The sequence below is a fragment of the Caretta caretta genome, chromosome 28 (genome assembly GCF_965140235.1).
Source record: "Caretta caretta isolate rCarCar2 chromosome 28, rCarCar1.hap1, whole genome shotgun sequence".
Classification (NCBI taxonomy): Eukaryota; Metazoa; Chordata; order Testudines; family Cheloniidae; genus Caretta; species Caretta caretta.
Genome location: NC_134233.1, coordinates 6034790 through 6105804, shown reverse-complemented (window position 1 = coordinate 6105804; position 71015 = coordinate 6034790). Strand labels below are relative to the sequence as shown.

At 52.8% G+C, this 71015-nt stretch overlaps 1 protein-coding gene across 1 annotated transcript; it reads left to right on the top strand.

The window, feature by feature from the left end:
• Positions 1-37235: 37235 nt before the first annotated feature.
• Positions 37236-63235, top strand: LOC125629800 (syntaxin-binding protein 2-like). Its single transcript, XM_075123776.1, is given in 19 exon segments — positions 37236-37298; positions 41025-41106; positions 41707-41783; positions 42747-42825; positions 43560-43663; positions 44803-44951; positions 45505-45589; positions 51302-51432; positions 51576-51616; positions 52494-52669; positions 53178-53243; positions 53777-53857; positions 54194-54332; positions 55723-55829; positions 56336-56396; positions 56399-56424; positions 61889-61974; positions 62372-62529; positions 63066-63235. Coding segments are annotated over 18 exon segments (1719 nt in total). The 5' UTR covers positions 37236-37298; positions 41025-41033; the 3' UTR covers positions 63146-63235.
• The last annotated feature ends 7780 nt before the right edge of the window (positions 63236-71015 follow it).

Below are 71015 nucleotides of genomic sequence, written 5' to 3'. Positions count from 1 at the left end.
CACACATGGCCTCCCTGGCAAGGTTATGGTTAACTTTCCCCAGCCCCCAGTTGTCCCCCCCCACACACACACAAATTATCTGTGCTGAGCCTCACTCCTTCTCTTCTGGTTTCAGTCACTGTACGTAGAGTCCTTGGAAGCCCTTGGCAAGCTAATGAAGACTTTGCTGGAGGAAGAACCAACCGCACACTGGTTCCAGGAAATGTTTCAAGTGAGTAGACCATTGAACCATGGTGAAGATTGTTTGTTTGTTTGTTTGTTGTGTTACTGCAGGGAAGAGTAAGAGATTTAGGGGGTCAAGCTTCAGTTGTGGAGGAATTTTCCACAATGGAGTGAATTGTCGGGGGAAAAAGCACCAAATTCTTCCTGGGATAAGCAGGCATGTGCCTTGCTGAAATCCACAGAAGCTATGCCATTTTATGCCAGGGCTGGATTGGGACCAACTTCTTACAATGTAGTTGACACTACTTGGACGGGCAAGAAAATCACCACTGCAGTAGCCAAATCCAAGAGAACCAGTTGAAACTGATCACTTCTTCAAAGAGGAATTCATTCATATTGAGTTAAGCCCTGTGTATGGAAACTCATCCAGAGGAGACTTCCTGTTCCTCAGACATGAACAGAATATCTTGAAGAGCTGAGGGGTGGGGAGTTTGATGCACCTTCAGTATAAAAATGAAGTTCTAAAAGGAGCTGGGCTGGGGGGGGACTTCTCTGCTCTTTTTCAAATTAATAAAAAGAAACGCTCCTCTCTGTCATTTGGCCACTCAATGTGGGAGAAGTTGCCCAGGAAACAGAACACAGCAGCAGACATCAAACAGCATGCAATGTGGTAGACAGCTCCCATCAGACAGTCTACAGAAGACATCACGTACACAGGCCCAGGTTCATCTCTCATGTAACTCCTTTGTCTTCAATCACTCAGAGGTGAATCTGGTCCCTGGCACTTCCATTAGACATGTAATTCCTTCGCTCCATGGAGGTCGGGTGCTTTGGAGAGGGATTTTAGTGACAATTAAACCTGTTTAAGAGGAACTTTTGGGAGGGATTTTCTGGTACTAACTCTGTCCATTCCCCTGCTCTGCCAACAGCTACTAGAGACATGGCTCCATTCAGAGAAGGAGTGGGAGAGAGAAAGGGCCTTGCAGGCCACCATCCAGCTGCTGACTGCCTATCAAGAGACAGTTCATAGCACAGTGAGTATAGCCTTCCTCTTCCTTGAGCTGACTTCCCTGCTTATATCCGATCTGACACTCAACGCAAATGCATGAAAAAAGCTTCCAGGGCAGCAGCTGGGATCTCAAAGTGACTAAGATCCCTCTGCTTCTATAAGAGAGAGGTTTACACAACAATGCTGTGACCACACTCCAGGCAGATTGCAAGAAGTAGAGGGCAGACGATCCCCCAAACTGATGGCTTATTCTAGAATTACATGCACCAAGTCAACAGCAAAAGAGCTTCCACCCTAGTTAACAAAATGCCAAACACGGTCCCCTTTTGGCATTCCAGACCTAGGCTCCCATCTAAACAGCCCAGTCTAATATAGTGAGGGGTTACTGAAAACCTGATTCACCATATGTGAGGTTCACCCATCATAAAGGACCAGATGCTTATCCCCAGGTCAAGGTGAATCTCAGGTCTTTCCCAAATAGCATGCTGCCAGCCAGTCCTTAATAACGAAATTGAAGATTTCTTCTTAAAAGAAAGAAGAGAGTTACAAATGGTTAAAAGATCAATATCCATACAAGTGACTGTCAATGTTCATAGTTCAGGATCACAACAGTGATGGAATAAACTGCTGGCTTGTACAAGTCTCTCTGGAATCATCCCAACAGATCAGAATCCAAAGGCAGCTTAGATGTAAAGACTGTTAGTTTTTCCATGCATTTTCCAGGTTCTTTCAAATGATGATTTGGAAGCTCTCTGTCCTATGGCTTACACTTTCCCTGTTCAAAGTTTCAGCAGACTAGAGATGACAGGATGAGGCCCGAGCCTTCTCTTTTCTAGCTATTCTAGCAGGCTGACAAGCCTACCTCACAAAAATGGTTCCAGCAGGACCTTCCCCCGAGAAAGACTAGGCAATGCAGATCGCCTCCTGTACTTTGCTTTGAAGCTAATCTTCTATTTCCTGTGCATACACAGTAAACTAGTTACTCATTCGCATAAGGTGATTAGCCGTTCTTCCATTATAACACAGAGAGTTAAGCTGAAGACAATGTAGAAATTATTAGTTTCCTGCAGTATCTTACATCTTTGATTTTAAGGTTAACTGAACACCTTGCATACATAATGAAGACCTGAAAGGGAATGAGCATCGACAAGCTAATTTGGTTACATTGTGAAACTTCTAACCGCGTATAGATCAACACAGACAAATAGACTTAGCATCTATTGTTCATTTTTGAATGAGTTGAGGATTGCTAGTCTAATCCATCTCTTTGAAATTCACATGCAAGTGAACTGTCTTGATACAGTGGAAGTGCCTCTTGTTAAGTTATTATGGGTCATACACAGGTTGCCTGGTCTGCCAGTGTCACAAATGCATTCTTGGTTCTTATGCTCCCAGGGTGGTAAAGGAAAATTTCTATTTAACCAGCTAAGAACATAAAACATAAGAATGGCTAACCTGCCTCCCACAAAAGAATGGTTCATCTGGCCCAGTATCCTGTCTTCTGACTGCATTGTGTGAAGATATGTTTCCTTTGGTTTGTTTTAAACCTGCTGCCTATTAATTTCATTGGGGGACCCCTTGGTCTTGTGTTAGGTGAAGGGCTAAATAACACTTCCTTATTGACTTTCTCTACACCAGTCATGATTTTGTAGACCTCTAGCATATTTCCTCTGAGTCGTCTCTTTTCCAAGCTGAAACGTCGCTCTTTTTTTAATCTCCCTTGGGTGAGAAGTTATCCCATAGGCCTAATTTTTGTTGCTCTTCTCCGTATTTCTTCCCATTCTAACACATCTTTTTTGAGATGAGATGACCAAAACTGCACGCAGTATTCAAGGTGTGGGGGTCCTGTAGATTCCTATCGTGGCATAATGATATTTGCTGTCTTCTTATCGATCCCTTTCCTAAGGGTTCCTAACATGTTGTTAGCTTTTTTGACTGCATGTTGAGCGGATGCTTTCAGAGAACTGTACACAATGACTCTGAGGTCTCTTTCTTGAGTGATAACAGCTAATTTAGACCCCATCCATTTCTATGTACAATTGGGATTATGTTTTCCAATGTGCATTACCCAGTACAGTACAGGAATCAGGGGCACAATGTTACCAGATGTGCCTGTTACTTTGGGGTAGGCTCATTGATTAGGGTTACTCTTCTTGGGTGGGGGGGTCTGTAATTCTATTAATGTGCTGCTTATGTCACTTGTGTGTTCATATGGAGCTCTACTCCTTCCTTCTGCAAGTGCCCTCCCAATGGAGCGACCCTGCAGGACCTCGGTTCCCCAGGGCTGGGTTCCTCCAGCCCTAGAACTAGATGAACACGCACGCACGTACGCTCACACGAGCAGAGCAAGTCTGAGCGGACCAGGTCAATCAGCACTCTCCAGCTGATCCTCTCATATGTCCCTGTACTCAATGGGCTGGGTTAAGCAGCACTTTCAGCTGCTCCCCTCTTATGTGCCCCAAGTTTAACACATCCCTATCCCACTTCCACATTACAATTGTACTGGTAGTAACCCACTTCATGAGCAAACCCCACAGTATTTTTGGGCGCTACCGGGACTTTAGCTTAGGTAAAAGAAGGGTTGCTGCAGAGTAAATGGGGGAAGCGGAAAATACAGAGTGAAATTTGGAGAGCGAGAGAGAGGGAGAGAGAAGCAACCAGCTGAACCATAAAAGTTATTTATTGAATAATAGTGATAACTACACAAGGAGGGCTAAACAAACATAATGGTTACATTTGAAAGGTTAATACCTGAGGGAGAAAAGAAAACAGAGGGGCGAGGGGGGGGGAATCTCATCCACTCCATGAGGCTTGAACTGGGTGGGGTTCCCAGGTAATGGTGGTAGCTCCGGGTCCTGAGTGCTGGAGACAGGCAGAGCCCCCAGCACAATCAGTCAGGAGATGGAATCTCTGATTGGACTAATAGCACCATACAGCTGTGATTCGCTGGCCACGTCCCGTCAGTGGGTGGTTGACTGTATCAGCTGCCTTCTCTGTATACAAGGTGAGGAGACCATTAGCAGGTATAAGGAATTCTTCACCTTCTTTCACTGTTGTAATGTCCATTTGTCTGCCTATCTAGTTCTTTCTGTCCTGTCTGTTGTTGCTTAGATAACAGAATGGTGGGTATCTTGTAAATACCTCATTAGAAGAGAAGATTCTGATGTGTAAAGAGCCTAGCACACTTTTGGGAACTGTACAACTAATAAATGGTCTGCATACAGGTAGATAAGGGCTAAATTCCTTAGGGCTTGTCTACACAGGGACAGTAAGGAAAGTTAATCCAAATGAACTAAAGGTGTACATTTCAAGTGCATGAGGTAAATGGCATTAAACACATGTGTGGATGCTCTGATTCTGAATTAAAATGGGCCTTATTAATTGTAGTGAATTCCATGAATGAAACTAACCTTAATGAAGGCCACTTTAATTCTAAATCAGTGTGTCCCCACAGGTGTTGAATGAAGTTTAACGAATGCATTTTGAAAATGAATGGGGATTAGCTTTCTTGAATATCTCCATGGAGACAAGCCCTTGGTACTAAACATTTTCATTCTCTTTACCCTGCCACTGGCTGGACTGGAGGGGTTTCCTGGAATAATTCTGTAAACAAACAGTTCTTCCAGCAGCCCTCTGCCATGAGCATTCCGAGCGACTGGAGTAAGTAGAGGCCATTTTTCCCCTTTGTGAAAGAGTAGGATATTCTTTTCACCTAATTCTTTTCACCAGATGTTAAGGGATAGAGCTTGGTTATCATTTAAGGCCATTTCCAATGAGGGTGACCAGACAGCAAATGTGAAACCTCGGGACAGGGGGTGGGGGTAAGAGGAGTCTATCTAAGAAAAAGACCCCAAAATGGGGACTGTCCCTATAAAATCGGGAGCCTTGGTCATCCTATTTCCAATGATTCTTAATGAGTCCTAAAAACAGTGTTGGTGATTCAGAAACAGAATAAGGGACTCCAACCTTTGAATGTACAACATAGTAATCCCAGCATTGTTTAGAAGTGACTGATGATGAGCCTGGGTTTCTTGCCAAAGTTTTTTGTCTAACCCCGTCTCTTTTACAAGGAGAGTTTGGTGGAGGGATTCACCTCTAAACTGGAACCTCTGATCTACCTGCATGAGTTGTACTTGAATAGGAGCTTAGATGTAAATAGTGAGAGCAGAGAGACTACTGAAACCAGACACACACACAAAGCTGCTCCAAGCTGAATACAGTGCTTGTTCAATCCTGGATCATTCACAATAACATATCACTACTGTTAACGTTGAGACATTTTAGGGTGTAATCCCGACTCCATTCCAGTCAACAGGAGTTTTGCCATTGACTTCAGTGGGGCCAAGATTTTACACTATGCTGATGACAACATAGCACATGGATCCTCCCGTATGAAGATCCATGCACTAGGGGTTCAGTTTCCTTAATCGTTACAGTACTTTTTCTCCTTTTCTCCACTCCAGGCCAGTCCATAAACCTGGGCTCAGCAGAGGAGGAGCTGAGATGTCTCCGTGAAGCACTAACAGCTCCAGACCCCGAGGCTCTGTTTCAGGCATCTTCCAAAATGGCCAGGGTAACTGACTCAAAAAGCTTGTGCGGATGTGCGAGTGACCAGGCACCGTTCATTTGACATTTGCTCTTTCATGATGCCTTTCCGTACTCGGAGCGAGCTGTGGGAGCGGGGCGTTGGCTGCTAGTAACCAGCAAGATGCTTTTTATAGATGTGTGCTCTGAATGCCACGTAAAAACCAGATTCCACAGAACGTTGCACGCCCATGAAAATGCGCACGTGGATGCACACGCATGTACCTATCCAGCAGGGCCGGCTCTTGCTTTCTCACTGATCCAGAGCAGTGAAGCACAAAAAATAATGAAATAAAAGAGCCCCCATGCCGCCCTAAGATTGGCCGGAACACCGCCCCTTGCAATCTGCCGCCCCAAGCACGAGCTTCCTCGGCGGGTGCCTGGAGCCGGCCCTGCCATCCAGCCATCCAGGAGAAAAACTGTCTTAGTGGAACATCAAGCTGAGAAACCACCCAGGATTCATTCCGTCACCTTGTGGGTTTGCCTTCGCCGATATTTGTGTGCATGCCTCTCTTGACTGACTTCTATATGCTGTAAAAAGATGCAGTGTATGTAAGAGACTACAAAGGGAAACTTACCTCCTGCCTATCCAGTACAATGTTGTGCTAACTATGCAACAGAGTCTTTGCCTCTAACCTGATATCATTAGTGTAGAATACAAAAATGTAGTCTATAGACTAGAGAGAGAATTGTAATCCCAAATGGCGAGCTAGACAGGAGGCTAATTCACCATTTGCTGATGCAGGTATATCTTTTTTTCCATTTTTAAAAGTGCTGGAGCCAAACATCATTGCGGTCTCTCCTGTTTTTGATTTGTTCCCAGGTTGTTAGTGAGTACTTTCCCTCCGAACAGGCCACAGACTTTATTGCGGCCACATTGGGTGGTCTGCTGTCTGCTAGCCCCACCTGTGCCACGGCAGCTGGACTATGGATGAAGATCATCCTGAAGGAATGTGGAGATGCCATGCTGGACAAGGTAAAACTGGGAACTGGAGAGCTTTTCTGCCTAAACTCTAGGCTTTTTGATCTTTGCCCTCATGTGTAAGGAAGAAAAATCTTGCTGTTTCTCCCCCTCGGACATAGAGTCAATTCCATCTCTGTTCCTACCCTAAGATAGGCAATGGCAGAATCAATAGCAGTAGACCGAGATAATCCAAGGGAAAAGGAAGAAGGTTGGTTCTTTATTGGTCTAGCTTGTTGCCACAGTATTCAGCCAAGAAAGGCTTGAGAAAACAGACTCTAGGGAAAATACAAGAAGACAGAATGACTGGCACTTGGAGGCCTCCAGGTCTTAGGAGGCCTATGGCTAAGGGCTACATGGATTAAAAAGAGCACTGGGCTATTGCCACCCTCTTGCCAGGTTTCTGAGCCTGGCCTCCAGCCCGAGCAGGGACAGCTCCACTTTTAGCCCCATCGTGCAAGCCCCACAGGCCCAGGTTGACCTGAGCTCTGAAACTCACTGCTGTGGGATTTTTTTGCTGTGTAGACCTACCCTTTAAGAAGAGAAGGAAGGAGGGAGAAAACTCTAGTGTCTTTGGGATCCACTATTTATATTCCTTATTCTGGAGCCCAGTACATCAGGGCTAGATGAAAGGAGCACTCCTCAAATCTTCTAACAAGGCTGGTGAAAGGCCTCAGGACAGGGAACCCTCGCAGCAGAACTGCCATGTTTGCACAGTGTTTTGAAGATGTGAAGGGCTAGGAATGAATATGAGAGGTAGTCACCTGTTCAGAGTCCCAGGCATTTACACACTGTCTTTAAAGCACTTGCATATTTTGTGCTTGTGGTTGTTGATGAGCTCTGCATTCTTCGAGGCAAATGGTAAGATTTGGCTGCTTAAATCACAGCTGCAAAATCTGGGCAAGCCAAGCTGCCTTTTGTGCATGTGAACTGTTTTGTGTAATGCACACGCTTAGCTGTGATTTGACAGTCTGTATACTAACATGTTGTCCTGTGTCATTTCAGCTCTCCAGGTCCTCAAGAAAGACCCAAGTCCCTCTGTCCAGCTGGTGGCAACGGAGGTCATAAGTGACATCTGTCCTGTCCAAGTGCTTGGGGACTGAAGCGGAATGGAGACAAACAGAAGAAGGCGCTCCAGTAGTATAAGGGCCCTACCGTCAATCAAACGTTAACCCCACCCTTGGCCCTCGTAAGCCTTGCCCACCGGACACTGGAAGTCCCAAGCCATGAGGTATTACTTCCAGGGTCAAGGCGGACAAATGACCGGAAGCATGGTGTGTCATGTGACCCCTCTAAGAACTCCTCCCATTGTCCTCTACAAATTGGGATGGGTTTCGCCCTGATAGGAATGCCCCAAGAGAAGATTTGACCAATCAGGGGGAGTTCCGGGGCAGGATGACCTGTCTGGAAGTGGTTCGTGTGACCCCTCTAAGAATTCCTCCCACCACCCTCTACCAATCAGGAGGGGTTTCAGCCACTGGAAACCACCCCGAGAGGAGGTTTGACCAATCATGGGGAGTTCCGGGGTGGGGTGATCTGTCTGGAAGTGGTTTGTGTGACCCCTCTAAGAATTCCTCCCACCACCCTCTACCAATCAGGAGGAGTTTCAGCCACTGGAAACCACCCCGAGAGGAGGTTTGACCAATCATGGGGAGTTCCGGGGTGGGGTGATCTGTCTGGAAGTGGTTTGTGTGACCCCTCTAAGAATTCCTCCCACCGCCCTCTACCAATCAGGAGGGGTTTCAGCCACTGGGGACCACCCCGAGAGGAGATTTGACCAACTGGGGGGAGTTCCGGGGTGGGGTGACCCGTCTGGAAGTGCTTCGTGTGACCCCTCTAAGAACTCCTCCCACCACCTTCTACCAATCGCGATGGGTTTGGGCTGCAGAGGACCGCCCCGAGAAGAGATTTGACCAAAATGGGGCAGGTTCTCGGATTGGGGGAACCGTCCAGAAGAGGGTCATGTGACCCTCTAAGAACTCCTCCCAACGCCCTCTGCCAATCAGAGTGAAGCACCATCACCCCATAAGTCCCAGTGCTGGGCAGAGGAAGCCATCTCTTACCAAGAAGACATGTTTTAGAAATTGTGGAAAGGCTGAGAGGAAACATGGCCTCCTTCACCACCCCCGTGAGACCTTCAGATTTTGTTTTAGCTCCGAGGACCTTTGGAGTTGTGTGGAGAAAGCGCTACAGCAGTGACAGTTCCGAGGAGGGCCCTTTGACTCAACCGTTGATGGCTACGTCGGAACCTGACCCCAAAATCCAAACCTTTGTGAGGCACCCCAGTGAGTGTGACAGCCTCTCATTGTCCATGCCCTAAAGTTGGAAGGCGATTGTGGCTTGGGGGAGTCACAAGGTGAACGGGAAAGATGGCGCTCAGGTAAATGAATGATTAAGAAGTGACTGTCAATCATGGGGGTGTAATGGGGTTCGGAATTGACCTGGCATTGCATAAATCTAAAAACAGGCAGTGGGGTGCTTACACTGTTTTTTGTCTGAAAATCTCTCAACAGCTCGACGATGCCTTTCTAGAGGCCTTTGAGAAGTTGCACATCGGTAGCCCTGTGGGAGTAAATCCATCGCGCCTCAGCTGTTTTTGCTCCTGTCTGAGACCCAGATCTCAAGAGGAAAATCCAGAAAAGGACAAAAATGGAAGAATGAACCAGCTCAGACTCCCTCATGGTAGGGGTCACGGCGTCCTTTGTTTCAGGCGGCTGTAAAAGATTGTGTTAAACCAGGCGATTAATAAAACTTATTTAAATGTGTCAGAATGAACGTGTCCCCCTCCATACTTGTGTTCGTAAAAGACGGTCCCAGGAAGAGTCATTTCTCCACAGACGGCTCTGTTAAAGAAAATCTGTTAAACCCCCAGGAAAGTTGGGGGCTTTGACGGGGTCAATCTTCTTTTTCAAGTGGCCAAAAAGCATCATAAAACTTTAAATAGAAGACAGGTAGGAGCTTGGCTTTCACACCAAGATGCTTACACTTTACACAAACCAGCTCGAATACATTTTAAAAGAACCAAGACCATTCTTTCAGATCTGGACGCGCAATGGCAGGCAGATTTGGTCCGTATGCACTGGTTCTCCAAACACAACAGCGGTTTTAAGTACATCTTAACAGTGATAGACGTTCTATCCAAATATGCCTGGGCCTTAGGCCTAAAAGACAAGATGAGTGGTGAGGTATCCAAGGCCTTTAAAGCTATTTGTAGCCAAGGTCGCGTGCCTCAAAAATGACAAACTAATCGGTGGAAAGAATTTTGAAACAGACCTTTCAGCAGATTGTTGAAACGGCACAGCGTTAACGCTTTTTGTTACTGATAATGAAGTCAAAGCAGGGGTTGTGGAGCGATTTAACAGAACTTGAAAAAGATGCGGAGGATGTGGCGATATTTTACAGCCCATAACGCCTTTCGCCACCTTGACCTGTTACCTGACTTTATGAAGAGTTACAACCAGAGCTTTTACAGAACTCTACGTACCAGACCCGCTGATGTTAACCCTTCCAATTCTCTGAAGATATGGAAACTGGTTGATAGAGATGGTTTTAAAATAAAACCGGTTGTTGCCCCTTTTAGAAAAGGCGACCACGTGAGACTCTCTCTAAAACCAAAGGAGGTTTTGAAAAAGGTTGTGAACAGACGTTTACCAATGAGATATTTATAGTGGATGAAGCCTTAACCAGGAGCCAGAGACCTGTATACCGATTAAAAGATTACGAGGGTGAGACAGTTACTGGATCTTTTTACCCTGAAGATTTACAAAAAGTAAACCCCAAAGGAGACAGGATTTGCCGGATCGAAAAAGTTCTAGCGGAGAAAGGAAAAGGGAGAAAAAAGCAGCTACTGGTGAAATGGTTTGCCGGGGGGACAGGGACGATAAGTTTACCAGCTGGGTGGAAGCTTCTCAATTCTGATGTTTAGACACAAACAAACAAAAAGATTCCTCCTGCAAAGACTGAGGGAGAGAAAAATGAGCGACGGCAGGTGTTACATGACTTTGCCCAGCAATGCCAGCTCTGCAGTTTTTCCTCAAAACACCAGCTCGAACTTTACAATACAGCTAATTAAGGCCTTGGGTCTCCCGGGTGCCTGGAAGGTGGGGTTAGTGGAAATACAACACCCACACAGCTGGAACACTATCCGCGAGAACACCCCTTTTGAAATCACCTTTGAAGATATGGCATAGAGTTTTATCCTACGACGAGGTTATTACTCGTCCATACCCGAATGATTGGATCATATGAACAGTACCGTGGCTCGTCCTCCCCCACCGCCTGAGGTGGTCATGAACTATGACCCTGTGGGTAGAAAAGTTAGCCTTAAATCCGCTGATTTTACTTTTATGTTTTCTACCAGCAGGGAGCTAGCTAACATTCTAGGTTTGGGCCCCAAGCGCAGCGTCCAAAAATTCCCCTTCTGGGCAGACATCACAGGGGGGGTTAAGTCCTTGTATCTGCACACAGTTATTGTAGAACACCAGTTTGTGAGGGACTTTTCTGTTCCCCTGTTATGCTGTGTCCCTGTCTGAGGAAGGAACAATGAGTTTGTCACCATCACCTACGATAAACCTCATCACGTTCCTGTCAGAAAACACCACATCGATACCATTACCATTGAAATAAAGACAGATCAGAACAGATACGTCTCATTTGTTGAACGGAGTGGATGTGAAAATTAAACTGACGCGCAGTAAAGACGCTTTCTGTTTAATGGGCAGTGCAGCCGAAGGCTTTAAATTGCGCATTGTATCAGCATCGCTTTTTGTGAAGAAAGTACGGATGGCCCTGAGCGTTCGTCTGGGGCACGCGGAGTCCCTGCTTACCACAAATGCTAAATATCCCGTGGACCGTGTGGGAATGAAAGTGTTCAGCATCCCCGTGGGCAGCAGGGTCAATAACCAGGAAAACCTGTTTTTTGGGACAGTTACCCAAAATGCTTGTCCTAGGGTTTGTCCTATGCCTTGAGTGGAAGTTACACTAAAAATCCCTTTCATTTTAAACATTATGATATTAATTTTGTGGCCTTGTATGTGGATGGTGAACAGATACCAACCAAGCCTCTGCAACCAGACTTGGAGGCAGGATGCTGCGTGAGAGAATACATGAATCTGGTACAGACGCTGGTAAACACATGACAGATCGTTCTCTGTTAATCGACCGTGAGAAGTTTCCACAGGGTTACATCTTGTTTGCCTTTGACCTGTCTCCCGACCAGGAATGCGCCGATGGCTATTCCCTGATTAAAACCGGGAACCTGAGAGCAGAAATACGTTTTGGGAAGGCTTTAACCATCACCGTCAATCTGATCGTGCATGGGGTTTTTGACAACATCATAGAGAGAAATCAGAGGAGAGACGTTCTGCTTGACTATATGTGAACATGGACACCGTGCAGCTCTCATGTGTCTTATCAAGGTGCCTTACACAAAAAAGAATTTCTTAGATGTGTTCCCTTGTGATTTGGCTCCCTGGCGACAAGCTGTCTCAGAGACCCCTAGGTTTGTATTGCACATCCACACAACCAATCTGGTGAACACTGGCTTGCCTTGTGTCTGGCGGAGCGTAACGTGGAGAGCTTTTAGACTCATACGGGCACCCCCCAAAGAGCATGTTGTTTCCTAAAAGCATTATGAAATTTTTAAACAAAAATGCCACAGGCATTGTGTTTCACAATAGACAATTACAAGACCCCCGCTCTGTCGCCTGCGACTATCACCGAGTGTTTTTCTTACATCATCGGAGCAAGTGTTTATCTTTTGACCGGATTTTAAAATTGTATTCTAACGACTTAGTGCAAAACGACCGGATGGTGATGAATTTTGTAAAAAATACATTTAAATTCTTGGGCATGCCTAGCCTGGCTCAAAATGTGTTTCAACAAGCCCAGACATGTGTATCTTGCAATGCTTTTTATACCAGGTTATCCAATATTCTCAGGCATAACAGACAATGTTTTGTTTGGCATTATCCAACACATTTTTTATAAAGTTACTTTTCCCACAGTTGCTAGGCCCCGCGAGAATTGCAGAAAAGGGGTGTTTCCACCTCGTATCCATTTTAAAATCCGTAGGGCAGGGTTTTAAACCCTTCTCCTAGGACCCTCTTGTTGTAAATGACTTTCTGTGTTTTCTTAAGGGTTTTGGTCTCTATTTACCACTGATTTTTGTTCCTTACGATAGAGGGCTGCTGCACCTCTCTCTTTTTTGAGGTGTTTTCTCGCAGGCCCGTGTAATAGTCCAGGACTAGATCTCTCAAACTGTCAAAGTTGATCTTTTGACAGTTTGCCAAGTTCAGGGTAATACCTTTGACTTTCATACAGGCTTTTCCTCCCGACAGCTTATACCCGTATGTTTTCGGGCCTGCCGACACAAACTCGGTGATGTGTTGATCTGGCGGGATCTCACTCGTGAGGGAATTTAGAAAGAGTTTAGCGATTTGTCATTTAGCGGGGTTAAACCTGATCTCGTGTTGGCACAAACGCACGCCTTCTTCCTGGTAGAAATCGTTCATGTACTTATTTTGTTTTTCTTCGTCTGTGCACCAGCTGGGGTACCCTGAAGCCTCTTGTTTCTGGTGGAGGTGTCATTTGATGAAGTCTTTTCAGAGTACATCAGATTTTTCATTAAAAAGCCAGATTTCATATATTTTTGCCACCGCGTACCCCTTCGCTATGGCCGTGTTCAATTCCACCGTGCACCAAGTCCCCAGGATGGCCCTCCCCTCGTCAGTATGGATGCACATCTCCCGCTGCTCGCTTTCCGCACAGGTTCGGCATAGTAGGAACATAAGCTTGCCACCCACTCTGACAGGTAACAATGGGAAAAAGAAGCCTTGTGTGGGGTACACTTTAACTTTTGCAATTCCAAAATAATTTGCAAGGGGTCCAAATTTGTCATAAACTATATCGGAGTGTTCGAGAGGGTATTCTTTGGTTTTCTTTACAAAAGGGTAGAAGCTGGTAAAATCATAATAGTGGATTTCTTCCCTGGAGTTAAGTTTGTAATATAGGTGCATAGCGTTTGTCCTTCCCCCAAAAAAAGCATCCCTAGGCATGAGAGGCTAGGGCAACTGGGCTCAGTTTAAAAAACCTGCAAACTCCCTGTCTGTTTCTTTCATCACTTCCCACTCTTGCTCCCAAAGAGTCCTCACCACAAAACCAAGTTGTTTCAGATAGTCGGTCTTGAGCTGCGTCTTGTAATAAAGAAACCCAAAAGTTGTCCCCGTCATAGGGTTTTGTGCTTTTTCACAATGACAGGTGGCACAAGCGTGGAAAAGAACACCCGTTAAACTCTAAGGCTGTGTGTACCCTGTCAACACTGGCATAACCGTCTAAAGAGTAGGAGCCTACCTGTAGTTCCCCACCCTGTAAAGCATGCCGTATTTGTATAGTTTCTTTGTGAGAGGTATACAACAGCCACTGAACAGATGGGGTCGAATATCTTTTTCCTGCCTGTGATCATTGTCTGGAGGGAGAAGAGCTACCGTGTTAGGCTCCAAAAACATAAACCTGTACATAGCCATGCAGACAGATGCCAGTGTTATGTACCAGAATGGATCTATACACAGTTTTATCTCGGTGAATTTACCTGGTTCTCTCTCTACTAGATCTCCCTTCTCCATCTTTTTCATAATCTCTTTTCTGTAGAGGATACAAGGCTGTCTCAAAATTTTGACATCCTGCTGACAGTAATACACGAGCTCTTTCTGCAAGTCAAACGTCTCCTACCTGTGGGCCTGCTACCAGTCGAGAAACTCTGCTTTTTCCCTGGGCATCATGCTTTCTACACCATAGTGCTCCACATGGGGCATAGGCCCCACGTCATTTTGATTTTCTAAAGTGTTCAAAAAATGTGGAAAATACCCTTTGCACCCTTCAAACCCCATCACCTGCGGGAGCTTACCAAGCTTCATGGGCAAGAAGTTTAAAGAGTCTATAAAACGAATGCCCAGGACCTTACACACATTACTTTACTACCCTGAGTGATCAGTTCTAGGCACATCTTTTTCTTCAGTAACTGTCTAATGATGAAGTATGCATCGTAACCTTTGGAATTGTGCACCTGGAACGTGTAGACCCGGAACTCTTTGCCAATAAAGGTCTGAACAAACATAGAAAGACACTCATCACCCTTAAATTCCCAGGACTTTTCCGGCTTGAGGGACATAGCAAAAATGTAATTGGGAGTGTGCAACCCAGTCTCCTATGTGTATTCAGAATCATAACAAATACACTTTTCTGAGGATTCGGGCTTTCTAAGGCTGTCCATAAAACTGAGGTGACCGTCTACATCACCAGCGATCAAAGCCTGACCCCGCTTATAGCGCCTCCCTTTACACCTGTGCCGCTTGTCCACGTAATACTGACCCTTATCGCACAACGTTTTAGACAGGCATTCAACTTGTTCTGTCGACGCCCAGTCGATGTGTCTGTCTAAACGCTCTCTGGACTGACAATACAGTCTACAGCGAGGAGACCTCAGCTGCACGTCCATGCTGTCTGAGCATGTTATGCTCAAGCAGAGGCAGCAGCTGGACCTGCAAGAGTGGCCGTGACTGTGCACCGTGGGGCAAAACTCACCATAATTTTTTGCTCCAAACAACTTTTTCACAACCAGAACCCCCTAGTAATGCTCATCGTGCAACAGGATGAAATAAGTCTTGGGGTAAACTGCCCCCCCCCCGTTTTAAAAAAGCCCCTTTCGCCGCACACAGCACCACCTGTATGTTGACTCCTAAATGCTGTTCAGACATTGCTACGTCACCGAGCATAATCTTTTTTTCATCTGACCAGCCCAGTTTCTCATGCAACTTTCTCGCCCCCGCTAACGATTCCGCGTCCGTAGGTTTATGGTCGGACATGACAGCCAAGAGTCCACGCGCAAAACACAGATGGGTACCCGTGTAAGTCAGGTCTACTAAACATTGTCTCTTTTTTATGGATGATTTGACTACTGAGGATAGAATTTAAAACTCTATGAGCGGTCCCCACCCCTGTTTTGTTACAACTGTCACAACGAGGTGCAATGTCCCATTGACATACAACTCTATTGCTCTGTGGCAGCTTTGAGGTCTGATTGAAGAAATCCTCAGCAGACAGCTCATCCCTAGTTCTTCAGACCAAAAACAACGGCTTAGTTAAATTACAGCTCTCTAAATGTAACTGAACATAATCATCAGGGCCTACCCTACCATTAACGTCATCAAGAACTAACTGTATCCCCCTGTGTATGGCTTCAACAACCTGCTGAGCTGAATTTATTCGCTCAAGATTGACAAAATGAAATTCCTCACAATACACCGACCCCCCAAAACTAGGTAATTCATGTTGCCAACTTCTCACTCTCTCCATACACACCTCTGCATTTTCAGGGTTACTTGGGGGTTCCTCTATGGGACCATCAGCAGCATCTTCTACATCAGATGCTATTTGAGAGTCAGACTCCGAGGCGCCTCCGTGAGGGTCATCGGGAGAAGATGGGGACCCATCATTCTAGAAAGCCCTCTGGGGAATTTTCTAAACCAGACTCTGTGTGAGAGTCTGATTCCACCTCCCCATTTTCAGACATGCCAGTTTGAGAGCCTCCAGTCGAGGGCATCTCTTTTTGTCCCCCCTCCCCATACCTCTTTAGCTCTTTTTAAAATTTTTACAGTGATCCTGGCCTGGAACTTTTTGGCAGCCATTTGTTTGTCCACCAAGCGCTATCCCCCCTTTTGTTTACACCTGAGCTGATGTGTATCCTTGCGGGTGCCCCTTTCCAGGACTAGTCACGCCTGCGCAGAGCCAAAAATTGAAATATTTTTCAAAAAGTCACCCACCAAAGCTTTTGCTTTGTTGATGTGCTTTCCAGCCCTCCGTTCTTTTAGACCCCCTGAAGATACACCATTCACCGGTATTCTGAACGAAGCATCATATTTTCCCCAAACCTTTTTTAGAATACCGTTCTTTTAGAACCCCCGAGGATACAACATCCCTCAGTCTTCTGAACGAAGCATCGTAGGTGGGCGTTTTCACTCACGGTTTTCTCAGGGCTTGGTGTGGAGGTGGCCGCTGAGGAACCTGCGTTGTGTTTGCGTGGTTGGTTTTCACCAGAGTTTTTTGTTTTGTCCTTGGCTTTGACGTAATTGAGGTTTGGACTGCCCTGATGCTTCATCTGCACTCTTGTGCTGTTTTGAGTTGTTAAAGGTCTCAAAGCAGATTTCTGGTTCTTTGGCTGGTCTGGTGGAGGTGTCCCTGTCGCTTTGACTACAGCATTGTCAGGAGAACTGCACATACCCGATTAGGGGGGAAGGGACATATTACAAAACTTAACTTTACCATCTTTCTCCCCCACACCGATGTATTTACTTAAAATACAAAACCTCATAACCTCACAAACACAATATATTTACTGGGCTTCATCCATCCATCTGGGGAATTTTTCTTTTCAGCTGTCTCTTTTCTTTTTCTTTTAAGCTTGTTTATGCTCTGGTCTAAGGGTCTCTCATGTTTTCACCGTACGGTGGAGCAGACAATATGATGATGATGATTATTATTATTATAAATCACATGAAACTATCTTGTAAAGTTAAAAATAAAATATTCATTAGGGTGTTTTTCTATTTAAAAAGTCAGAGCTTTCAAACAAAATAATCCATTTCAGGCTGCACAACAAACAGGAGTTTTGAGTTTATTTCTACCACTTTAAAACAAAAAACAACAAACCCGCAAACATTTTTTTAAATACACCTTTTTTTGCAAAATAAAAACCAAACTGCTTTTAAAATCAACTTTTAAAATCCAGTTTAAAACACGTTTTGCACAGTAAAAAAACACCCTGTTAGTTTGAAACACACCATTACCATCAGTTTGCAGCCATATACTTTAAAAAAACCCCACCTATGTTTTTTTTACACACACACAGAGAGAGAGAGAGTTTAAAACACAAAAAGAAAAGGAGTACTTGTGGCACCTTAGCGACTAACCAATTTATTTGAGCATAAGCTTTCGTGAGCTACAGCTCACTTCATCGGATGCATACCGTGGAAAATACAGAAGATGTTTTTATACACACAAACTATGACAAAATGAGTGTTTATCACTACAAAGGGTTTTCTCTCCCCACACCCTACTCTCCTGCTGGTAATAGCTTATCTAAAGTGATCACTCTCCTTACAATGTGTATGATAATCAAGGTGGGCCATTTCCAGCACAAATCCAGGTTTTCTCCCTCCCCCCCCAAAGAAAAACAAACCCACTCTCCTGTTGGTAATAGCTTATCTAAAGTGATCACTTACATTGTAAGGAAACCTGGATTTGTGCTGGAAATGGCCCACCTTGATTATTAATGTGTGTGGTGGGGTTTTTTGGTTGGTTGTTTTGGGTTTTTTTGGTAAATATAGTATTTTAAACTTTTAATGGCTTTGAATTGCTAGAAAGAATGACCCATAGCATTCAAAACCACTCCTGGGTCATATTTAAACTGTCCAGTAGAGTTCTGCCAGTTCCTGGGTCCTTTAAACTGTCCAGTAGAGTTCTCCCAACTCCAGGGATTATTTTTAAACTGCCCAATAGCATCTGCGAATTCCTGAGGTTTTATTTCATTTCATATTAATCCGAACTCACCCACCCACCTCCCTTACTATGGGTGCACACCCATCAAATTTATCCCTATAGCAACAAGGGTAAGGAATCACAGTTACCTTCACTATTCAGTGGGGGTGTGGTTAAAACCATTCAGTTCAACAGGATGAGTCAACTCTGTTGTACTCAAACACATGTCTGAACCATCCCTGTTTTGTTTTCGTGTTGTAAGCAGAGGCAGGATGAGCTCTACCCTGACATCTGGTGGTGAGTTGTGGAAAAGGACTTCAGGAGCTGATCTCGTTTGCACAGGCACACCCACCCCGCCTAGCATGAGCCCACAGGAGCCCAAACGGTCACTTTGGCTGCTGTGGGATCCCCAGTGTCTCTGTTATTGGGGCAGGAAGAATAAAGTGTCGTTATCCTGATTATGTGAATCAAGGACAGTGGAACTGTACTTGGCCTTTTATGACGGAGGGACTCACCATCAACTAAGTAGCACTTGCTAGGCAAGGGACAAGGATTGCAAAAGCCAGTGAATTGAGAGAGTTTGAGGATGGAGGTTTGTGCCTAGTGGTGTGAGCCCCCTTCTGAGAGTCCCATATACCAATTGCACCTTCTCTCCATTATGTAATATCAGAGAGAATTTTAATTCTATTAGGAGTTTGGTTACAGACTGCAGATCTGAATTCACTTTGGGTTCATGGTGCCCCAGCTCTGAGGCCCACTACTACTTAACACAGTATTCAGTGATTTCAACTTGTCGTAGGGGAGCTTCAGTGCCCCACTGGTGGGGGCTTGACCTGGTTTTGCATTGTGTTACTGGAATGGAACTCCTAGATACTGAACCTAGACCCTGTTGTTGCCAACTCTGATGGGCAGAAGGGTTACACTGTAAACACATTTCTAGGATTTGTTCCCCTCCCACTTCACAGCTTGTTGCTGTAAATGGGTCTCTTTTACACAAAGACACAAGAGCTAGGTTCTCACAAACCATTTTTTTTCAATTTAAAAGTCATACAGCTTCTTGAAAACAAACCCAGATCTCCATTAAAACTTTTAGCTCACTTAAGGGCCAGAGACCTTCTAACAGAAACACAGATAATCACAAAGCCCTTTTCATTCGATTTTTTAAAATGTACAGCGACCAAGTTTGATATTGCATGTTTGTCCCCTCATCATTCTCTCAATTAATCCTTTTAGATTTCTTACAAATAGTCTTTTTCTTAAGCAGGCTTCTGTCAGTTTTTGTGTGGACCAGATGGTCAATGTAACGCTGTAAGCAGGCATCTTCCATTTTGGACATTTTCTTTAAAACACGGTCAAGGTCTCCGCTGAATTGCACAGCATTTCTCAAGGTCACCGCTTGCGCTAAATGTTCTTGGGTTAGGCACAGATGTTGCATAACATAACCTATGGCAATAATAGTGTTCAATAAGCTTTCCAAACACAGCTCAGCACACAGGCCCCAGAGCTTGCAGTTTCTATCCATTGAAGTCCAAGTCACACAGGCATGGTGCCATTGGGCTGGGGCATTTATGACACAGCCCTCACCATTTTCAAAAAGCTTTTCCCCAAGACAGTGATGAAGAACAGCATAAACAGCAACGTGTACAATAGTCCGCATAACATTTTTATGCTCGTGACATGGCATTGGCTCAGCGAGTTCCATGCCAAGCCTCTCCTAAACTCCTCATAGCCGTCCTCCTTGGAGTCATCTTCAACAATTTCTAGCAGCGTTGAGCAAAAACAAGGCGGGCCTGGTTCACCTTCGCTGTTTGATGCAACGCTGTCCAGGGCCTCCGGGTCCTCTAGAAAGGCATCGTCAAGCTGTCGAGAGATTTTCAGACAAGAAACAAGCGTAAGTTCCCACTGCTTGTTTTTAGATTTACACAACCCCTGGTTCCTAACCCCATTACACCCAATCATCGACCGTTGCTTCTTAATCATTCATTTACCTGAGCTACGTCTTTTCCATTCACCTTGTCTGCCAGTGCCTCCCCCACGCCATGATGGCCTTCCTCCTCCAGGGTGGCGGATGACGAGAGGCCACCATGCTCATGGGGGTGTCTCATGAGCAGTTGGGCTTCAGGGTCAGATTCTGGCATATCCATCAATGGCTGGGCCAAAGCAATCCCCTTGGCTTCTCTCTCATCCTCTTCAGAACTGTCGCTGCTGTAGCGCTTTCTCCACACAACTCCAAAGGTCCTCGGGGCTAAAACAAAGTCTGAAGGTCTCCCAGGAGTGGTAAAGGAGTCCACGTTTCCTCTCAGCCTTTCCACAATTTCTAAAACACGTCTTCTTGGTAAGAGATGGCCTCCTCTTCCCAGCGCTGGGACTTATGAGGTGATGGTGCTGCACTCTGATTGGCAGAGGACGTTGGAAGGGGTCCTTAGAGGGGTCACACGACCCTCTTCTGGGCGGTTGACCCCGTCCCAGAACCCACCCTATTTTGGTCGAATCTCCTTTCGGGGCTGTCCTCTGTGGCCAAAACCCATCGCGATTGGTAGAGGGTGGTGGGAGGAGTTCTTAGAGGGGTCACACGAGCCACTTCCTGACGGGTCACCCCGCCCCAGAATTCCCCCCAATTGGACAAATCTCCTCTCGGGGTGGTCCCCAGCGGCTGAAACCCTTCCTGATTGGTATAGGGCAGTGGGAGGAGTTCTTAGAGGGGTCACACAAACCCCGGAACTCCCCCTGATTGGTCAAATCTTCTCTCGAGTCATTCCTGTCAGGGCAAAATCCATCCTGATCAGCAGAGGACAGTGGGAGGAGTTCTTACAGGGGTCACATGACACACCTTGCTTCCGGACATGTGTCCGCCTTGACCCTGGAAGTAATACTCCCATGAGGTGGGACTTCCAGTGACCTGTGTGCAGGGCTTACAGGGTCAAGGGGTGGGGCTAACGTTTGATTGATGGTAGGGCCTTTATACTACTCGCTCCTGCGACCCAAAATTGGAACAAGAGAGACTATAATACTGGAGAGAAAGAAAGGAATGTTTTAAATGTTTTAAAGCCTTGTACTGTGCTGTAAATTCTTTTCCCCAAATTAATTCAAAACATTCATTTGTATTTTTTATTTTTCTATTTATTTTGTTGTTTTATAGCACGATACAGCATCTATAATACTGGCCAGTATTATACTTTTATAAATAGAATACAACAACCCTAATACTGGCCCGTATTAGCCATTCTCCTACTGCTCAGATGCTGTAAGGGAGAGAAGGATCAGGCCCTGTAAAGTAGGCTGGGTTGATTTTTTATGATTCGAAGTGTTTTTATTACACATCAGGACATCTAGTCATTCTGATTTAATTGGGGATTGGTCCTGCTTTTGAGCAGGGGGTTGGACTAGATGACCTCCTGAGGTCCCTTCCAACCCTCATATTCTATGATTCTATGCAGCCTCTGGACAAGCTCAGTGATAAGCATGTACATTACACTGCTTGCTCAGGGGTCATTACTATAGAAACAGCCAAGTACTGGCCCAGATCCTCAAATACACCTGAGCTTTAGACTCTGGGTTGTTCTAACTTACTCTGTCTTGTAAGAGCCATTGCTGTACGGGAGATTGCTGTAGCACTGGGGTCGGTAACGTTTGGCACGCAGCCCTCCAGGGTAAGCCCCCTGGTGGGCCGGGCCAGTTTCTTTACCGGCCGCTTCCGCAGGTTTGGCCGACCGCGGATCCCACTGACCGCGGTTCCCCACTGCAGGCCAACGGGGGCTGCAGGAAGCCGTGGCCAGCACATCCCTCGCCCCGCGCTGCTTCTCGCAGTAAAACAGAAGGTTTATTAGATGACAGGAACATGGTCGAATACAGAGCTTGTAGGTGCAGAGAACTGGACCCTTCAGCTGGGGGGTCCATTTTGGGGGGCAGTGAGCCAGACAACCACGTCTGCCCTTCACTCCATGTCCCAGCCAGCCCCAGACTGAAACTCCCTCCAGCCCCTCCTCCTCTGGGCTTTGTCCCTTTACCCAGCCAGGAGGGCACCTGATTCCTTTGTTCTCCAACCCCTTTAGCTCTCACCTTGCAGGGGGGAAGGGCCCAGGCCATCAGTTGCCAGGAAACAGGGTGTCGGCCATTCTCTGTGTCCAGACCCCTGCACACACCTGCCCTCTAGGGATCTGCAACGATCATACACCCTTACCCCACCGAGGAACCACGCACTATTCAGAGGAAACATTAAGAACAGTCCCCCTTCGTCACACTGGGTATGAGATTTTGCTGTTTGTGCAGGGAGCTGGGAGCCCCAGGGCGCCCTGTTTAACCCTGGGACTTGGTGCCTCTCCAAGAGGCCCTGCAATGAGTGTTGGACTGAAACCCAGCCAGCTTGGTTTACATCCGGCCCACAACAGCGTCAGATGGAGCGAACGGGCCAAAGTGAAAGCAGAGCCTCTCCCCAAGCCTCTGGGAAAGACCGACCTGCCTTGCGAGGCGGGTGTGCAATTCCTAGCTTCTCCCTCCCTCCCGGCTGCTGTTAACGGGAGGCAAACAGAGACTGCAATAAACCCCTCTGGTAGGAACGAGCTTGCGCCGCTGGGGAATGGAGCCACCCGGAGCAGATTAAAAGCCCTCGTCCCAGAGCCAGGGCAAGCGCTCTCCTCTGGACAGCGGTTGGGGACGTCATACAGGGCGGCTTTTGGGCCCAGGGTTCTCATCCTGGCGCTTCAGCTGCTAGTTACCTAGGGCCTCCTCTTCTGCAGCGCTGAGTCCCACAGCTGCACTGAAGTCACTGGGGCAGATCCACTGCTCGTGTCAGTGACCACGGCTCCAGGAACGGGGCTGGAGAATGTGCTGTGCCCCTGAACAGGGCTGGGACAAACTGCCCCAGCTGAGGTCTGCCCCGGGGGGAGCTGTGGGGACCCCAGTGTACTGGAAGCTGCTGCTGCCCCGGGGTTTGTTATGGAGAATGTGGGGTGACGGGAGGGGGGGCAATTCAGCACAAACAGCTCCTTTCGATTTCCTCCCAGCCACCCCAGCATGCCTGGGGACTCCCCTCCCCAATCAATCAAAGCCCAAGACGGGGATCTGAAGCTCGACATGAAGTTACTCCTCCGCCAGCTGATGTAACCCACGCACCTTCTGGGTGTGGTGTTGTGTCCCATCGAGTGGCACCAAGACCATTCGAGAGAGAGATAAGATGAGTCTGCTCTGCAGCCGTCGCTACCAGCCAGGGGGCTTTTAGCTCACGCGATAGAGGCTCATGCACTAAGCTCCAGAGGCCCCAGGTTTGATCCCCACCCGCCGACGACCAGGGTCTGTGGGAGTGACGCTGGCGTGGCTGGCAAGGGGCAGCAGGAAGGGTTTCCACTGAGCGTTAAGGGAAAGGAACTTGCTGGCTGTGGCACGGTGCAGCCGGCTGGTTGGCACACCGGGAAAGGAAGATGGAGGAGAGCTCCAGCCCTGGCTGGTTCCCAGCTCTTGTCTTGGCCTTGTAAAAGGCTAACAGACGTAGTGCGAGCTTTGAAAGCGAACACACCGTTTTCTGGGCCTGGAGCAGCGGCTGGGAAGCCTTCCCAATCAACAACCGCCCCGGGATCCCTGTAATCCGCACCAGAGTACAGGGGGAGGGGAGGGAGCTGGAGGGCCTTTGAAAACACAGACAGCTTGATGCCAGCCTTCCCTGGCTGCATGAAGCTATTCCTCCAGAACCATGCCACCAAGGGCCCAGTCCTGCAGCGGGACAGCCGGAGGGTTGGTGTCGCTATCCTCCTGTTCTACAGAGGGGGAAACTGAGGCACAGAGCTGGGCCACGTCAGGGCGCGGCTGGGGATGGAGCCCGTCAGATCCTCACGAGCTGCTGTGAGGCGCTAGCCCTTGTGTCTGTGCCAGGTATAAACCCAGGCCCCTTGTGCAGGCCCAGCCGTCCGTCCCCTGGCGGGCAGCAGGGCCCATGCGGGAGCCCCCACGCAGCCCCCCACCGCCCTCAGCTGCAAAGCAGCCCCAGCCCCACGGCTGGCCCAAAGGAAACACCTCCACGGTCTTTCCAGGTGCCACCCAGTCCCCCGGCGCCTGCAGGAAGGTTTGGGGTAATCACGCACACGCTGGGTCTCCCAGTCACCAACGCTTTGCCCGGAGCCTGGCTCGGAGGGAAGCGCAGACTCAGTCCAGCCAGCCTTGACGTCCCTTTCCGCGGAGCTGGGAACGCGCCTGGAGCTGCCAGCCCAGTTCTGTCTACTCAGCGAACGGCTTGCTGCTGCTCTTTCCCGGGTCTCCTCCTCCCTCCCCAGCCCTGGAGCCAGACGAACACCCACACACAGGCCTACTGTGCCCATGGCTGTACAGCGGCTGCACGGCTGCAGCCATCGCGTCCTGGACATATTCAAGGGGAGCCCGATGGGATTGGCCAGACAAGGAGGGCATAAGCCCTGCCCAGCTAGGATGGGGCACCGTCCCCAGGCTGCTGCATCAAAGCCAGCCCTGGCTAGGAGCAATTCTGCAACCCAGGAGAGATTCTGCAACCATCCGCCTGCTGGAGAAAGACATCAAGGTGAACTTGTCCCAGCTTGGAACTCCCTGTAGCCAATGGGATACATTTGGGTTAGGAAAAAGAAAAGGAGTCCTTGTGGCACCTTAGAGACTAACCAATTTATTTGAGCATAAGCTAAAGCTCCCTTCATCGGATGCTTATACTCAAATAAATTGGTTAGTCTCTAAGGTGCCACAAGTCCTCCTTTTCTTTTTGCGAATACAGACTAACACGGCTGCTACTCTGAAACCTGTCATTATTTGGGTTAGGGTGAATATATGTCAAGAAGACAAAACCACTCCTTGAGAGGGGCGTGGCAGTGAGCTAGGCCCAGCCTGAGGGCCTCAGAGACCCCCTTGTCCCACCCTCTCTGCCTAGCTTCGGAACAGTCTAGCGGGTTCTCTGTGTATGAAATTCCTCTCACTCTGCCCTCATTACCGGGGCTGGAGGGGTGCTGGAATATTTAGCTGCATGCAGCACATTGGCTTCTTGGGGTGAAGTCCCATCACAGAGAGGTGCACACAGGGCTAGGGAATGGGCAGCTCCATCAGACAGTCATAGTATTCCCTGAATCACACATGCAACATGAAGGGCCCATGAGAGTGCTGAGTCCTGAGAGCACCACAGCTCCAGCTGGACTGGATCTCCTAGCTCTCCCCCTTCCCCCAGAAGGTCGGGGTGAGCAGCTCTCAGATCACAATGGATGCTTTGCCAGCTTATACAAGGCTATTGGAATGCATTGTTTATTGGTGGGAGAAAAGGACCTAGAGAGGTGAGGTTTATGGGCCAACAGGCTTTGCAGTCTGCACTGGGTTCGCGTGCTGACGCACACCGTCAGTGAGACCAGGGACAGCACACGCACAGGGCTGTGGACAGCTCTGGCCCACGGGCTGGGCTGGGCTCAGAAGCATCCAGCGGAAGGAAGGCTTTGGTATTTCACCAGAAGGGGGGCTAGGTCAGAGGCGAATTGCCGATTGGAGCTGGCTCGCTCGTGTTGGCAGGCCCCACCCTTTACAGAAACGCGACTCCATCCTCGTGTCCATGCTCCCCGAGCCCTTTAAAACAAGGGTAGCCAAAGGCAATGTTTCCTTGGCTGCCCCAAGGAGCTCGGCTGCTGGAGGTTACAGGACACAGGCAGCGATGCTCTACCTTGAACCAAGCGGCTAGGCCAGGAGCACGACATGCCAGAGACCCAAGGTCTCCACCAGCCACACCACCTACTAAAGATGATGCAGCTGGATTCTTTGCAAACTGAGCAAGGCCCTCAGGTCCTCTCACCCATCCCCTCCTGCTCCCCAGGCCTCCCCACAGATGCTGCTGACTCTGCATTCCAGTGCTGGGGAATAGCAATGCTGGATGGAGACTCCCCTACTGGGGCTGTGCAGGAAGGTCTAGCAGTGTGGGGGCATTTATCGTGGGTCAGTGCTCCTGCTCTGTGGCTGATTATCAGCTTCAGTGACCAATTTCTTGCTCTAACAGCACCCAGAGAGCACAGGATTTGTTGTGCTAGCTCACTGCAGCACCCAAAAGCCAGGTATCCTGTCTCCATAATCACAGGCTTCAAGGAAGGTACCAGAGACCCTGCAGTGTGTAATTATGGAATAACCTTCTCTTTGGGGAATGTGCCCCCCTGTAGTCAGTGGCTGGCTCCTGCCCTGTGGAGATGGTTTTATAGTCCTGTGTCTCCTGCCCTCTCTAGCTGGTGATATTTGGATTATCCCTAGATATGTCTCATCCTTTTTTGAATCCCACTAGACATTTGGCCCCCTCAATATCCTGTGGCAGTAAGTTCCGCTGGTGAATTATGTGTTGTTAAGAAAGCCTTTCATTGGTAAGTCCTGAAAGCCCAAGGTGCCAAGGTGGCTGTGACTGGCTCATGGCTGCTGTGTTCCCTGTTGGAGGGTCAGTGGGGCATCATTCAGGCTGCCTGCCCGCACCCCTGGGTAGAAGTATGGCCGCAGGGGCTCCAAGAAGATGCCACTGAAGGTGTAGATGTGACAGCTGCCAGTCACGTTGTAGAAGGACACCTCTCCGGCCTCAAAGTCCAGGAGGATGCCAATCTGCCGAGGCTTCACTCTCAGCATAAGCTCGGACAGGGGGGAAGTGAGCGCTGCATACTCATCCCCATTGTGCAGCCACACCGTCCCGAAACTAGTCGCTGGTGAGGCCGTGAATATTCCCTGCCTGCTCACACACTCCTCACAGACCACCCGTGTCCAACATGGCTTGTCCCCCACTTCCACCTCCCAGTAGTGCATCCCGGCTGTGAACCGCTGCCGGCCCAGGATGCAGCTGCACGTGTCAAACCGCTTGGGGTTACTGGGGACGTCCCGCCTCTTGTTGCCCACACTCACGCTCCGCTGATCCCGGGACAGGAGCAGGTAGGCATTGGCTGTGTTGGGGTCCACAGTCACACGCGCTAGGGACAGAAAGAGAATCACATGGTGCATCCCATTAGTGTCTGTTGGTTACTTATGTCCTGCCCTTTCCTAGCACCTCCCTCAGAGGTGCTGTATAGACTGGAATGAATCCAGCCCCAACCCCCAGGAGCTGGGTCGGTGTCATTATCCCCGTATGACTGAGGCACGGGGGGGGTGGGGGGAATTGCCCTCAGTCACACAGGGAGTCAGCTGCAAAGCCAGGAGGAGTCCTGACTCTCCATCTCCTGATCTAAACAGTAGACAACCCTCCCTCACAGATCCAGGAATAGAACCCAGGAGTGCTGACTCCCACCCCCAACCCCCCCACTCATACCCACTAGACCTCGAAGTGTAACTTACGAATGCAGATTTTTTTTTGGTTACCTAACCTACTTCTTATTCTGCCAATCGCTCAGACAAACCAGTTTGTTTACACTGACGGGAGATACTGCTGCCTGCTTCTTAGTTACAATGTCACCTGAAAGTGAGAATGCATGGAACTTTTGTAGCCAGCGTTGCAAGGTATTTACATGCTAAATATGCTAAACATTCATATTCCCCTTCATGCTTCAGCCACCATTCCAGAGGACATGCTTCCATGCTGATGATGCTCATTAAAAAAATAATGCATCAATTACATTTGTGACTGGACTCCTTGGGGGGAGAATTGTATGTTTCCTACTCTGTTTTACCCACATTCTGCACATATTTCATGTTATAGCAGTCTCGGGTGATGATCCAGCACATGTTCGTTTTAAGAACATTTTCACTGCAGATTTGACAAAACGCAAAGAAGGTAGCGATGTGAGATTTCTAAAAATAGCTATAGCACTCGACCCAAGGTTTAAAAATCTGAAGTGCCTTCCAAAATCTGAGAGGGACAAGGTATGGAGCATGCTTTTAGAAGCCTTAAAAGAGCAACACTCTGATACGGAAACTACAGAACCTAAACCACCAAAAAAGAAAGTCAACCTCCTGGTGGCATCTGACTCAGATGATGAAAATGAACATGCGTCAGTCCACGCTGCTTTGGATTGTTATCAAAAGCAGAGCCCATCATCAGCATGGAAGCATGTCCTCTGGAATGGTGATTGCAGCATGAAGGGACATATGAATCTTTAGCATATCTGGCACGAAAATATCTTTCAACGCCAGCGACAACAGTGCCCTGCGATCGCCTGTTCTCACTTTCGGGTGTCATTGTAAACAAGAAGCAGGCAGCATTATTTTCTACAAATTGTAACCAACCTTGTTTGTCTGAGCGATTGGCTGACCAAGAAGTAGGACTGAGTGGACTTGTAAGCTCTAAAGTTTTACATTGTTTTATTTTTGAATGCAGTTTTATATATATATATATATATATATATATATATATATATATATATAATTCTACATTTGTAAGCTCAACTTTCATGGTAAAGAGACTGCACTACAGTACTTGTATGAGGTGAATTGAAAAATAATTTTTGTTTGTTTTTTACAGTGCAATTATTTGTAATCAAAAATAAATATACAGTGAGCACTGTACACTCTTTATTCTGTGTTGTAATTGAAATTAATAGATTTGAAAATGTAGTGAACATCGAAAAATATTTAAAAGAAATGGTATTCTATTGTTGTTTAACAGCACAATTAATCGCGTAATTCCTTTTTGAATCGCGCGGTTAATTTTTTGAATCGCGCAGTTAATCGCAATTAATTTTTTTAATTGCTTGACAGCCCTAATTTTAATATGGCTAATGTAAACGTATACATCCAGGAACAAAACCTGTAGGCCTTAGTTAGAGGATGGGGGACTCTATCCTGGGAAGCAGTGACTCTGAAAAAGATTTGGGGGTGGAAGTGAATAAGCAGCTGAACATGAGCTCCAAGTGTGATACAGTGATCAAAATAGCTCGAGTGATCCTGGGATGCATAAATAGGGGAATTTTGAGTAGGAGTAAAGAGGTTACTGTACCTCAATAATGGCACCGGTGTGATCCCTACTGTGTCCAGTTGCGGTATCCACAATTCAAAAAGGATGTTAATAAATTGGAGGGTTCAGAAAAGAGCCACAAGCGTGATTAAAGGACTGGAAAACATGACTTATAGTGATACAGGCAAGGAGCTCAATCTATTTATCTTAACAAAGAGAAGGTTAAGGGGTGATTTGATTACAGTCTCCAAGTACCTACATGGGGAACAAATATTTAATAATGGGCTCTTCAATCTACCGGCGATTGGTATAACATGGAAGTTGAAGCTAAACAAATTCAGACTGCAAAAAGGTGTAAATGATTGACAGTGAGGGTAATTAACCATTGGAATAATTTACCAAGGATTGTGATGGATTCTCCATCACTGACCATTTTAAAATCCAGATTGGGTGTTTTCCTACAAGATCTGCTCTAGGGATTATTTTTGGGAAGCTCTCTGGCCTGTGCTATACAGAAGACCAGACTAGATGATCCCTTCTGTCACTGGAATCTAGGAATCTATGATTTGCCTGATTTTGAGATAAAGATGGAGCCAGTAGCCCTGGGGATGATGGAGAAAGGAAAGGAGAATTGAGGCTGTGCAGCTCAAGCCAACAACCCTAATCCAATGACTGCTTCATCTTGAGCAGATACTTTTGAATAACAAATTCCCTTCCAAACTGAGGTGGCACCCCCTCTTCTCTCCCCCAGCTGTTACACTGGAAAGGGCCCAGGATGTCTGGCTGCGACAGGCCCGAGGATCGCAGCCCTTCAACAGCTGCGCCAGGACCGGGGCTCGCAGCCCTTCAGCCTCTAGGCTGGGCCCGGGACACGCAGCCCTTCACCCTCTAGGCTGGGCCCGGGGCTCGCAGCCCTTCAGCGTCTGCGCCAGGCCTGGGGCTCGCAGCCCTTCAGCATTTCCACCTGCCTGCAACTCACAGCCCTTCTGCTCTGCTCTTTGGGACTCAGCCCCAGCCACTGAAAAGTTGGAATTCTTTTTTAAGCAGAAAGTGGATTTGTGCCCATGACTCAAAAGTTGCAGGACAGATTCTGTCCCAGCCTGGCCCCGAGCACAGATTCCCCTGGGATTTGGCTGAGATGGGAGAGGAGGAACATCAAGGTCTGAGGGGATCTGGAGAGCAGCGCAGGACAGGGGTTGAGAGAGATGCTCTCTCTCAGCTTTGCTGCCAGGACTCTGAGTTGTCTGTAGCTCATATCTGGAGGCTGGGCATTGCCTGACTGCGGGACAGGCTGATGGCACTGCTCTACTCACCCGAGACAGGCTGTGTTCTTGGAGCAGGGCTCTTCCCTGCACAGGTTCAGACTCTGCCTCACAGTGTCCTTACCTTTCCTTAGTTGGCGTTTATATTCCCTAGCTCTGGGCATGCTTCACTGGCCCTCATTTTCCCTAATAAGGGAGGGGTTTGCTCCTTCCTCTCTTCCCGAAGCCCTGAGGATCCTCCAGCCCTGCTGAGCTCTCGATGGTTCCCTTGGCCTTGGCCTCACAGCCTATCACGTTTCCCACTTCTGGTTTGGAAGAAACGTGCCTGCGAACATACAGCCGGCCTGGGCTTGGCGAGATGCCGGGTGAGGCCAGTGCAGCGTCTCAGGAAGGGCCATTTTCCAGTTACATAATTTCACAGAATTTAATGGGACATTGGACCATCAAGTCTGACTTCCTGTATAACACAGGCTAGACAGTCCTTCCACCCTGACACCCCTTCCACCTGGACACCCCAACACCCCAATGGCAGGGAATCTACAAGTTTAAAAATATTGACAAAGTTTAAAAGCTTCAACTCTTCTCCAGTTGCTCCTTCCCATAGCAAGAGCCTCACAGAGAGCCTCAAAAGAGAGAGAGAGAGAGAAAGAGAGAGAGAGAGAGAGAGAGAGAGAGAGAGAGAGTCAGGAATGACAACAATACTGGCGGGGAAGGTACTACATTTATAAACAGCAGGTCCTGCTGTAATGTCACATGCTATGCTTGAGTTATGTCAAGGTTACAGAAGATGACGACCATGTTTTCAGAGTCAGAAGCCCAGGCATCCAATAGAAGGGTTGAGCCACTGGCTAGACCAGTACAGTGAAAGTGATGCACCCTAGTGTTGAGGCAGTTATGCTGGTGTAGGAGTGCTAGTCCTGGGATCGCTATTCCTATAGGAGAAGCGGAATAAGCTCCACGGGTATAAAGATGTAGAACTGCAACCACACTAGGCCCTGGTCCACACTAGGAGTTGAGGTCGAATTTAGCAGCGTTAAATCGATTTAACCCTGCACCCGTCCACATGATGAAGCCCTTTTTTTCGACTTAAAGGGCTCTTAAAATCGATTTCCGTACTCCACCCCCGACAAGGGCATTAGCGCTTAAATCGGCCTTGCTGGGTCGAATTTGGGGTACTATGGACGCAATTAGACGGTATTGGCCTCAGGGAGCTAAAGAGCTCCAGCATGGACCAAACGGGGGGTACGGGATCTGATCGCTGTATGGGGAGAGGAATCCGTGCTATCAGAACTCCATTCCAGTTTTCGAAATGCCAAACCATTTGTCAAAATCTCCCAGGGCATGAAGGACAGAGGCCATAACAGGGACCCGAAGCAATGCTGCGTGAAACTTAAGGAGCTGAGGCAAGCCTACCAGGAAACCAGAGAGGCAAACGGCCGCTCCGGTTCAGAGCCCCAAACATGCCACTTCTATGACAAGCTGCATGCCATTTTAGGGGGTTCAGCCACCACTACCCCAGCCATGTTGTTGACTCCTTCAATGGAGATGGAGGCAATACAGAAGCAGGTTTTGGGGACCAGGAAGATGATGATGATGAAGTTACAGATAGCTCACAGCAAGCAAGTGGAGAAACCGGTTTTCCCGACAGCCAGGAACTGTTTCTCACCCTGGACCTGGAGCCAGTACCCCCCGAACCCACCCAAGGCTGCCTCCCGGAACCACCAGGCGGAGAAGAGACCTCTGGTGAGTGTACCTTTTAAAATACCACATGGTTTAAAAGCAAGCGTGTGTAATGATTAATTTGCCCTGGCATTTGCGGCTCTCCTGGATGTACTCCCAAAGCCTTTGCAAAAGGTTTCTGGGGAGGGCAGCCTTATTCTCTCCACCATGGTAGGACACTTTACCACACCAGGCCAGTAGCACGTACTCAGGAATCATTGTAGAACAAAGCATTGCAGTGTATGTTTGCTAGCATTCAAACAACATCCGTTCTTTATCTCTCTGTGTTATCCTCAGGAGAGTGATATCATTCATGGTCACCTGGTTGAAATAGGGTGCTTTTCTTAAGGGGACATTCAGAGGTGCCCGTTCCTGCTGGGCTGTTTGCCTATGGCTGAACAGAAATGTTCCCCGCTGTTAGCCACGGGGAGGGGGAAGGGTCTAGCCACATGGTGGGGGGAGGCAAAATGCAACCTTGGAACGAAAGCACATGTGCTGTGTATGTAATGTTAACAGTAAGGTTTACCGTGAAAGAGTGTAGCCATTGTTGTAGAAAATGTGTCTTTTTAAATACCACTGTCTCTTTTTTTTTCTCCACCAGCTGCATGTGTTTCAAGGATCACAGGATCTTCTGCTTCCCAGAGGCTAGTGAAGATTAGAAGGCGAAAAAAATGCACTCGTGATGAAATGTTCTCTGAGCTCATGCTATCCTCCTACACTGACAAAGCACAGACGAATGCGTGGAGGCAGACAATGTCAGAGTGCAGGAAAGCACAATATGACCGGGAGGAGAGGTGGTGGGCTGAAGAGAGTAAGAGGCGGGCTGAAGAGAGGGCTGAAGCTGAAAGGTGGTGGCAGCGTCATGAGAGGAGGCAGGATTCAATGCTGAGGCTGCTGGAGGATCAAACCAATATGCTCCAGTGTATGGTTGAGCTGCAGCAAAGGCAGCTGGAGCACAGACTGCCACTACAGCCCCTGTGTAACCAACCGCCCTCCTCCCCAAGTTCCATAGCCTCCTCACCCAGACGCCCAAGAAGGCAGTGGGGGGGCCTCCGGCCACCCAGCCACTCCACCCCAGAGGATTGCCCAAGCAACAGAAGGCTGGCATTCAATAGGTTTTAAAGTTTTAAACTTTTAAAGTGCTGTGTAGCCTTGTCCTTCCCTCCTCCACCACCCCTCCTGGTGCTTCTCTCCTCCACCACCCCTCCTGGGCTACCTTGGTAGTTATCCCCCTATTTGTGTGATGAATGAATAAAGAATGCAAGAATGTGAAGCAAGGATGACTCTATTGCCTCTGCAAGTGGTGATCGAAGGGAGGAGGGGAGGGTGGTTAGCTTACAGGGAAATAGAGTGAACCAAGGGGCGGGGGGTTTCATCAGGGAGAAACAAACAGAACTTTCACACCATAGCCTGTCCAGTCATGAAACTGGTTTTCAAAGCTTCTCTGATGCGCACCGCGCCCTCCTGTGCTCTTCTAACCGCCCTGGTGTCTGGCTGTGCGTAACCAGCAGCCACGCGACTTGCCTCAATCTCCCACCCCGCCATAAACGTCTCCCCCTTACTCTCACAGAGATTGTGGAGCGCACAGCAAGCAGTAATAACAGTGGGAATACTGGTTTTGCTGAGGTCTAACCGAGTCAGTAAACCGTACCAGCGCGCTTTTCAATGTCCAAATGCACATTCGACCACCATTCTGCACTTGCTCACCCTGTAGTTGAACAGCTCCTGACTACTGTCCAGGCTGCCTGTGTACGGCTTCATGAGCCATGGCGTTAAGGGGTAGGCTGGGTCCCCAAGGATAACTATAGGCATTTCAACATCCCCAACGGTTATTTTCTGGTCTGGGAATAAAGTCCCTTCCTGCAGCTTTTGAAACAGACCAGAGTTCCTGAAGATGCGAGTGTCGTGTACCTTTCCCGGCCATCCCACGTTGATGTTGGTGAAACGTCCCTTGTGATCCACCAGTGCTTGCAGCACTATTGAAAAGTCCCCCTTGTGGTTTATGTACTCGCCGGCTTCGTGCTCTGGTGCCAAGATAGGGATACGGATTCCGTCTACGGCCCCACCGCAGTTAGGGAATCCCATTGCAGCAAAGCCATCCACTATGACCTGCACATTTCCCAGGGGCACTGCCCTTGATATCAGCAGATCTTTGATTGCGTTGGCTACTTGCATCACAGCAGCCCCCACAGTAGATTTGCCCACTCCAAATTGATTCCCGACTGACTGGTAGCTGTATGGCATTGCAAGCTTCCACAGGGCTATTGCCACTTGCTTCTCAACTGTGAGGGCTGCTCTCATCTTGGTATTCTTGTGCCTCAGGGCAGGGGAAAGCAAGTCACAAAGTTCCATGAAAGTGCCCTTACGCATGCGAAAGTTTCGCAACCCCTGGGAATCGTCCCAGACCTGCAACACTATGCGGTCCCACCAGTCTGTGCTTCTTTCCCAGGCCCAGAATCGGCATTCCATCGCATGAACCTGCCCCATTAGCACCATGATGCCCACATTGTCAGGGCCCGTACTTTGAGAGAAGTTTGTGTCCATGTCCTCATCACTCGCGTCACCGCGCTGACGTCGCCTACTCGCCCGGTATCGCTTTGCCAGGTTCTGGTGCTGCATATACTGCTGGATAAGGCGTGTGGTGTTTAATGTGCTCCTAATTGCCAAAGTGATCTGAGCAGGCTCTATGCTTGCCGTGGTATGGCGTCTGCACAGGTAACTCAAGAAAAAAGGCGCAAAACGATTGTCTGCCCTTGCTTTCCCGGAGGGAGGGAGGGAACGGGGGCCTGACGATATGTACCCAGAACCACCCGCGACAATATTTTAGCCCCATCAGGCACTGGGATTTCTACCCAGAATTCAAATGGGCGGCGGAGACTGCGGGAACTGTGGGATAGCCACCCACAGTGCAATGCTCCGGAAGTCGACAGTTGCCTTGGTACTGTGGACACATTCCACCGACTACATGCACTTAGAGCATTTGTGTGGGGACACACACAATCAACTGTATAAAAACGCTTTCTACAAAACCGACTTCTATAAATTCGACCTAATTTTGTAGTGTAGACGTACCCTTAGAGACTAACCAATTTATTTGAGCATAAGCTTTCGTGAGCTACAGCTCACTTCATCGGATGCATTCAGTGGAAAATACAGTCAGGAGATTTATATACACACAGAACATGAAAAAAATGGGTGTTATCACACACACTGTAAGGAGAGTGATCACTTAAGATGAGCTATTACCAGCAGGAGAGCGGGGGAAGAAAACCTTTTGTAGTGATAATCAAGGTGGGCCATTTCCAGCAGTTAACAGGAACGTCTGAGGAGCAGTGTGGGGTGGGGGAAGACAGTGGCAAGAAGATTTTGAATGGCCCCTAACTTTGGGTGCCCACGTTGAGACACCTGGGGCCTAGAGTTCAGAGGTGCTAAATACCCGCAGCTCCCAGGAGGGCTTGTGGGCACTTAGGGTGTGTCTACACTGCAGTTATGTGCCCACGGCTGGCCCGGGCCAGCTGACTCCAGCTAACAGGGCTCGAGCTGAGCAGCTGTTTATTTGTGGTGCAGACGTTCTGGCTTCGGCTGGAGCCCGAGCTCTGGGAACCTCCCACCTCGCATCGTCCTAGAGTCAAAGCGCCAGCCTGAGCCCCAAAGGCTACACCGCAGTTAAACAGCCCCTTAGCCCGAGTCCCGGCAGCTGGAGTCAGCTGGCCTGGGCCAGCTGCAGGTGTGTAATTGAAAATCAGCCCCCAGCCGTCTCTGGGTGGGCACCAAAACCTGAAGCATCCAGTGCTGGCCATTTACTCCCTACTGAATCCCTGGACCTGAACTCCATAGGCGAAGCCACCTTGCCTGGCCTGCGTTTGGCTCTAGGCTACATCTACTGGGAGCTTAGCAGGTCCTCTACATTTGATGTATCGTGAGGGCAGCACCTGGCTCTGGGAAGGCTCAGTAATTGGATGAGTCTGTTCAATTCCACGGATCTGCTTCTAGCCAGGTTGCCGCTTGCGTTTTGCTTGGGTCTGTAAAAGAAAACAAAATCAAAGTGGCTGGTGGAAGCAGCACAATGAACATTTAAAAAGAATCAGTGGCAGAGCTAATAGCGGGCCGGGGGGCAACTGCCCCCCTCAGCAGCCATTAGGTATACGTTTGGTGCCTTTTCAAGCCAATAGGTAGAACTGAAGGTGGAACCACCAATGACCTGGATATGATATAAGCTGGATATGAGTCAGCAGTGTGCCCTTGTTGCCAAGAAGGCCAATGGCATTTTGGGATGTATAAGTAGGGGCATAGCGAGCAGATCGAGGGACGTGATCGTTCCCCTCTATTCGACATTGGTGAGGCCTCATCTGGAGTACTGTGTCCAGTTTTGGGCCCCACACTACAGGAAGGATGTGGATAAATTGGAGAGAGTCCAGCGAAGGGCAACAAAAATGATTAGGGGTCTGGAACACATGAGTTATGAGGAGAGGCTGAGGGAGCTGGGATTGTTTAGCCTGCAGAAGAGAAGAATGAGGGGGGATTTGATAGCTGCTTTCAACTACCTGAAAGGGGGTTCCAAAGAGGATGGCTCTAGACTGTTCTCAATGGTAGCAGATGACAGAACGAGGAGTAATGGTCTCAAGTTGCAGTGGGGGAGGTTTAGATTGGATATTAGGAAAAACTTTTTCACTAAGAGGGTGGTGAAACACTGGAATGCGTTACCTAGGGAGGTGGTAGAATCTCCTTCCTTAGAGGTTTTTAAGGTCAGGCTTGACAAAGCCCTGGCTGGGATGATTTAACTGGGAATTGGTCCTGCTTCGAGCAGGGGGTTGGACTAGATGACCTTCTGGGGTCCCTTCCAACCCTGATATTCTATGATTCTATGATTCTATGATCCCCTCCAGTCAAGAGGTGCTGGACAGGATCTGTTCTCTTGCTGCACGGGGCCAGATCCTTAGTTCAGCTGTGCTTGTATCCAGCCTGGCAGAAAGGAAGGGGGATCAGACCCATGGCCCATCTAGCCTGTCACCCCACCACAATCGCCGACTGGGGGCTCGGCTAGGAGCACATCGCTAGCTGGCCTGAAAGCAGCCTCTGAGCCACTTCCCCGAGGGGTCCTTCCACCAGCCAGTGGGTCCTGGCTCAGGCACAGCCGTCCCATCCGAGCCCCACCACTGATCCTCATCTCTTTCACTCGCAGAGATCCTCAGCGTTGTCCTTCACAGCGTGAAGAAGGAAAGAGAATGGAAGGTAAGCAGGCCGAACCTGTTGCCCTGGTGTCCCCCTGGGGATATGCTGTATCCATATATCATGCTCCTCCCCCTCCAGCCTCTTGAGATTCATTAGGAACCTGAGCTTTTCCAGGCTGGATCAGATCCCTGCTCTGTCTAGCCCATCATCCGTCCCCAGCTAGGCTTGGGTATGTCTGCCTTCCCACTGCGCTGGATCAGACCCAGCTTGTCCAGCTAGCCCCATATCTCCCCCCCACACACACACCGGATCAGACCACTGGGACCAGTGAATCAGCCTGGGTGGGAGGAGGAGCAGGAGAGTGCCAAGCATGGGGGCAGTATGCACCATTGGGCAGGCAGGTTATTGAGCCCCCGGCATGGACTGGGCTGGGGGCTGTGGAGCAGCAGGTGTCACGGAGTCCCTGGGCGATGCTCTGGAACTGCTCCCCATGAAGCCAGTCAGGACTCTGGGGCAGTCGCCTTTCTGTGAGCAGCCTGTCTTCAGGACACACAGCTCACACAGCTTCCACCTTCCTGGGTCTGACCTCGGAGCATTCAGCATCCTCTGCCCCTCCGTGCGCTTCCCACCGCGAGTCCGCTCAGGCGGGGCTCCTGGGGAAGCCAGAGGGTCCTGCACCCCAACTTCGCAGTCAGACGTGACTCTCAGCCAGCCAGTAAAACAGAAGGTTTATTAGACGACAGGAACATGGTCTAAAACAGAGCTTGCAGGTGCAGAGAACGGGACCCCTCAGCTGGGTCCATTTTGGGGGGCAGTGAGCCAGACAACCACATCTGCACTTCACTCCATGTCCCAGCCAGCCCCAAACTGAACCTCCCTCCAGCCCCTCCTCCTCTGGGCTTTGTTCCTTTCCCGGGCCAGGTGGTCACCTGATTCCTTTGTTCTCCAACCCTTCAGCTCTCACCTTGCAGGGGGGGGAAGGGCCCAGGCCATCAGTGGCCAGGAAACAGGGTGTTGGCCATTCTCTGTGTCCAGACCCCTGCACACACATGCCCTCTAGGGCTCTGCAATGATCATACACCCTTACTCCACCCCCTAGATACTTAAGAACTGCCTGGGGGAAACTGAGGCACCCTCACACTATTCAGAGGAAACATTAAGAACAGTCCCACTTCGTCACATCTCTCCCCCCTTCGAGATCGAACTGAGCGGGGTCACTTTAGCCGGTGACCTGGGGAAGTTCGAAGCCACCAACATTCCCATGGATGCCCCAGCATCTCTCCCATTCCTTGGTAGGAGTTACACCAGGCCCTTCCAGTTTCACGCCCTCCCTTAGGTCAGGGGTGGTCGATAGCACTCGCAGGCCGCATGTGGGAAGGTTTATGCAGCCCATGCCCTTTGGCCACCCCAAGAATGTCTCCCCATTGACCATCACCTTCTGCTCCCACTGGAGGTCCGGGGGGCCTGGCCCCAGGAAACTCCACACAGACATATAGGTTGGGGTCAGGAGTGGGAGCCTGTCCACATCCCCAACCATCTGGCTGACGGAGTCTAAGGCCTTGGGACCCAGCAAGGGAGCTAGACACCGGGGCTTTTCCGCAGGGTCCCCTTGGTTCAAATCGCCAGCCTGCTCAAAGGCAGTGAGGTGGGCATCCACCTCCCCCCCATCCTTAACCAGGGGCAGCAATTTAGTCTCGAGGTTCCCTGCGGAACTGGCCCCCCGGGATCTATCCCCACTCACCCCGGGGAGGTCCCCTAGGCCTCTCCGCCCCACCACCGCCAGTTCATGCTGCTGCTGCTTCTGCAGCTCTTTCTCAGGCTCTCGCTGTCTCCCACGGTCCTCTTGCTCTCGGACTCAGCTCCAATCCCGTCCGTCTCGATCCCCCGATGGGGAACCCGATCGTGAAGACCCTCGTCTGGTCGGGGACAGGAGTCTTGGCGATGCCTGGCTCCCGCTTCAGCTGCTCCCAGATCCTGCTATAGCCCCAGTTGGGGTCAGGAATCTGTTCCTTAGAGCGGTCATCCTCCTCCAGCTGCACGATCAACTCTGCTTTGGTGAACTTTCCAACGCTCAACCCTCTCTTTTTGCACAGGGTTACAATGTCCTTCTTAAGGAGACGGTGACAGGCCATCACTCCGCTCCTCCCAAGTTGTTGTGGACTCACAGGCCCGTGTGTTCTCAGCTCCCCACGGTTTCCAGGGAGAACCCCTAGTGTGCCAGCCCTTCTCGAGGTCACCACCTCTTTGCCAGGGTCGAGCTGCAGACTCCTCCGCCCCTGGGACTGCTCACTGCAATCCCCAGGGGGACCCTGCTACTGCACAGTCCTTCTCGCTGGTCACACACTCCCAGGGGTTAACCGCCCCCCGAAACCGCTCCTCTCTGAGCCTTCAGCAGGCCTGGTCCTCGGCAATCCCCCTTCGTGTTACTGCTCCCCAGTCACTTACTGCAGGAAGCACCATCCACGGGGTGCAGTACATCCCACCGCTGCCACCAGTTGTCACGGAGTCCCTGGGCGATGCTCTGGAACTGCTCCCCATGAAGCCAGTCAGGACTCTGGGGCAGTCGCCTTTCTGTGAGCAGCCTGTCTTCAGGACACACAGCTCACACAGCTTCCACCTTCCTGGGTCTGACCTCGGAGCATTCAGCATCCTCTGCCCCTCCGTGCGCTTCCCACCGCGAGTCCGCTCAGGCGGGGCTCCTGGGGAAGCCAGAGGGTCCTGCACCCCAACTTCACAGTCAGATGTGACTCTCAGCCAGCCAGTAAAACAGAAGGTTTATTAGACGACAGGAACATGGTCTAAAACAGAGCTTGCAGGTGCAGAGAACGGGACCCCTCAGCTGGGTCCATTTTGGGGGGCAGTGAGCCAGACAACCACGTCTGCACTTCACTCCATGTCCCAGCCAGCCCCAAACTGAACCTCCCTCCAGCCCCTCCTCCTCTGGGCTTTGTTCCTTTCCCGGGCCAGGTAGTCACCTGATTCCTTTGTTCTCCAACCCTTCAGCTCTCACCTTGCAGGGGGGGGAAGGGCCCAGGCCATCAGTGGCCAGGAAACAGGGTGTCGGCCATTCTCTGTGTCCAGACTCCTGCACACACCTGCCCTCTAGGGCTCTGCAATGATCATACACCCTTACTCCACCCCCTAGATACTTAAGAACTGCCTAGGGGAAACTGAGGCACCCCCACACTATTCAGAGGAAACATTAAGAACAGTCCCACTTCGTCACAGCAGGTTAGGCCGGTGCGGCAGAGGGAGCATTCGGCACGGCAGGAAGGTGGTGGAGATGTTGGGCCAATGGCCTACAGGGCTTTCCTAGGGGAACACGGAGACTCCCCTCGTTCCATTTCTCTGTGCCCTGATCCTGGTTCTGTCCGAGGGCTGGGGAGCGGATATCTGGTGGATCGGAGCAGGGGACTGGGAGCTAGGACTCCTGTTCTGTCCCTGCCTCTTGCACTCACCCTGTCACCTGGGCGAAGAGGCTGATGGAGGATGGAACCATTCTGAATGGCCGGGTGTCCCAGGTTTGTCTCCTACATCTCGTACCAGCCACTCTGCTCGGAGCCGCTCTCCCTGTAGCTCCTCACGCAGTCCTTAGCACGGTCAGCTCAGCAAAGTGCAGGATTGGTACCGGCCCTGCTGCTCTGCTGTGAAAGGGCTGTGGAAGGGCTCTGCCATTAGCAGTCGCTCTGCTCCCTTGGCTGTGCTGTGGATGATGATGGTGGGCAGCTGGGCTCAGGGCAGTGACTAGTTCATCCGAAGTGGAGCGCTCCCCTCTCGCTACCCCAGGTGCTGATCATGGACCACCCCAGCACGCGCATCCTCTCATCATGCTGCACGATGTCCGACATCGTAGACGAAGGCATCACACGTGAGTGGCCCCTCCCTCCCGTCTGCTCCCCCCGCCAGGGCTCCCCTCCCCATTGGATACAACTCACAGTCAGGGAGTTGACTTGTCTACATTCACATTTGCATCTAGTTTCCTCGCTTTGCAGCCCCCTAGACGCCCTCCTTGCTATCGGTACCTTCCCAGCCAGGTCTAGTTCCCTTAGCCTGGCACTTTCAGCCCGTGGAGCCTCTTCACCGCTTTTCTCAAACTCCCGCTAACTCCTCGCTGCTCCTCCCCAAAGCTGTGGGCAGGGTCCTGGCTGGGGAGGGCGAATGCTGGCTCCCTGCTTTAGGGTGGAGGAGCCCTTGGGGTTGAGGGGCACAGAGCTGAGCCAGCACTCTAGCGGGGTGCCCCCAGCACAGTACAGAGGGCCATTCCTTCCCTGCTCCATACTGTGGCAGCATCGCAGCCCACGGCCCCACATCGAAGCGGCTGCTGCATTGTCGCCTCTGGAGCGCCCCGGCCTGCTGCCAGCGAACATCACTGTGCCCCTTGGCTTCCCCTCCCCACATCCTGGTGGAGAGCGGCTGGGGCGGGTGGCTAGGACACACTGACCCGCGCCCAGTGTCTGCTCTCTCCTAGTTGTGGAAGATATTAACAAGTGCCGGGAGCCAATCCCCAGCCTGGAGGCCGTCTACCTGCTCAGCCCAGTGGAGGAGGTAGGAGCTCGGGCCTGGGGCAACTGGATGGGGAGCAGGGGAGACCCCGGGACAGCTCCTAGTGCTGCCTGGAGGTGGCGCTGTCCGGGGGGATGCGCAGCACAACGTCAGGATGGGAATGGGGCCAGTCAGGGCTCCCCAAGAGGCTGCTTCCCCAGAGCTGGGCTTCATGTTCTTTGCCACGTGAGGCACAGACTGTCCCCCAGACCTCTCCGCAGTGCAGTCCTGTGGGGGTTGGATGGGCAGATGCAGCAGGTGGAGAGAGGCGACCTCAGCTGAGACTCAAAGCGAAGGAGACTCGCTGAGGCAGAGGCTCAGGGAGCAGGGGCTGTTGGGGAGGAGGCTCCTGCATCTGCAGCAGCGAGGTGAGTGGAGGGAGACCAGGGGCAGGGGGCGCTGGCAGAGCAGGGTGAAGCCCAGAACCCACAGGGGCTGCCCGTGGAGGGAGCGCTGTAGGAGAGGACTGCGAGCTGGGGCTTGGGACAGGGCAGCCAGGTTCTCACCTGTCACAATGACCGGTCGAGGGGTCTGAACAGGTTCCAAACACCCTGCCAGGCTAGCTGGCGTGGCGAAGCTGCAGGTGCCCAGCATGGCGCCCGGGAAGGGAGGGGGCCCTGATGGTAGTTGCCTGGGATTGCTGCTCGGCTGGCTGTTCGCTGGACACTGCTCAGAGCCCACTTAGTTCAGCAGCAAGGCAATGCCAGGCCTCATCTGTGGCCGGGCATGGACACTTCTGTGCCAGCAAGAGATGTGGCTGGGCCCTGAGGATGTCCCGGGCACATGGGCACAAGCCCTGCTCCAGGCAGGGAGGGAGCCCAGAGCCAGGGGGGTGAAAACCAGCCCACCTCCCGATGGCATCATGCTAGGCCCTGAGTCCCCAGGGCCTGGGCATGGGCTGGGCCATTTGAGCAGCAGGGAGGGGCCTCGGCAGGTGCTGACAACCCCCCTCTCTCCGCTTTGCAGTCGGTGCAGGCTTTGATCAATGACTTCCAGGGCACCCCCACCTTCAACTACAAGGCAGCTCACGTCTTCTTCCTCAGCCGTGAGTATTGGGGGTCGGGGGATCCCCCAGCTGGGAGCCTGGACAGCGGCACACTGGAGCCTGTGGGTGGGGGGTCTCTCTCTGCCGGCAGGCCAGTGCGCAGCACCCTGATTATGCTCTGCCCTCCTGCAGGGGGATGCAGCCCCAGCAGGCCAGACTGAATGACCCCACCTATCCCTTCCCCCCCCTTCTCCCCCACGGGCCTGCCTCCAGCCAGCACGGCTCACAGACACCTGCAGCGTGTGCCCAGAAAGGCGGCCTCTTGCTACCATTCCCAGCATGCATTGCTCCATCAGTCCCAACTCGGTGGGGGGATGGGACACCACCAGAATACCCAGTGTGTCAGGGTCATATCTGCTTCTCCCCATTACAGCGGCAGGGGGAACCCAAGTCCCCTTCCTCCTTGTGCATCATCCTGAGTTGTACACTCCGGTCACTCAGCCCTGCGGGCAGGCTGAGGGCAGGGTGTGAGACAGGGGCTGCATCGGAGAGATTGTGGCTCCCCCTCGCTGCTGATGCTGCAGAAGGCGAGAACCCGGCATGACTCTGGTTCGGGGGGGCTGGACTCATCGTTGACTCCTGTGTGGCCCTGCTGGCTTGCCCAGGTTCCCCACAAGCGTGCAGCACTACTGCCCCTGCTGTGCCCGTCCTGGCCCCGTCCGTGGGGGCTGGCGCTGTGCTGGGGGTCCTGAGCCCTGTGCCTGTCACTCCCACCCACTGCCTTTGCCTTGCAGCCTGTCCTGAGCCTCTGTTCAAGGAGCTGAGGAAGTCACGGATCACCAAGGTCATCAAAACCCTCAAGGAGATCAACATGGCCTTCCTGCCCTATGAGAGCCAGGTGAGGGGTGGCCGGGCTTTGGAGGAGCAGGTCCGCCGGGCGAATGGTGACGTACGACACCACACCCTTATTGTTTCATGTGGTTTGGCGGGGGAACCTTTCCCTTCTAGGGCCCCGGGTTTGACGCCAGCACAGGACAGCAGGAACTAGCTGGCTGCTCACACCCTGTGAGAGGTGGAATCGCTGGCTTGCACCTGGTGGGGATGGTAGATGTATGGGGGAGGAGGGCCCTGCCTCCCTGGCTTTACCAGCTCTTACTGATGGTTTATACTAGGCCTGCAAGACAGCCCGATACTCCACACGCCTGCCCTTTACCCAACCACCCCATCCCCTCCTTGTGTCATCAGTGGATTTCCCCCCTCCTGCCCCTGAGGGGCAGGACTGTGGTGTCAGCCCCATTGCATTGATGGGGAAACTGAGGCACAGAGAGACATGAGCCTGGGCTACACACAAAAGCTTTGTTGGTATGGGTTTGTTACAGGGACATGAGAGAAAAAATCCCCCCTGTAACTGATGCAGCTGTGGTGGCAGGGCCCCTGGGTAGATGCCGTTACGCTGGCAAAGCAGTCCTTTCGCCACTCTAGCTGTATCTGGGGTACCGGTGCCAGCTGTGCCAAGAGAAGCTTTGGCTGGTATAAGCTGAGTGTCCGTCAGGAGGCTTTGCTGGCTCACCCGTCCCGTTGCGCCAGCAAACCCTTCATGGGCCGATACTGTTTATTGGTGTCCAAGCACATTTGTCCCAATGGCTCGTTCTGTTTGGCCAGTGAAATAAGCGACAGCGGCAGACGTGCCTTGATGCTGGGTTTGCCCGTGGCTATGCTGGGGCTTTCGCCAGACTAGAAGCGTCGCCAAGCCCCCTCCCCCAACATTGAGGGCACCTGGGGGTCTGCAGCCAAGTAAGGACCTGAAGCTGGGGCATCTTCATCCCAGGCTGGTGCATGAATCTCTGGCTCGCTATCCCTCTACCACAACAGGAGTGGCACTGGCAAAGGGATCTCTCCCTCACTAGGGGCTCGCTACAGCTCCACCAGGCTGGCCTGATCCAACAGCGCATCTTAGGGGCGCGGTATGGGACACAGCTGGCCTGGCTGCAAGCAGTTGGCACCGGGGGCTGATCTCTGCTCTCCCCCGTCCCCAAGGTGTACTCCCTGGACAAGCCAAAGACCTTCCACAACTGGTTCAGCCCCTACCGCTTTTTCGAAAAGAACAAGCAGCTGGAGATGCTGGCAGAGCAGATTGCCACATTGTGTGAAACCCTGGAGGAGTATCCAGCCATCCGCTACAGGAAGTGAAAAGAAAAGGAGTACTTGTGGCACCTTAGAGACTAACCAATTAACTAATAACTAATAACAAATAACTAAAAAATCCATTACAATCTACATACCACACAGACTATGCTGACAGCTTGTGCCTCACGCTCTAAATTGGTTAGTCTCTAAGGTGCCACAAGTACTCCTTTTCTTTTTGCGAATACAGACTAACACGGCTGTTCCTCTGAAACCTACAGGAAGTGAGTGTGCCCAGGGGAAGGGGTACCCAGCTATCCCCTATAGGAAGTGAATGTGCCATGGGGAAGTACCCAACCATCCTGTTCAGGAAGTGAGCGTGCCCAGAAGGAGAAGGGTACCTGGCCATCCGCTACAGGAAGTGAGTGTGCCCAGGGGGAGGGGTACCAGCTATCCCCTATAGGAAGTGAGTGAGCCATGGAGAAGTACCCAGCCATCCTTTACAGGAAGTGAGTGTGCCCAAAGGGCGAGGGTACCTGGTTACCTCCTACAGGAAGTGCGTGTGCCCCTCGAGGAGGAGCTGTTTCTGACCCACAGGGTTTGTCTTTGCTGCAGGGACCATGAAGATAACTTCCACTTGGCGCACGCTGTGCTGGCCAAACTCAAGGCGTTCAAGGCATACGAGCCCAGCATGGGAGAGGTGAGCAAGCTGTGTCGGCCACACCCTTGCCATGGGACAGAGCCACGGGGGAGCACATGAGAAGTAGAAGGAAGGAGGAGTGATTTAGAACCTGCTCGGAGATCCTGGCAGGCGGAGGGGTGGGGTCTAGAGACCCTTGGAGATCCTGAGGGGTTGGCAGAACAATAGCATTCCCTGTGTGGCTGGACTAATGGCCCCAGCCCTTCTCTAACACTGGCTGTGGGCAGATCTCAAAGTGCTCTACAAAGGCTAGTGTCCTTATCCCCTCTGTATAGATGGGGAAACCGAGGCACCAACTGGGGAAGTGTGTGCCCAGCACAATCTCTCTGTTTATAAACAGGGCAGTTCGGTCAGAGAACTAAGCTTCGCACACAGAGCCTCTTCCACACCTGGACACTCCTGTCTGTGTGTGCTCCTACACCCATCACCATGGTATCAGAATCTCACTAATGAATTCAGCCTCCCAGGGGAGGCAGGGTGGCCTGTGTTACAGATGGGAAACTGAGGCATACAGGGAGTCTGCCAGAGCAGGAATAGAACCCAGCTCTCCCGAGCCTTAGCCACAAGTCAGCCCTGGCCTGTGGGCTTCCCCTAGCTCCTGCCATCCCCGTCCCACCCCCAGCAGAGGGGAGCTACAAACCCACCCTGCCCTGGATTCTCACACGGGAAACCCAGTAGCTCCTACCCCCCTAGGAGAAGCAAAGTGATGTAAAATCCAAGGCCTGCCCAGATCTCTCCCTCCTGTTGCCTCTGCTCTTGCTTCCAGCCTTTGCTGAGCTGCTGGGAGACTGTGCACCTGTGACCAACTGGGAATGTTTGTAATATCTTTTATGAATCTGATGTGTGCCTCAGTTTCCCTATATATTTCCTGGCTTCTCTGGCAGGGGGTGAAGGGGAAGGATTCTCGGGGAAGGTAAGAGTCATGCCGGGGGTGGGGGGTGTCACCTCCCTGTCTTGGTGAAATGAAGAGAATCCAACACAGATCAGCCTGGGGGCCAGAAAGACCGTGCCGGCTCCAATGGCTCCTGGCTGGATGCTCCCAGCAGGGAATTGGAGCAGGGCCCCCAGCTCGAGAACACAGGGTTGGGAAGGTTTGAGCTGGGGGATGAGTGCGGGAAGCTGGGAGCTCTCGCCTGAGAACTGACCACGGTCAGGCCGAGGCCTGGTCTACACGAGGCAATTGGGTCGGTGCCACTGCGTTGCTTGGGGGTATGGGAAAGGCGGAGTCACTGAAGCGGAGCAGCTGAAGTGGTTTACATGTAGACAGGCCTTGAGTGAGAGACCCGGAGCTGAAAACAGGTTTCTCTGCAGCTCGGCCAGGCTCTGGGCTGACCAGAATGGCCTCTTGCTTTAACCTTCAGTGGGCTGGGCTGCCCAGGCTGGGGTCCAGGTGCCTAAGAAACCCGACTGTTCTGGTCTCCAAAGCCACCCAGCCCGCAGTCCCGGCACCCTGGGGCCTTGTCTGCACTAGTCCCTCTTGCCTTGATGTTTCCCAGCTGCCAGCCCTGAGGGGTAGCTGGGACAGGCAGTGCTGTGGCACCCACCAGTGCACTAACCACCCCTCTGCTCTGGGCAGGGTGGGGTGACCCGGTGGTTACGCCAGCCCCCATCTGCACTCGGGGATCCCTCCAGCAGAGCCGAACTGGCAAAGGGTGTGAGCAGAGTCCCGTGGGGGGTGGGGGCGGGGGCTGAGCCTAGCAACCCATCCAGGCTGGGTAGGGCTAGAGGGGAATGATGGTGCCAGCTCTGGGTTCATGTCCCTGCTCTGCCACAGACTCCCTGTGTGACCTTGGGTGAGTCACCCAGCCCCTCTGGGCCTCCATCCCCCTCTGCAATGGGGTGACAGCCCTGCCCAGCCCCACGTGCATGGGGGGGCAGGATGCAGCAATGATAGTGCAACAGTGGTGGGGGCCAGATACTCCTCCAAGAGAGGCGCTCCCCCGTCAGCCTCAACCCATTTACCCAGAGGCTATGGAGACCTGCCAGGCGGATGGGCGGTGGCCGGTCGGACGTTCTGCTCCCGAGCGTGGCTGAAAATCGGGCCACATACTGAGGTGGGACAGTTGGGATAGCATCAGGGGCTGTACGTCCCCACCCCACCCACCCCTGACTGTCTGTGCTACCCAGCAAAGAGCAGACGCAGCCCCCCCCCTTGCCGAGGTGCTCCTGGGTGGGCTTGGGTTCCACTGGGGCTGCTGGAGCCGGTTTCAGAGCCCTCTGCCATGTGAGCGCAGGGCTGGTCTCCTATCGCCACCTGCTGCGCAAAGAGGGCAGTGCATGCTGATCAGGCAGGAAGCGGGGGCTGGGCCAGCCCCCCCATGATGTGGGTCTGAGATGCTGACCATTGGAGTGGTCTCTGTCCCACTGGATGCTGGGGGGCCTGTGACGAAGTGGGACTGTTCTTAATGTTTCCTCTGAATAGTGTGGGGGTGCCTCAGTTTCCCCTAGGCAGTTCTTAAGTATCTAGGGGGTGGAGTAAGGGTGTATGATCATTGCAGAGCCCTAGAGGGCATGTGTGTGCAGGGGTCTGGACACAGAGAATGGCCGACACCCTGTTTCCTGGCAACTGATGGCCTGGGCCCTTTCCCCCCTGCAAGGTGAGAGCTGAAGGGTTGGAGAACAAAGGAATCAGGTGACCACCTGGCCCGGGAAAGGAACAAAGCCCAGAGGAGGAGGGGCTGGAGGGGGTTTTCAGTTTGGGGCTGGCTGGGACATGGAGTGAAGTGCAGACGTGGTTGTCTGGCTCACTGCCCCCCAAAATGGACCCAGCTGAGGGGTCCCGTTCTCTGCACCTGCAAGCTCTGTTTTAGACCATGTTCCTGTCGTCTAATAAACCTTCTGTTTTACTGGCTGGCTGAGAGTCACATCTGACTGCGAAGTTGGGGTGCAGGACCCTCTGGCTTCCCCAGGAGCCCTGCCTGAGCGAACTCGCTGTGGGAAGCGCACGGAGGGGCAGAGGATGCTGAATGCTCCGAGGTCAGACCCAGGAAGGTGGAAGCTGTGTGAGCTGCGTGTCCTGAAGACAGGCTGCTCACAGAAAGGCGACTTCCCCAGAGTCCTGACTGGCTTCATGGGGAGGAGTTCCAGAGCATCGCCCAGGGACTCCGTGACAACTGGTGTCAGCGGTGGGATGTACTGCACCCCGTGGATGGTGCTTCCTGCAGTAAGTGACTGGGGAGCAGTAACACGAAGGGGGATTGCCGAGGACCAGGCCTGCTGAAGGCTCAGAGAGGAGCGGTTTCGGGGGGCGGTTAACCCCTGGGAATGTGTGACCAGCGAGAAGGACTCTGCAGTAACAGGGTTCCCCTGGGGATTGCAGCGAGCAGTCCAAGGGGCGGAGGAGTCCGCAGCTCGACCCTGGCAAAGAGGTGGTGACCTCGAGAAGGGCTGGCACACTAGGGGTTCTCCCTGGAAACCGTGGGGAGCTGAGAACACACGGGCCTGTGAGTCCACAACAACTTGGGAGGAGCGGAGTGATGGCCTGTCACCGTCTCCTTAAGAAGGACATTGTAACCCTGTGCAAAAAGAGAGGGTTGAGCGTTGGAAAGTTCACCAAAGCAGAGTTAATCGTGCAGCTGGAGGAGGATGACCGCTCTAAGGAACAGATTCCTGACCCCAACTGGGGCTATAGCAGTATCTGGTAGCAGCTGGAGTGGTAGCCAGGCATTGCCAAGACTCCTGTCCCCGACCAGACGAGGGTCTTCACGATCGGGTTCCGCATCAGGGGATCGAGACGGACGGGATTGGAGCTGAGTCCGAGAGAGCAAGAGGACCCTGGGAGACAGCGAGAGCCCGAGAAAGAGCTGCAGAAGCAGCAGCAGGATGAACTGGCGGTGGGGGAGCGGAGAGGCCTAGGGGACCTCCCCGGGGTGAGTGGGGATAGATCCCGGGGGGCCAGTTCCGCAGGGAACCTCGAGACTAAATTGCTGCCCCTGGTTAAGGAGGGGGTGTGTGTGGATGCCCACCTCACTGCCTTTGAACAGGCTGGCGATTTGAACCAAGGGGACCCTGCGGAAAAGCCCCGGTGTCTAGCTCCCTTGCTGGGTCCCAAGGCCATAGACTCCGTCAGCCAGATGGTTGGGGATGTGGACAGGCTCCCACTCCTGACCCCAACCTATATGTCTGTGTGGAGTTTCCTGGGGCCAGGCCCCTCGGACCTCCAGTGGGAGGAGAAGGTGATGGTCAATGGGGAGACATTCTTGGGGTGGCCAAAGGGCATGGGCTGCATAAACCTTCCGACATGCGGCCTGCGAGTGCTATCGACCACCCCTGACCTAAGGGAGGGCGTGAAACTGGAAGGGCCTGGTGTAACTCCTACCAAGGAATGGGAGAGATGCTGGGGCATCCATGGGAACGTTGGTGGCTTCGAACTTCCCCAGGTCACCGGCTAAAGTGACCCCGCTCAGTTCGATCTCGAAGGGGGGAGAGATGTGACGAAGTGGGACTGTTCTTAATGTTTCCTCTGAATAGTGTGGGGGTGCCTCAGTTTCCCCTAGGCAGTTCTTAAGTATCTAGGGGGTGGAGTAAGGGTGTATGATCATTTCAGAGCCCTAGAGGGCATGTGTGTGCAGGAGTCTGGACACAGAGAATGGCCAACACCCTGCTTCCTGGCAACTGATGGCCTGGGCCCTTTCCCCCCTGCAAGGTGAGAGCTGAAGGGTTGGAGAACAAAGGAATCAGGTGACCACCTGGCCCGGGAAAGGAACAAAGCCCAGAGGAGGAGGGGCTGGAGGGGGTTTTCAGTTTGGGGCTGGCTGGGACATGGAGTGAAGTGCAGACGTGGTTGTCTGGCTCACTGCCCCCCAAAATGGACCCAGCTGAGGGGTCCCGTTCTCTGCACCTGCAAGCTCTGTTTTAGACCATGTTCCTGTCGTCTAATAAACCTTCTGTTTTACTGGCTGGCTGAGAGTCACGTCTGACTGCGAAGTTGGGGTGCAGGACCCTCTGGCTTCCCCAGGAGCCCCGCCTGAGCGGACTCGCTGTGGGAAGCGCACGGAGGGGCAGAGGATGCTGAATGCTCCGAGGTCAGACCCAGGAAGGTGGAAGCTGTGTGAGCTGCGTGTCCTGAAGACAGGCTGCTCACAGAAAGGCGACTGCCCCAGAGTCCTGACTGGCTTCATGGGGAGCAGTTCCAGAGCATCGCCCAGGGACTCCGTGACAATGGGGGGCCACACAGGCTGGGACTGGGGAGCTAGAGCTTCATATGGGGTCCCAGCTCAGATGCAAGGTGGGGCTTAGGGATAATGTCCTGTCGTCCCCCTCTGGGACCTTGTATCAAAGAGTCTCTGGGCCTGGTGTTGGTTCATGATAGACTAGCCAGGCCCTTCTGGTGTAGTTCCCCCCGTCCCCACACAGCATATGGAGCAGGGGGCAGTCAGGGAGCTGCCTTGTAAGGGGCATGCTCCCGTTGGTGGAGAGGCACGAGCAGAGAGCATGCTTGGGGGAGGGGGGCATTGCTATTTGCATGAGGGGCAGGTAGCCCGTCCCTGCAGGGGGCGTTGCAGTGCAGCTGGTCAGGGCAGGACCCCAGGGCACGTCCCAGCTAGCTTGGGGGTGTCTCTTGGCTTCCCCCTGGGGTTGGGGGCTGGGCCACAGAGAGGGTGGGTAGTGAAGTTTCAGGCCACCAGGGCCCATTGGATTGTGCCGTGTAAGCCAGGCCAGGAACCCTCTGCCAGAGCAGGAGGTGACGGGTTTCTCTCTCCTTTGCCCCAGGGCCCCGACAAAGCCCGTTCTCAGCTGCTGATCGTGGACCGGAGCTTCGACCTGGTGTCCCCACTGCTGCACGAGCTCACCTACCAGGCCATGGCCTACGACCTGCTCAGCATCAAGAAAGACACCTACAAGTAGGGCCTGGCTGCCAGCAGGGGGCGCCCCGCACCCCTCCTCAGGCGGGCTGGGGGGGATGTGGCCCAGGCACCTGCACTGCTCCGCAGCCCCCACGCTAGGGCGAGGGGTGCCGCAGCCTGACCCCATCTCCCCCCTGCAGGTACGAGACGATGGGCATCAGCGACTCGCTGACGTCTCCAAGTGAGCGCGCTCGGCCCTGCCCCCTGACGCACCCCTCCATGCCCCGCCCATCCACTGGACATACCCCCCCGTGCCTCACCCAGGGCCAGGACCCATCACCCCCCCGGACACACCACTCGGTGCCCCACCCAATGCCAGGACACCCCTGGACACACCCCTCTGTGCCCTGCCTAGTTCCGGGTCTTGCTACTCCCCCCCACCTTCGGCACACCTCTCCCCTCCCCACCCAATGCTGGGACCCCCTACCCCCACTTTGGCACAGCCCTCCCCTCCCCGCCCGCTGCCAGGACTCCCCCCTTGGACACACCTCTCCCACCCAGTGCCAGGACAGCCCACCCCATTGACACACCCCTCCCCCTCTTTTCCAGTGCCGGGACTTCCCCCATCCTCCCCTTCAGACACACCCCTCCCCTTTCCTTCCCACCCAGTGCTGGAACCCCACTACCCCTTGGATACACTCCTCTCCCACCCAGTGCAGGGACACCCACCCCCGCAACACACCCCTCTCCTGCGCAGTGCCAGGGCCCCCCTCCCCCTCCCACCCAGTGCTGGAGCTTGTCCCTCAGACATACTCCTCTCTGAGTGCTGAGACCCCCTGGACCCAGCCCCTCTCCCCAAAGGACCCCTGAGCGCTCCCTTCCAGAGCCACTGTCCACATCTCCTCTTGGGGATCCCCCTGGACACTGTCTTCCCCCGATTCCAGGGTCTCCCCATGCACCTTACAGCTCCCTTGAGTGAGTCCCTCACCGACCTCCTGCTGGGCCTGCCGCTGCCCCCAGGCCCCCCCAGCAGGGCGCCAGGAGCCCCCAGAGGTGCACTGAACTCTGCCTTGGGGTAACTTAGGAAGAGGGCCTCCCCCAGCCTGTCTGAGGCTCTTGAGGCAGAGAACCCTGGTGCCTGTGGGGCGGGGGCTCCATCCCCTGTAGCATAGGACAGGGTACCCCCTACCTCCAAGGCAGTGCCTGGCTCCGTCCTGACCCCTCTCCCTGCTGCAGGAAGGTGACGGAGCTGCTGCGCACCTTCTATGAGAGCAAGAGGCTGACCACGGACAAGGTGCGGCAGGGGTTGGGGGGAGCGATTGGGGAGTTCAGGCCGGAGGGACAGGGGGACCCATCCCACTGCCACTGATGGGGAGGGGAGGCTTCCCTGCTGCCCCAGGAGGGGTTGGCGGGGGTGGGGGGGCTGTCCCATTGCTCCCAGGGTTTGCCTGTAAAGGGCTTAGAGGTGTATGTGGAGTCCCCTGCCCCCCAGCCAGAGCTCTGGAGCTCCCCAGAGTGGGGGAGGGCAGAGGCCCATGGGGCGGGGTCAGACAGCAGGATCGGGACCATGCAGGGAGAGCTGCAGGGAGCCAACGCTGGCATCTCCCTGGCCCGCTGCTGCTTTACACCTTGAGGGGCGCTCGGGTTGCGGGGCTCCCGTCTCGTTCCAGCTGGCCTGGAAAGGGCAGGTCTAACCTAAGCCGCAGCCACGCATGGCCTGAGTGACCCGCCCTGCTGCCTCTGCCCTGCAGGGGGCTCCAAGCGCTGGGAGCAGCCGGGATATCACCACCGCCTCCCTCCAGGCCAACATCGAGGACCTGTCCCAGATCCTGAAGAAGATGCCCCAGTATCAGAAGGAGCTGAACAGGGTAACGGGGCTGGGCTTTTAGTGGGCAGGGGGCAGGCCATTCAGTGGGGCTGATGGGAGGGGCAGGGTGCTCTGTGGGGCTGGTGAGGGACAGTAGGGACTCTCCTGGGGGGCAGGGCACTCTGTGGCACTCCGCTTTACTGCCTGATGAGAGCTGCTGACCTGTCCCGTTGGGCAGAGCCATTTTCCCCCCAGGTGCTGTGTGGCACCATGGGCAGCAGCCTGCCTGTCAGTGCCCAGAGCTGCCACGTTAGCCCCACCAAGGGCAGCCCTTGGGTAAAGCCCGTGCCTTGCTGCTGCAGCTCTCGGGAGAGGGCCTTGGTGGGCTTCCAAACCAGCCTATTGGAGCCACTCCTGGTGCCACTGAGCCATGTGCCAACAGAAAGCTCCTGGCCACTGGCACAGATACCCCGACACCTGCTGATCTCCAAGCCCCCAACCTCGTGGTGACTAACAGAGAAGCCGTGGGTGCAGGTGCTCTGGACCAGCCAGTGATACGGTAAACTCCCCATGTGCCCCGGTCTCTCCCCGCAGTACTCCACGCATCTGAACCTGGCCGAGCACTGCATGCAGCACTTCAAAGGAAGAGTGGAGAAGCTGTGCAGCTTGGAGCAGGTGGGTCTGTGGGCAGAGCCTGGCTTGGGGCAGAGTCTGGCTCATGGACTCAGCCCGGAGAGAGGGGTCTCAGAGCCGCAGGCTCGCTGGAGCCAGGGTCAGCCCCTCCATGCAGCACCAGGGGTGCAGAAGGAGGACATGGGGCTCGGGTTACTCCCTGGGGGCCAGTTGCTCACCCCAGAGGGAGCTGACCCCAGGGAGGAGGGGGCCCTGGCACGGGGTAGGCGAGCTGTGGGTCAGGGGGCCGTCACATCTCCCATCCTGCTGCGTGGGCGGGAGGAAGCAGAGTGGCCTGACCTGGGCCTTGTGTGTGCGCCCCCTTCCCCCTGCCCCCAGGACCTGGCTATGGGGACGGACGTGGACGGGAAGAAGATCAAGGACCCCATGAAGATCATCTTGCCTGTCCTGCTGGACCCCAGCGTGCAGGCCTACGACAAGATCCGCATCATCCTGATCTACATCTTCCTGAAGAATGGTAATGCCACAGGCCTGCAGGGGGAGCACTGCGGGGCCTGCTGCTGCAGGGGGGTGCTCCTGGAGGTGGGGCCCAGGCCTGTGGGGCTGGTGGGGAATAGCACTGCTCAGACTGGCAAGCCCTCCTGCTATGCAGGGCGCCCCCCGGCCAGCCGCTTCCCAGGGCCTGTGTCCAGCCCGGCTTTACAGCCCTGTCTTCCCTCTGCCCACCTCTCGGTGCCTGCAAGCCTGCCAGTGCGCCACGCCCATGCTCCGATCTGGGGTCAGATCTGGGGTCAGATCTGGTGGCCTTTGCTCCCTGCTACTGCCTTCCGAGCAGTGTCCGCCCTCCATGCTCCCCCAAGCCCGTTCTCTGCAGGGAGGGAGGGAGGATGGAGACACACACCCAGAGCAGCCCCCCAGCCCGTTCTCTGCAGGGAGGGGGGATGGAGAGACACACACCTGGAGCAGTCCCCCGGCCCATTCTCTGCAGGGAGGGGGGACTTCCCTCCCTTCCTGCAGGCTGTTCAGATACCATGTTGTGTCTCTGAGCCTCCTGCAACCAGTCCCCTGCCCACCCCTTGTGTCATCCCTGCAGCAGCTCCCTGCTTCTTGCTGCATCCAGCCCCTTCCCCAAACTCACCATGGCCTGGGGAACCTCCCTGACCCTGACACTTGGCACAGTCCCTCTTCCCCCATCGGTTCCTATCCCATGCTGGCTCGGTGGGGCAGGGCCCTGCTCCGGGGCCCTTCCTGTAGCCCTGCTCAGGCACTGCCCCTGTGCCCATTGCTCAGGCCAGGGTGCCCTCATGGGGCTCCTCTGGCTGCCTGGCTGCCCAGTTTCCTGGCCAGGGGGTGCTGTGGAGTTGCCAGGCCTCCCCGTCTGCACTAAGCAGCAGTAAATGGTTTGGGGGGGCAGGGGTGGGGCACCTTGCCCTCCCTCCAGCTCAAGGCCTCACAGCCTTTAAGAGCCAGGCCTCGACTCTGACTCTGCACCTGGCTGGCCGCAGAAGGGGGAGCCCAGATCAGGGGGATGGGGGCTCCCATTGCACTGCCAGGGGGAACTAGAGAGACCCCTGCCCCCAGCGCCCAAGAGAACCTGTTGAGGGAGGAGCAGCAAGAACCTAAATTCGATCATTAACTGTGTGGGGTCCAGTGGGTTAGAGCGGATGGTGCTGGGAGCCAGGACTCCTGGGTTCTATCCTCAGCTCTGGGAGGGCAGTGGGGTCTAGTGGGTTAGAGGGGGGCTGGGAGCCAGGACTCCTGGGTTTACCCCCAGCTCTGAGAGGGGTGGGAAGAGCAGGATCTCAGGATTTGATCGGGGAACTAGGACTCCTGGGGCCACGGACTCGTGTGCCTGGGCTGTGGGTGCGTCCCGGGGTGCTAGCACTGACCTGTCTCTCCCCGTGAAGGTGTGGACAAGGAGAACCTCACCAAGCTGATCCAGCATGCCAACATCCAGCAGCAGAGAGACATCATCAACAACTTGCAGTTCCTGGGCATCTCTCTCACGCCTGGGGTAAGGGACTGGGGCCAGAGGCCAGCAGCTGTACCCATGCCAGGGGGCAGATCTATGCTGCACAGGCCATCCTGGAGGTGCCCCTCTATGGCAGTGACCTACTCCCAGCACAGAGGTGGCCTCTGTCCCTGTACAGTGGGGTGACGCCCTCCCCATAGGAGGGTGACCCCCGAGTTACTCCCCATCTGGGGTGACTTCTTCTGCCCCGGCAGAGGATACTGGAAGTCAGGACCTCAGATCACCAGCGAGCTGGAGCTGGTGACCACTGCTTGGGGTGGCCATGCGGCGAATGGGGGGAAGCAGCTCTGTTCTCCCATCAGTCTCTCTCCCCTCCTCTCTCTCTCTCTCTCTCTCTCGCTCAGTGATCCATTCTGTTCTTTTCTCTGCCTCTCCCCTGCCAGCCTGGCTGGCGCGACTCAGGTAGGCCGCGCTCTTCCTGTCTGCCCCCGTTCCCACCCAGCACCTCCTCCCTGCTGCCTCTCACCCCCTCTCCCTTCCTCCCCCAGAGCGGGCAGCTGCGACCGGAGAGGAAGGTGCGGCTGGAATCCAGCTACCAGCTCTCCCGCTGGACCCCATGCTCAAGGACATCATGGAGGTACCGGGCCATCTGCTTCCTGGCCTTGGGGGTGGGGTTGCAACTGGCAGGCTGGGCCCAAGGGGGAGGAGTTGGTTTGGGGTCAACCATGTGTGACGAAGTGGGACTGTTCTTAATGTTTCCTCTGAATAGTGTGGGGGTGCCTCAGTTTCCCCTAGGCAGTTCTTAAGTATCTAGGGGGTGGAGTAAGGGTGTATGATCATTGCAGAGCCCTAGAGGGCATGTGTGTGCAGGAGTCTGGACACAGAGAATGGCCGACACCCTGTTTCCTGGCAACTGATGGCCTGGGCCCTTCCCCCCCTGCAAGGTGAGAGCTGAAGGGTTGGAGAACAAAGGAATCAGGTGACCACCTGGCCCGGGAAAGGAACAAAGCCCAGAGGAGGAGGGGCTGGAGGGAGGTTCAGTTTGGGGCTGGCTGGGACATGGAGTGAAGTGCAGACGTGGTTGTCTGGCTCACTGCCCCCCAAAATGGACCCAGCTGAGGGGTCCCGTTCTCTGCACCTGCAAGCTCTGTTTTAGACCATGTTCCTGTCGTCTAATAAACCTTCTGTTTTACTGGCTGGCTGAGAGTCACTGTGACGAAGTGGGACTGTTCTTAATGTTTCCTCTGAATAGTGTGGGGGTGCCTCAGTTTCCCCCAGGCAGTTCTTAAGTATCTAGGGGGTGGAGTAAGGGTGTATGATCATTGCAGAGCCCTAGAGGGCATGTGTGTGCAGGGGTCTGGACACAGAGAATGGCCAACACCCTGTTTCCTGGCAACTGATGGCCTGGGCCCTTCCCCCCCTGCAAGGTGAGAGCTGAAGGGTTGGAGAACAAAGGAATCCGGTGACCTCCTGGTCCGGGAAAGGAACAAAGCCCAGAGGAGGGGGGGCTGGAGGGAGTTTCAGTTTGGGGCTGGCTGGGACATGGAGTGAAGTGCAGACGTGGTTGTCTGGCTCACTGCCCCCCAAAATGGACCCAGCTGAGGGGTCCCGTTCTCTGCACCTGCAAGCTCTGTGTTAGACCATGTTCCTGTCGTCTAATAAACCTTCTGTTTTACTGGCTGGCTGAGAGTCACGTCTGACTGCGAAGTTGGGGTGCAGGACCCTCTGGCTTCCCCAGGAGCCCCGCCTGAGCGGACTCGCTGTGGGAAGCGCACGGAGGGGCAGAGGATGCTGAATGCTCCGAGGTCAGACCCAGGAAGGTGGAAGCTGTGTGAGCTGTGTGTCCTGAAGACAGGCTGCTCACAGAAAGGCGACTACCCCAGAGTCCTGACTGGCTTCATGGGGAGGAGTTCCAGAGCATCGCCCAGGGACTCCGTGACAACTGGTGGCAGTGGTGGGATGTACTGCACCCCGTGGATGGCGCTTCCTGCAGTAAGTGACTGGGGAGCAGTAACACGAAGGGGGATTGCCGAGGACTAGGCCTGCTGAAGGCTCAGAGAGGAGCGGTTTCGGGGGGCGGTTAACCCCTGGGAGTGTGTGACCAGCGAGAAGGACTGTGCAGTAGCAGGGTTCCCCTGGGGATTGCAGCAAGCAGTCCAAGGGGCGGAGGAGTCTGCAGCTCCACCCTGACAAAGAGGTGGTGACCTCGAGAAGGGCTGGCACACTAGGGGTTCTCCCTGGAAACCGTGGGGAGCTGAGAACACACGGGCCTGTGAGTCCACAACAACTTGGGAGGAGCGGAGTGATGGCCTGTCACCGTCTCCTTAAGAAGGACATTGTAACCCTGTGCAAAAAGAGAGGGTTGAGCGTTGGAAAGTTCACCAAAGCAGAGTTAATCGTGCAGCTGGAGGAGGATGACCGCTCTAAGGAACAGATTCCTGACCCCAACTGGGGCTATAGCAGGATCTGGGAGCAGCTGAAGCGGGAGCCAGGCATCGCCAAGACTCCTGTCCCCGACCAGACGAGGGTCTTCACGATCGGGTTCCCCATCGGGGGATCGAGACGGACGGGATTGGAGCTGAGTCTGAGAGAGCAAGAGGACTGTGAGAGACAGCGAGAGCCCGAGAAAGAGCTGCAGAAGCAGCAGCAGCATGAACTGGCGGTGGGGGAGCGGAGAGGCCTAGGGGACCCCTCAGGGGTGAGTGGGGATAGACCCCGGGGGGCCAGTTCCGCAGGGAACCTCGAGACTAAATTGCTGCCCCTGGTTAAGGGGGGGGTTTGGATGCCCACCTCACTGCCTTTGAGCAGGCTGGCGATTTGAACCAAGGGGACCCTGCGGAAAAGCCCCGGTGTCTAGCTCCCTTGCTGGGTCCCAAGGCCTTAGACTCCGTCAGCCAGATGGTTGGGGATGTGGACAGGCTCCCACTCCTGACCCCAACCTATATGTCTGTGTGGAGTTTCCTGGGGCCAGGCCCCCCGGACCTCCAGTGGGAGCAGAAGGTGATGGTCAATGGGGAGACATTCTTGGGGTGGCCAAAGGGCATGGGCTGCATAAACCTTCCCACATGCGGCCTGCGAGTGCTATCGACCACCCCTGACCTAAGGGAGGGCGTGAAACTGGAAGGGCCTGGTGTAACTCCTACCAAGGAATGGGAGAGATGCTGGGGCATCCATGGGAATGTTGGTGGCTTCGAACTTCCCCAGGTCACCGGCTAAAGTGACCCCGCTCAGTTCGATCTCGAAGGGGGGAGAGATGTGACGAAGTGGGACTGTTCTTAATGTTTCCTCTGAATAGTGTGAGGGTGCCTCAGTTTCCCCCAGGCAGTTCTTAAGTATCTAGGGGGTGGAGTAAGGGTGTATGATCATTGCAGAGCCCTAGAGGGCATGTGTGTGCAGGGGTCTGGACACAGAGAATGGCCAACACCCTGTTTCCTGGCAACTGATGGCCTGGGCCCTTCCCCCCCTGCAAGGTGAGAGCTGAAGGGTTGGAGAACAAAGGAATCCGGTGACCTCCTGGTCCGGGAAAGGAACAAAGCCCAGAGGAGGGGGGGCTGGAGGGAGTTTCAGTTTGGGGCTGGCTGGGACATGGAGTGAAGTGCAGACGTGGTTGTCTGGCTCACTGCCCCCCAAAATGGACCCAGCTGAGGGGTCCCGTTCTCTGCACCTGCAAGCTCTGTGTTAGACCATGTTCCTGTCGTCTAATAAACCTTCTGTTTTACTGGCTGGCTGAGAGTCACGTCTGACTGCGAAGTTGGGGTGCAGGACCCTCTGGCTTCCCCAGGAGCCCCGCCTGAGCGGACTCGCTGTGGGAAGCGCACGGAGGGGCAGAGGATGCTGAATGCTCCGAGGTCAGACCCAGGAAGGTGGAAGCCGGGTGAGCTGCGTGTCCTGAAGACAGGCTGCTCACAGAAAGGCGACTGCCCCAGAGTCCTGACTGGCTTCATGGGGAGCAGTTCCAGAGCATCGCCCAGGGACTCCGTGACACCATGTGTAGAGCCCTGCATATCTGCACACCATTTCTGCGGATAGTGGATCAGCTGCAGATACAACCGTGCAGGGCTCTACTCCCCAGCAGCACCTGGCCTGTGGCGTCCGGCTCAGGCAGCCTGGGGGACGCAGCGCGCTCGGGGCCGCTGGCCCGCAGCCAGTGGCTGGGCGACAGGTCGGAGTCAGGGCTGTCCAGCACCCACTCGCTCCGCCGCACTGCTTCCTGTCCAGCAGCTCGAGCAGCACCAGTGTCCCCACCAGCTCCTGGGCAGCAGGATTTGGGATTGGAGTGGGTGGGGCCCCGGCGCCCCACCCCTCCACCCCACTGTGATGCAACATGCTCTGCTGCTGCTGTGTACTGTTGCTCGTGACCCCCCAGGAGGGCACGTGATGAGACACCCCTTCCCCCAAGCCCCCACCCCCTCCACACTGCCCCCTTCTCCTCGAGACCCCGCCCCCTCCAGGTTGCCTCTTCCCTGCGAGACCCCTTCCCCACCCTCGCTAGCTGCTGCCGGTGAGGATGCGGATACAGGTAAAAGGCGGCTTGTGGATCGCGGGCTGATGCACATCCACACTTTTGTATCTGTGCAGGGCTGTAGCCATGTGAAGGGCTCATCAGAGAGTCCTCTCCTGCTGCCGTCCTTAGGGGTCTTAAATCATAGACACGAGTGCAGGGGAGTTGTCTTACTCGGTGCTGAGATGCTGCCACCTCTGGGGTGGGCCATGGGCGGTTTATACAGCGGTCCCTCACCGGGGCTGAATTCTTCCTAAGGAGTGGCAGGCAGCTCTTAACAGCCGCCCAGCAGCGCTGCCCGGGAGTCTAGGGCAGGAGGTGATCAGTGTGTGGGGCTGGAAGTGCAGGGGATCCAGGCAGCACACTGTCATGACTGGCACTGGAATCTGAATGGCTGGCAGGGTCCTTGGCCTAACCTCCAGTGAGGAGCAGCTGTTTGACGCTCATCTAAAGGATGAACTCCTGCAGCACAGTCCTGGTCACGCCCCCTGCAGACCCCCGCCCCGCTTGCTTTCTGCAGTACAGCGCCCCCTAGCGCCGCACAGGGGCAGCACTGACTGCCAGGGGAGAGTGCCCCCTGCTGAGCCCTCCGCCTGCTCCCTGCAGTACAGCACCCCCTAGCGCCGCACTGGGGTCATAGAGCACCCTCTGCTGACTCACTCGCACCCCCCAGCACCCAGTAGCTTTTCCCTAGAGGTCTCCTATCCAAGCACTGCCTGGGCCCAAACCTGCTTAGCTTGTGAGAGGTGACATGGTCACTCCATCCCCTAACCCTTGCAGGGGGCTGAGCCCCTCATCGCCCTGTCCTGTGGGGCACTCCTCAAGAGGGTGGGGGGGGCACACTTAGTTGCCTTCAACCTACTGGCTTGGGGCTCCTCCAGGCCAAGAATTAACCCCCTGACCGGAGCTCCTGTCCCTGGCAGATCACAGGTGGGAGGCTCCCAGCCCCTTGTTCCAGTGTTGTGATGGTTCCTCCTGTGGGATTTTGGGGCAGGCAGTAGCGGTAGCCTCAATCCCACGCCTAATCCAATCGGGGTGCCCCCTCTCTGCGCCAGCCACAACTTGGCAGGCCTTAAGCTTCCCTGTACAAGTCAATGCAGCAGACTAATGTAAAAGCCCCTATTATGTGGCATTAGGATGTATCATATCCTGGGTCCCCTGCGTGCCTGGGACACACCTCATGGAGCAAGAGGCAGGGCCTGGATCTGCCCGCAGCAGGAAAGGGACACTGAGGGCAGCCCCCTGCCTCTCCCCCCCCACCCCCCAAATGAGGGGCCCTGGATCTGGCTGCAGGAGGTCTCTGCCCTCCTCATAACGGTGGATGGGTGGGGAGTTCACAGCAGGGCACTGAGCAGCTGAGGGGGATGTGGGGAGATGGGGGGGCATCACTGGAGGAGTCAGCGTGTTCTTTGCTGGCTCCCCATGCCCCCCCCTCGAAAGGGGGCCCCAGGCTGCTCCCCCCAGGGACTGTCAATCATTCAGTGAGGAGCCATCCCAGCCCCTCTACCCCAATGGGGCCTGGCTTGGCCACCAGATCCCAGGTTCCTGCTGCTTGGCCCCTGCTGATCTGTCCTCCCCCCACCCCCCCACCCCCTGCCAGGACATCATTGAGGACAAACTGGACAAGAATCTGTGGCCCTTTTTGTCGGACCCGGTCCCTACCACCAGCTCCCAGGCTGCTGTCAGGTAAGGCTGAGCCTGGCTGGGCTGTGGGGGGCAGAGCCCTGACACACACACCCCAGAGTGTAGGAGCCTCTGTGCCTGGGAGTGTGTGGTCAGGACCCTGCCCTCTACGGGGGAGGGGATGTCCAAGAGCCTGGAGCCCTCTTACCATGTCCCCCGCACCCCAGCAGTCCCTCAACACACCAGGGCCCAGGATGGAGGAAAGGGACTGGCCGAGCTTTAGACAGACCCCCAGCCCAGCGCAGGTGCCACCCTCCCCTACTCCCTCTTGCCTGCTTTGGGACTCCTGCCCCACTCCCTTGGGCAGGGCCTGCCCCGCAGCCTCCTCCAGGCCCTGCCCTTCCATCTGGCATTCCCTCAGCGAGCCCCTGGTATCCACACGGCCCCTCTCTCCCCCCAGCGCCCGCTTTAGGCATTGGCAGAAGAACAAGCCAGCGGCCGAGTACCGGACGGGCCCGCGCCTCATCATTTACGTGCTGGGTGGGGTGTCCATGTCTGAGATGCGCTGTGCCTACGAAGTGACCCCGGCCATCAAGGGCAAGTGGGAGGTGGTGATCGGTGAGTGGGGCGAGTCCTGGGGGAAAGGGCGGCTGGAATGCCCAGGTCAGGGAGAGTTGGGACCCCCTGGGAGGGGGAGACCCTAGAACTGCCTGCCCAGCACCCACAGGGCTCCCATGCTACCCTCTGTCCTCCCACACCCAGGGGCCTGGGAACAGATGTGCTTGCCCCACATGGCCTGTATCTAGCCGCCTGATCTCCCGGCCTCTGTCTCCCCAGGCCTCTCATTGCCCAGGGACCATGTGTGGGGCCCCAGTCAGACACCCCCAGTAACTCCCATAGGGATATGGCTCACCCCCTGCACACACCCCTCGAAGACCCAAGGGTGAGGAATACTGTCAGCGCATGGATTCTTGCCTGGCTGTGCAGGGTACAGCGGCACGAGGGGTGCGGTGCCAGGCGAAGGGGGATAGGAGACAGTCCCTCCCCCCCTGCACTAGAGCAGGGTCCAGCTGCAAGGATGGGGGTGATGGTGATGCCAGCCACATACCTGCCTCACTGTGCCCACCACTGCCAACCACCTCTCTCTCCCCCAGGTTCCAGTCACATCCTGACCCCCAAGCGCTTCCTGGATGACATCCAAACCCTCAACCAGCTGGACCCCGAGGAGGCCTAGAAGCAGCCCCCTCCCCCCAGAGACTCTGCCCCCCACAGTTTGCTGCCCCCAGCTCCACCTGCTCTTCTCAACAAGGCATCTTCCCCCCTACTCTTGGCTGCGGTGTCAGTTCTTGGGCGGGGGGAGGACCCCCAGGCTGCTTGGCTGTTCGGACAGGGGGCAGGCCAGGCTTCCTCCCGTCTTTGCAAGTCTTTGCCCCCCGTTAACAGCAGCCGGGAGGGAGGGAGAAGCTAGGAATTGCACACCCGCCCCGCAAGGCAGATCAGTCTTTCCCAGAGGTTTGGGGAGAGGCTCTGCTTTCACTTTGGCCCGTTCGCTCCATCTGACGCTGTTGTGGGCCGGATGTAAACCAAGCTGGCTGGGTTTCAGTCCAACACTCATTGCAGGGCCTCTTGGAGAGGCACCAAGTCCCAGGGTTAAACAGGGCGCCCTGGGGCTCCCAGCTCCCTGCACAAACAGCAAAATCTCATACCCAGTGTGATGAAGTGGGACTGTTCTTAATGTTTCCTCTGAATAGTGCGTGGTTCCTCGGTTTCCCCTAGGCAGTTCTTAAGTATCTAGGTGGTGGGATAAGGGTGTATGATCGTTGCAGATCCCTAGAGGGCAGGTGTGTGCAGGAGTCTGGACACAGAGAATGGCCGACACCCTGTTTCCTGGCAACTGATGGCCTGGGCCCTTCCCCCCCTGCAAGGTGAGAGCTAAAGGGGTTGGAGAACAAAGGAATCAGGTGCCCTCCTGGCCGGGTAAAGGGACAAAGCCCAGAGGAGGAGGGGCTGGAGGGAGTTTCAGTCTGGGGCTGGCTGGGACATGGAGTGAAGGGCAGACGTGGTTGTCTGGCTCACTGCCCCCCAAAATGGACCCCCCAGCTGAAGGGTCCAGTTCTCTGCCCCTACCAGCTCTGTATTAGACCATGTTCCTGTCATCTAATAAACCTTCTGTTTTACTGCGAGAAGCAGCGCGGGGCGAGGGATGTGCTGGCCACGGCTTCCTGCAGCCCCCGTTGGCCTGCAGTGGGGAACCGCGGCCAGTGGGATCCGCGGTCGGCCAAACCTGCTGACGCGGCCGGTAAAGAAACTGGCCCGGCCCACCAGGGGGCTTACCCTGGGGGGCTGCGTGCCAAACGTTACCGACCCCGGTGCTACAGCAATCTCCCGTACAGCAATGGCTCTTACAAGACAGAGTAAGTTAGAACAACCCAGAGTCTGAAGCTCAGGTGTATTTGAGGATCTGGGCCAGTACTTGGCTGTTTCTATAGTAATGACCCCTGAGCAAGCAGTATAATGTACATGCTTATCACTGAGCTTGTCCAGAGGCTGCATAGAATATCAGGGTTGGAAGGGACATCAGGAGGTCATCTAGTCCAACCCCCTGCTCAAAAGCAGGACCAATCCCCAATTAAATCAGAATGACCAGATGTCCTGATGTGTAATAAAAACACTTCGAATCATAAAAAATCAACCCAGCCTACTTTACAGGGCCTGATCCTTCTCTCCCTTACAGCATCTGAGCAGTAGGAGAATGGCTAATACGGGCCAGTATTATGGTTGTTGTATCGTGTTATAAAACAACAAAATAAATAGAAAAATAAAAAATACAAATGAATGTTTTGAATTAATTTGGGGAAAAGAATTTACAGTACAGTACAAGGATTTAAAACATTTAAAACATTCCTTTCTTTCTCTCCAGTATTATAGTCTCTCTTGTTCCAATTTTGGGTCACAGGAGCGAGTAGTATAAAGGCCCTACCATCAATCAAACGTTACCCCCACCCCTTGACCCTGTAAGCCCTGCACACAGGTCACTGGAAGTCCCACCTCATGGGAGTATTACTTCCAGGGTCAAGGCGGACACATGTCCGGAAGCAAGGTGTGTCATGTGACCCCTGTAAGAACTCCTCCCACTGTCCTCTGCTGATCAGGATGGATTTTGCCCTGACAGGAACGACTCGAGAGAAGATTTGACCAATCAGGGGGAGTTCCGGGGTTTGTGTGACCCCTCTAAGAACTCCTCCCACTGTCCTATACCAATCAGGAAGGGTTTCAGCCGCTGGGGACCACCCCGAGAGGAGATTTGTCCAATTGGGGGGAATTCTGGGGCGGGGTGACCCGTCAGGAAGTGGCTCGTGTGACCCCTCTAAGAACTCCTCCCACCACCCTCTACCAATCGCGATGGGTTTTGGCCACAGAGGACAGCCCCGAAAGGAGATTCGACCAAAATAGGGTGGGTTCTGGGACGGGGTCAACCGCCCAGAAGAGGGTCGTGTGACCCCTCTAAGGACCCCTTCCAAGGTCCTCTGCCAATCAGAGTGCAGCACCATCACCTCATAAGTCCCAGCGCTGGGAAGAGGAGGCCATCTCTTACCAAGAAGACGTGTTTTAGAAATTGTGGAAAGGCTGAGAGGAAACGTGGACTCCTTTACCACTCCTGTGAGACCTTCAGACTTTGTTTTAGCCCCGAGGACCTTTGGAGTTGTGTGGAGAAAGTGCTACAGCAGCGACAGTTCTGAAGAGGATGAGAGAGAAGCCAAGGGGATTCCTTTGGCCCAGCCATTGATGGATATGCCAGAATCCGACCCTGAAGCCCAACTGCTCATGAGACACCCCCATGAGCATGGTGGCCTCTCGTCATCCGCCACCCTGGAGGAGGAAGGCCATCATGGCGTGGGGGAGGCACTGGCAGACAAGGTGAATGGAAAAGACGTAGCTCAGGTAAATGAATGATTAAGAAGCGACGGTCGATGATTGGGTGTAATGGGGTTAGGAACCAGGGGTTGTGTAAATCTAAAAACAAGCAGTGGGAACTTACGCTTGTTTCTTGTCTGAAAATCTCTCGACAGCTTGACGATGCCTTTCTAGAGGACCCGGAGGCCCTGGACGGCGTTGCATCAAACAGCGAAGGTGAACCAGGCCCGCCTTGTTTTTGCTCAACGCCGCTAGAAATTGTTGAAGATGACTCCGAGGAGGACGGCTATGAGGAGTTTAGGAGAGGCTTGGCAAGGAACTCGCTGAGCCAGTGCCACGTCACGAGCGTAAAAATGTTATGCGGACTATTGTACGCGTTGCTGTTTATGCTGTTCTTCATCACTGTCTTGGGGAAAAGCTTTTTGAAAATGGTGAGGGCTGTGTCATAAATGCCCCAGCCCAATGGCACCATGCCTGTGTGACTTGGACTTCAATGGATAGAAACTGCAAGCTCTGGGGCCTGTGTGCTGAGCTGTGTTTGGAAAGCTTATTGAACACTATTATTGCCATAGGTTATGTTATGCAACATCTGTGCCTAACCCAAGAACATTTAGCGCAAGCGGTGACCTTGAGAAATGCTGTGCAATTCAGTGGAGACCCTGACCGTGTTTTAAAGAAAATGTCCAAAATGGAAGATGCCTGCTTACAGCGTTACATTGACCGTCTGATCCACACAAAAAATGACAGAACCCTGCTTAAGAAAAAGACTATTTGTAAGAAATCTAAAAGGATTAATTGAGAGAATGATGAGGGGACAAACATGCAATATCAAACTTGGTCGCTGTACATTTTAAAAAATCGAATGAAAAGGGCTTTTTGATTATCTGTGTTTCTGTTAGAAGGTCTCTGGCCCGTAAGTGAGCTAAAAGTTTTAATGGAGATCTGGGTTTGTTTTCAAGAAGCTGTATGACTTTTAAATTGAAAAAAAATGGTTTGTGAGAACCTAGCTCTTGTGTCTTTGTGTAAAAGAGACCCATTTACAGCAACAAGCTGTGAAGTGGGAGGGGAACAAATCCTAGAAATGTGCCATCAGAGTTGGCAACAACAGGGTCTAGGTTCAGTATCTAGGAGTTCCATTCCAGTAACACAATGCAAAACCAGGTCAAGCCCCCACCCGTGGGGCACTGAAGCTCCCCTACGACAAGTTGAAATCACTGAATACTGTGTTAAGTAGTAGTGGGCCTCAGAGCTGGGGCACCATGAACCCAAAGTGAATTCAGATCTGCAGTCTGTAACCGAACTCCTAATAGAATTAAAATTCTCTCTGATATTACATAATGGAGAGAAGGTACAATTGGTGTTTGGGGCCCTCAGAAGGGAGCTCACACCACTAGGCACAAACCTCCATCCTCAAAATCTCTTGATTCACTGGGTTTTGCAATCCTTGTCCCTTGCCTAGCGAGTGCTACTTAGTTGATGGTGAGTCCCTCCGTCATAAAAGGCGAAGGACAGTTCCACTGTCCTTGGTTCACATAATCAGGATAACGACACTTTATTCTTCCTGCCCCAATAACAGAGACACTGGGGATCCCACAGCAGCCAAAGTGACCGTTTGGGCTCCTGTGGGCTCATGCTAGGCGGGGTGGGTGTGCCTGTGCAAACGAGATCAGCTCCTGAAGTCCTTTTCCACAACTCACCACCAGATGTCAGGGTAGAGCTCATCCTGCCTCTGCTTACAACACGAAAACAAAACAGGGATGGTTCAGACATGTGTTTGAGTACAACAGAGTTGACTCATCCTGTTGAACTGAATGGTTTTAACCACACCCCCACTGAATAGTGAAGGTAACTGTGATTCCTTACCCTTGTTGCTATAGGGATAAATTTGATGGGTGTGCACCCATAGTAAGGGAGGTGGGTGGGTGAGTTCGGATTAATATGAAATGAAATAAAACCTCAGGAATTTGCAGATGCTATTGGGCAGTTTAAATATAATCCCTGGAGTTGGCAGAACTCTACTGGACAGTTTAAAGGACCCAGGAACTGGCAGAACTCCACTGGACAGTTTAAATATGACCCAGGAGTGGTTTTGAATGCTATGGGTCACTCTTTCTAGCAATTCAAAGCCATTAAAAGTTTAAAATACTATATTTACCAAAAAAACCCAAAACAACCAACCAAAAAACCCCACCACACACATTAATAATCAAGGTGGGCCATTTCCAGCACAAATCCAGGTTTCCTTACAATGTAAGTGATCACTTTAGATAAGTTATTACCAACAGGAGAGTGGGTTTGTTTTTCTTTGGGGAGGGGGGGAGAAAACCTGGATTTGTGCTGGAAATGGCCCACCTTGATTATCATACACATTGTAAGGAGAGTGATCACTTTAGATAAGCTATTACCAGCAGGAGAGTAGGGTGTGGGGAGAGAAAACCCTTTGTAGTGATAAACACTCATTTTGTCATGGTTTGTGTGTATAAAAACATCTTCTGTATTTTCCACAGTATACATCCGATGAAGTGAGCTGTAGCTCACGAAAGCTTATGCTAAAATAAATTGGTTAGTCTCTAAGGTGCCACAAGTACTCCTTTTCTTTTTGTGTTTTAAACTCTCTCTCTCTCTCTCTCTCTCTCTGTGTAAAAAAAAACATAGGCGGTTTTTTTTTTAAAGTATTTGGCTGCAAACTGATAGTAATGGTGTGTTTCAAACTAACAGGGTGTTTTTTTACTGTGCAAAATGTGTTTTAAACTGGATTTTAAAAGTTGATTTTAAAAGCAGTTTGGTTTTTATTTTGCAAAATGAGGTGTATTTAAAAAAATGTTTGCGGGTTTGTTGTTTTTTGTTTTAAAGTGGTAGAAATAAACTCAAAACTCCTGTTTGTTGTGCAGCCTGAAATGGATTATTTTGTTTGAAAGCTCTGACTTTTTAAATAGAAAAACACCCTAATGAATATTTTATTTTTAACTTTACAAGACAGTTTCATGTGATTTATAACAATAATCAATCATCATCATCATATTGTCTGCTCCACCGTACGGTAAAAACATGAGAGACCCTTAGACCAGAGGGTAAACAAGCTTAAAAGAAAAAGAAAAGAGACAGCTGAAAAGAAAAATTCCCCAGATGGATGGATGAAGCCCAGTAAATATATTGTGTTTGTGAGGTTATGAGGTTTTGTATTTTAAGTAAATACATCGGTGTGGGTGAGAAAGATGGTAAAGTTAAGTTTTGTAATATGTCCCTTCCCCCCTAATCGGGTATGTGCAGTTCTCCTGACAATGCTGTAGTCAAAGCTACAGGGACACCTCCACCAGACCAGCCAAAGAACCAGAAATCTGCTTTGAGACCTTTAACAACTCAAAACAGCACAAGAGTGCAGATGAAGCATCAGGGCAGTCCAAACCTCAATTACGTCAAAGCCAAGGACAAAACAAAAAACTCTGGTGAAAACCAACCACGCAAACACAACGCCAGTTCCTCAGCGGCCACCTCCACACCAAGCCCTGAGAAAACCGTGAGTGAAAACGCCCACCTACGATGCTTCGTTCAGAAGACTGAGGGACGTTGTATCCTCGGGGGTTCTAAAAGAACGGTATTCTAAAAAAGGTTTGGGGAAAATATGATGCTTCGTTCAGAATACCGGTGAATGGTGTATCTTCAGGGGGTCTAAAAGAACGGAGGGCTGGAAAGCACATCAACAAAGCAAAAGCTTTGGTGGGTGACTTTTTGAAAAATATTTCAATTTTTGGCTCTGCGCAGGCGTGACTAGTCGTGGAAAGGGGCACCCGCAAGGATACACATCAGCTCAGGTGTAAACAAAAGGGGGGATAGCGCTTGGTGGACAAACAAATGGCTGCCAAAAAGTTCCAGGCCAGGATCACTGTAAAAATTTTAAAAAGAGCTAAAGAGGTAATGGGGAGGGGGGACAAAAAGAGATGCCCTCGACTGGAGGCTCTCAAACTGGCATGTCTGAAAATGGGGAGGTGGAATCAGACTCTCACACAGAGTCTGGTTTAGAAAATTCCCCAGAGGGCTCTCTAGAATGATGGGTCCCCATCTTCTCCCGATGACCCTCACGGAGGCGCCTCGGAGTCTGACTCTCAAATAGCATCTGATGTAGAAGATGCCGCTGATGGTCCCGTAGAGGAACCCCCAAGTAACCCTGAAAACGCAGAGGTGTGTATGGAGAGAGTGAGAAGTTGGCAATGTGAATTACCTAGATTTGGGGGGTCGGTGTATTGTGAGGAATTTCATTTTGTCAATCTTGAGCGAATAAATTCAGCTCAGCAGGTTGTTGAAGCCATACACAGGGGGATACAGTTAGTTCTCGATGACGTTAATGGTAGGGTAGGCCCTGATGATTATGTTCAGTTACATTTAGAGAGCTGTAATTTAACTAAGCCGTTGTTTTTGGTCTGAAGAACTAGGGATGAGCTGTCTGCTGAGGATTTCTTCAATAAGACCTCAAAGCTGCCACAGAGCAATAGAGTTGCATGTCAATGGGACATTGCACCTCGTTGTGACAGTTGTAAAAAAACAGGGGTGGGGACCGCTCATAGAGTTTTAAATTCTATCCTCAGTAGTCAAATCATCCATAAAAAAGAGACAATGTTTAGTAGACCTGACTTACACGGGTACCCATCTGTGTTTTGCGCGTGGACTCTTGGCTCTCATGTCCGACCATAAACCTACGGACGCGGAATCGTTAGCGGGGGCGAGAAAGTTGTATGAGAAACTGGGCTGGTCAGATGAAAAAAAGATTATGCTCAGTGACGTAGCAATGTCTGAACAGCATTAAGAGTCAACATACAGGTGGTGCTGTATGCGGCGAAAGGGGCTTTTTTAAAAGGGGGGGGGGCAGTTTACCCCAAGACTTATTTCATCCTGTTGCACGATGAGCATTACTAGGGGGTTCTGGTTGTGAAAAAGTTGTTTGGAGCAAAAAATTATGGTGAGTTTTGCCCCACGGTGCACAGTCACGGCCACTCTTGCAGGTCCAGCTGCTGCCTCTGATTGAGCATAACATGCTCAGACAGCGTGGACGTGCAGCTGAGGTCTCCTCGCTGTAGACTGTATTGTCAGTCCAGAGAGCGTTTAGACAGACACATCGACTGGGCGTCGACAGAACAAGTTGAATGCCAGTCTAAAACGTTGTGCGATAAGGGTCAGTCTTACGTGGACAAGCG